Source organism: Urocitellus parryii, chromosome 1 (assembly GCF_045843805.1).
Source record: "Urocitellus parryii isolate mUroPar1 chromosome 1, mUroPar1.hap1, whole genome shotgun sequence".
NCBI classification, from domain to species: domain Eukaryota; kingdom Metazoa; phylum Chordata; class Mammalia; order Rodentia; family Sciuridae; genus Urocitellus; species Urocitellus parryii.
The window spans coordinates 209,957,410-210,029,498 of NC_135531.1; positions in this window are offsets into that span (position 1 = coordinate 209,957,410).

Genomic DNA, 72,089 nt, shown 5'->3' on the forward strand with positions numbered 1-72,089 from the left:
GTAAGTTCTCTTGATAGTAAGTAACCTTGATAAGGGGTATTGAAAATAGCACTTGATCTGTCCAGTCTTCCTCATAAGAACACACCAACCCAATCTAATCACAAGTAAAAAATAAATACATAAATCAATCTCAAGTGAGGCACATTCTATAAACTACCTCACTAGACTGTCTTAAAGCTGTTAAGTTCCTCTTCCCAAGGAAAGTCTTTGAAACTTTCATAACCAAAACATGCCAAAAGGAGACAGGATGACTAAATGTCACGTTGTAACAGAAAAGAAGGAAATCATAGCAAAAACTAATAAAATCTGAAAAAAGTATAGACTTTTGCTAATAAAAATGTATCACTGTTGGTTCACTAATTACAATATGTGTGCCATACTAATAATATACAATAGTGAAACTTGGGTGTGAAATATAGCAGGTGGGGACACTTTCTACACATTTGTTGTTGTTGTTGTTAACCTAAATCTATTCTAACATAATGGAAGGCGATCCTCAGGGTTATACAAAAATGACATATAAGAGGAAAGGAGGGGTAAGACAAGATAATACAAATGGAAGAAATGATCTACAGTAGAAGGGGTAGAGAGAGAAAAGGGGAAGGGAGGGGAGGGGAGGGGAGGGGAGGGGAGGGGGGATAGTAGAGAATAGGACAGACAGCAGAATACATCAGACAAGAGAAAGGCAATATGTCAATCAATGGAAGGGTAACTGATGTGATACAGCAATCTGTATACGGGGTAAAATTGGGAGTTCATAACCCACTTGAATCAAACTGTGAAATATGATGTATTAAGAACTATGTAATGTTTTGAATGACCAACAATAAAAAAAAAATAAATAAAGTTAAAAAAAAAAAAAAAAGATTTATTTTAATTTTTTTTTAAATTAAAATGAAGTGGTAGGACATTATGTAGCCACTATAGTTTTCAAAGTTTTCCTTTCAAAAGAAATGACCTTCTCTCTATTCAGGAGAATGCATTGCAATTTAAATAGTCAAATCGGTTGACTAGTCACATCTCTGAAATTCACTAGGATTCCCACCAATAAGCAAAGTATGGCTATATGTATAGGCAGGCACTAACCAGCTGGACCATTTCATGGTGTTCCAATCACTTTAGCCATCTTGAAATCAATGGCTGCTCATGACAAAACTGATTGAGTGGCAATGATCAGTGCTGATGGTAGAAGTGCCAGCAATGATTGAATCAGCTTTATTGCAGGTGAGTTTAGCTGCCCATGTGGAAAGTTTATTTCAGGAAGTAAGTCTGCAGAGGCTTTCTTATTGGCAATTACATTTGAAGCAGCACAACCAACATTGTCATTTCTAATAGCTACTTTAAATTATCCATTTCTTTACAACCTTAAGGTTGTTGTTTGTTAAACACTACATGTTCTGGAAAAAAAATAAATAGTTTTCTGTTTAGATTGAGTGATCATTTTTATTAGAGCACTGGTGTTTACCTGTTTAAAGCAATTATAGAAAACATATATCCTGTTGCAGCTATTGTACTCTTACCATTCAAGAAACTACAGTGACCTTCAGAAAGGAAAAAAAAATGAAAGAAAAAAAAGGAAAGAAAAAAATTTATATGAGACTCTAAAGGCTAGTAAAGTACTGCTAATTTAAAAACAAGGTCAAAAACTCTGATTGCCCATCATTAAAATTCAGTGGATACCTGCTCCTCATCCAAAGTGAACTATACACCAACTTCAGTGTTTCCTATATACACACTGCACCTGTGATTTGGAAATATAGTAAAAGTATTTCCACCCATCTGTCCTGAGTCAAGTTGATTCCACCTTGTTATAAAACTAGAACCTGGTACGAGGAAGTAATATAGCAAGATTTTAAAATATTTTATCCTTGCAAAATTGTAGAGGGCCAAATCCTGAATTTGCTAAAGTAGTAAAAATTCATTAACTCTAGAAAAAGAGCATATACCCGCAAAAATAGCAGTTTATATTTTCAAATAGTTAGCTATATTATGTTAAATATATTTATTTCCAATCATTTCTTTTATTTTTTTCATTACCATGAAATGCATTTCACCATATAATAGAAATCACATCTTCAAGTAATTTCTTCAGTTTCTACTAGATGGAGCCAAAGTATAAAAAATATATCCCTGCTAGGTGACATAATCAAAGGATTCCTAAGCCCCAAGAGTTTATTAGATAATAAAGTCATGAAAAATTTTAAGAAACTGAAAGTTAATCCAAATCATTTGAATTTGAGTCACGGTCCATTCACATACTTCTTTCAGAAAATATTTACACCTTGTAAACTACACTCTAATAAAGTTTCTATAATTTTTCTTTAGCTAAAATATTATTATTTTCCTACAAAATGCTTTAAAGTCATTACTAATATATAGCCATTTTTGAAAATTATACAATAAAACCTATTTTACTATTAATATTTTTAAAATTTATTTTTGTAGGAAAAGAAGAGAAAATAATCAAGGAGAGAAACAGTGAGGTATGTCATACAAAAAGTAGTTCATAATAAAGTAAAAGATTAAAAATAAAGAAGAAATGCTAACATAATTTAACTACTTATTTAAATGTTTTTATATAAAAAAATGTTATTTGTATCACATCATTGAACTTTCCATGCCATGATTAGTTGACAATGTAGATGTCCCATTTTTCAAATTTTGGTTAGCTGAATAGTCTATTCAGTAGAAAGAAAGAAAGAAAGAAAGAAAGAAAGAAAGAAAGAAAGAAAGAAAGAAAGAAAGAGAGAGAGAGAGAGAGAGAGAGAGAAAGGAAGGAATTTAAAGAAAAATAAAATGAGCTAATGTTACTGTCATTGCTTTTTTACGTATAATCTTATTTCAACATCTTATATAATCACAAGAATTTTTAATATACAAATAAAACTGAAACTAAAATATCTTTATTTCCTTGAGAATTTAAAAAAATATTTCCTAAAGATTCAAACTGTCAATCACAAAGAAAATGAATGCTAAGAAAACATTTAAATAGTAAAATCTATTATTTAAGAAATTATAGATTTTTAGCATAGAAAACATTTATAACCTCATATCATTCCTTTTTATTAAATTTATTTCATGTAAATAAAGGAAACACTCTTGATATCTTTAACTGCTTATTGGATCTTGAGATGATGATGATAAAAAAATTCTTGGACTAAGTAGTTAACATTTATACAACTCGTTTTGTAAGTTATTTTAGGAACACTTTTTGCCCTGTTTATTTATTCCCAAACTTTTCAGACAGTATAAACAACAACAACAAAACCTAGTTAAAAACACATTTGCCATTAAAAACCAACCTTCACCATTCTCTAAAACAAACAAATTAGATGTATTATTCTCTTCTCTGTTAATTATACTGAAATAACTTGAGTGATTTAATAATATAGAAGAATACTCTATAGAAAAGCTAGGCCTATGGCTTCAGTCCCATAGTGAGGAGTGTGTAACACATAGATTCTGTTCACTTCCAGGAAACTCCAACTAACCAATGTTATCAGTTCAGTTAAATAACAGCTGAGATCTCCTTAAAAACAAACAAACAAAGAAACTACAAAGTTAAATATGTTTTGGAAAAAAAAAACAACCTTGTTGTTTCACTGATTCTTTCTATTTTTATACTTTCTAATTGGTTAAAACAAGGTTGTGTTATCATAACCATAGAAAAGTTTAGGTGAAATAATAGTAAATTTAGTATTGATTATATACCATTTCAACAAACCAGCAAAAGGAAGGCAGTACCTCTTTAAAACATCACAATATATAATGTAATTTATATTAGATTTTAGAATATGAACTTGAATACAGAAAATATTTCTAAAGTAGGTTAGTAGAAAAATTATCAGCCAGTTTTTCATTTTTGTGAATTAAACAGACATATATGGAGCAAAAAGAAATTCTGACAAGTTAAAAAATACATATGAAAATAAGACTTTCTAAAAAGCTGGCAAGTTATCAGAATAATATCTACTGACACCTTGAGTAAATGAATTTTCTTCCAAGAAAGTTAAATTTTTTTACATAATACTATTTTATTATGTAAAAGCCTTATGAATCTAAAAAAAAATAGTGAAGTCAATAAACTCACAAAACCAGACAAAATTACAATAAAATTACATATTTTTCTTAGAATTATAAAGAAGTAACCAGTGCAAAGAAAGAGAGGGGAAAAACCAGCAAGCAGAAGTAAAATTGAAGAAAAGTGAAAAAAGTTGAGAGCAGTATTTGAATTGTAAAAGTAGCTTTGATTTAAACTAAAGATGACTTAATGTAGGTTCCTCAAAATATACAATTGTTATTAACATATTTTAAGGAAATATTTATCATAAAATACAAAAGTTATGCTCATAACACTGTTTTTAGATTATAATGCACACTCCTTTTTTATTATAATTTGTCTTTGTCTTTTAACTGTGATGAGAACAATAATTCCTCAAGTTCCAATCTCTCCAGGGTGTTGTTAGGGAAAGATTATGCCTATTTTATTTTTAATTTACTTTAGTTGCTATTTTTTTAAAAAAATTGTATAATCTAGTGTAGCCTTTTATCTATGATAAATAAATTTGACTCTTTGTTATTCTTGACTAATAATGTTGAATCAGAATATACAACCAGTAGAAATAAATAAATAATCACAATGTACATTACTAAAAATAATTTTAGCAATTTTTAAGCAGAAGAAAAATTGCAATTTATTTTTATACAGTGTAGTTATTATTTTTAGGAAGATGAGTGATACATTGTAAAGTGTCCATTAAAAAAAACCTTTTATTATATATACAGAATGACTTTTAGGTTATTTACATAATTTTAATTTCTTAATTCATTTATCAGAAAGGAAGAGAAGTCACTATCAGTTTATTGTTATTGAAAGATGAATATTTCAATTTTTATACATATAAAGTAAAAATATATGTAGGTTACCATGGCAGCAAGCAACACCTTTTTCTGTTCAAAAAATCTGATGTATTAAACAGTTGACAAATTTTTGGAATATCATCTAAAATTTAAGAACCAGAATGTACTATTTCTGTTTCCCAGAAAAGGCCAGAAAGGATACAATGTAATTACTGAGTATAAAGTGGGGAGAAGGGAGGACAGGCCACATCTTTTTACTATAACTTGTTGTCATTTGGGGGGGTTATATGTCAACATAAAGCCCACTAGAATGTAGCTGCTATATAACTTGACATGCAGCAATATTTTGAATGCTGTATGTTCTATCATGCATTAGGATATCTTCCCTTCCTCTGCTTTCTGCCAATATAAATGATATTATGGATAATCTGTCAAACCCCATTTTGTGAAGTATCTAATGAAGAAGAATTAATTGGCCTACAGAGCACCTAGGGAGATCAATCAGTGGAACAAGTTTACCTCTTCCTGTTTTTTTTTTCATCTTTTTGGCAATTTTATTTATCAACTACTTAAGTCCCAGATGTTTATAGTCGGAAAGGGTTTCAGGAATGTTTTCATCTAATTCACACATTTTCCAGAGGAAGCTGAGACCCAAGAAGTGTCTGAAATTTAAGCTTGTGCAATTAACTTGTACCATAGATGATCCTATAATGTATTACCATTGATTCCAGGGCTTGTTACTAATTGTGCAGATTTCAGGCAAGCAATTACAACGGAAATGCATATTCCTGTAGATTCATATTTCTCTCAACAGTGCTGTAAGATACTTTGGAGCTGTTTCAGGATTATGTGGTAAGTTACAAGTACTATAGAACAACATGAATTATTGTTGTGAAGAACTCCAACGTACATTCAGAGGAGCGGCCTTTATGCTGCAAGCAGAAAGCTGAGAAGGGCCAGAGAAGGAAGTAGGTATGACAGTTTTGTTAGCTATAGTTTTATGAAGACTATTTTTGAAAAGAAAAGATTAAATAAAAGATATGCTTTCAGTACAAATGATTGTAAAGATCTATTGAATGAGCAAATATCAGAGATTCTATAAACTCAGGTCACAGACTGATGGAGACTCACAGAATGTTTTACTATTGAACATGAATTTCCCATATAAGAAGTATGCTGTATAAAAACGACCAGAAAGGGTGAATTCATTTTCTTCTCTGTGTTACCTTGTATGGATAATTTATCTAACACTGAAAGGGATATCGGGAGTGCTCTACTATTTCATAGAATATTGTTAAAGTGCTATATAAGAGCCAAAGACTTGCCTTCTCACCTCAGCCAGAATTCAAGTGAGTGTAGAGTGTAGAGTCTCATCACTAGATGGCATTGTTACACTTGGATATAGTTTAAATAATACAATGACCAAATGAGCTAGTTAAATTAGTAGACAATTATCCCTGTTCTACTCTTCCTTTTATGTGATGAAAGTAGTTACTTATAGCCTGCAGGATAAGTCCTATAGGATGCCCCACTCAGTCAGGGCTGTTTTTTTCACAAGCTCTCTCTTCCCAGCTTTCACCTCAATCTGTCATACAGATTTGACACCGCATCGTTCCAACAGTACTCAGAAATGACATGTATATAATGTGGAATATTGTGCACATTTACAGCCGGGGCTCTTTCTTTTAAACATTGCTTTCTGTATCTTGGCATCGGCATCGCTGTTCTGCCTAGCTGGGTGTTCTTCACTTTTCCCATGGAAAGAGATGACTAACCCCAACTTTTGTTGTTGTTGTTGTTGTTGTTGTTATTATTATTATTATTATTATTATTATTATTATTATTATTTTAATGCAAAACCAGAGAACAGCATAACTGATTTCTGTCACTTTTCTATTAGCATTTTCAAATTTCCAAGGAGTTTCCTATAAGCTGATGAAGGCCATAGGACACGCAAGGCAATGCTAACACCTGATATTTTTATGAATTCGGTTCCATTAATGCTGCACCTTATAAATCAAGTTAAGTGGCATTTCTATGGAAAGAGGTTCTTCTTACTTTTTTTTTAATTTATTTCCTTAGGATCAACAAGACCAGTTCAATAAGCTTAGCAACCCATTTTCTTCCCTGCAATAGGCCTTAGCTTTGTTTTCTTATGTTATCATAATCTAGCACTTTTCCTGTTCCAAATGAAAACCCACTGAGGAAGCAAAATCATTCCATTATGAGTGTTATCAAAAAGCAATAGCAAACTATTTTTAAATGAATACAAATCCAAAATGCATTGTAAATGGTACCCCGCCCATGTTTGGGTGATATCACCCAAATATTCTGTGTGTGATTACTGTACATCACATTTACATATTTCAGAAGACAATGTATTGTGGGTGGTGGTTTCTATTTGGAAGAAGGGATGCTGGAAATACCCACATTACAGAATGATATTTTTGTTTTATTAACGTAATAGGGCACGGTTGTTTGGACAAATTTTAATAGAGCTGTAGTATACACCTTCTAACTGAGATTGCTACTTTGTTCTTTTTTCAAATGCCACCCCCATCTGCAACTCAGTACTTTCCCATGAATCTGGAAAATTAACTCTTTATATCCTTCCAGCATGAACCTTCTGAACATACTTTTCCAGTTTATACTAAGAGAACATTGAAACCACAAAGCTGAGTGTGCAGCAAGATGACACCCAATTAATTAATGCTTCAGTACAAACTATTAATTAATTAAGTAAATGTAAACATTAAATCATTTAAAAATCCAATAAGCTAGAAGTACATATGAAAATTTGATTAGGCTATGAATAGGTACTAAGTATAAAAGAAGTTCTGAAGGGATGTAGAGAGTAATGCTAACTTCTGTTAGAGGGCCGTTACAAGAAGCAAGAAGAAACCTGCTGACTTAGGTCCACAATGATCAGTTACTTTAAGAAGAAGGTAAATCCACTAGTTAAAATTCTCATCACTCATAGTACTGAAATTCACTGTAACATGATTACATGTTTAACAGCTTTTAGATAAACTTCTTGACAAAGTATCTAGGATCAAAAATTTTAAACTCAAATTTGACTATGTCATTTACCTTGTAAAATAATGTTATTAATTTATGCAGAAATCTGTTAATATATCACACAGGCTTACTAAGATATTCAAAGCAAAACATTTTTATTCAGGCTAACATTTTCAAATAATTCCTTCGGTTTACATTCATCTCAGATTCCTTTGACTACATCTGAGAGTCACAAAGTAAAATATCGATGACTCAGAATTTATCTCTATTCAAGTTTATATTTCACATTTGACTACTGAACTCCTAAATGAAAGAAGGAACCACTTCGATCTTCCTTATTTGTATGGTTTTGTAACTTACAGCATAGCCTGATGAATTTTGACACTGAAGCTGAAACCTTGCTTTTATTTTACCACTGTTCTGATGTACTCCTTGATTTAAATTATACATGCAGCAAATTAGAGATTTTAATGCATATATCAAAATCAATATATTTGAATGTTACTTATTAATATAATTTATGATATATACAATCTTATTCTTTGAGGAAAAAATAATCTGAACTAAAATACTGGTCTGTTGAGGAATATTTCTATTGTTCTCTCATTAATACCTTTAAAAATGATATGATAATGTGGGTGGAACTTAAAATCCTTACAATGTAGATATTCTATATTTTGATTCTTGGTGGTTATCTCCTGCACCCCCTCATTAGTGTGTCCTCTGTTTCTATATCTCCTTCTCTCTCTTCCTCCCCCTGCCTCTTTCTTCCCTCCTTACTCCCCCCCCACACACACTAGCTCCAGCATCAATTTTAGATTTATGTGTGATGTTTAAAAGAGATAAATGCTGCATCAAAACTAGTGAATACAGCTATTTATATCAACACTCAAAGGACAAATAAAATGCCTTTGCATGATGTACACTTAGGAAAAGTTTACATGTAATAAAAATTTTAAGTACAATTATCAGTATCTGTGAAACTTAACAAATTTTGTTAAGCACTCTGACAGGACTTTAATTTTTAAAATACATTTTAAAATGAGAAACCAACATAAACTATCAAAGTCATCATGAGTATTAAGTCTGTATTACTTTGAGAGTTTTAAAAATAATTTCTTGGCTACAAATATTTGTTATTATCATTATAATATAGAGTAATCTTGTTTGCAGTCTGCATGTTCACATCTGTTTTAAAATTGCCCAAAGTAAAATACTGTTCTTTAACACAAGCTCAGAAAGAACTAGAATGACATTAGAAACTTAGTTTTGTTAGTCTGATTGTAAATTTTTTAAATGTACTTTCTCATAAATTACAGGGGTTCATTCATAAGCATTGTTCAATTTTATTTGTATAAATTTCCTTGATTTTTCCTGTCATAAAGAACTGGTTAAGATAACAATAATCTTTAATTATAAATCTTATAGTTCCTTTCACTAAAATGTCTATAATTTATTATTAGTGTTATTGATTTTATGAAATGAGATCATTTTGTATTAACATGAGCTCTCTCGAGGAATAATAGGTAAGAAGAAAGTAATTATTTTGTAACCAAAAATATGAGATGGCAAAGTGGCATACTGAAAGAATACTGAACCACAATTGGATAACTTAATTTTTATTTCTACCATTTTATTAGTTATGCCACCTTTAGCAAGTTTTTAATATCACAAAATTCTGTTTTTCAGATATAAAATTATCTTACCTAAAGTTATTTGGACTCTCCTCATGCATAAGGGGATAATGAAGTATATTGATAACTAAATTGTTATAAATTTAAGGCAATATTACACTGCACATTTTTATGGTGAGATAAATACTTCTCATGAATTTAGGAAGTTGGGTTGTCTGCTTTTAAAATTTGGCAGTCTTTAACAATCAGGTATTCAATCTGGCAGTTTACAGGGAGTACCTTCTCTTTACACCAAAAATAATTTGACATTTTGGTAAAAATGGAAAGCATTTAGAATGTAAAGATCAAGTTGACAGTAATTAAAGAGATTTTGCTCTCATAGTACCTCACACAGATGCTTGTAGAAATGTTTGCTAATATCATTGTATTTCTACAGAAAAAGAGATTGGTCTCCCTCTATATATCTTTATGAGTGTGTGCGTGTGTGCGTGTGCATGTGTGTGTGTGTGTGTGTGTGTGTGTGAGCCATATATACAGACACAATAAAGCAGACACACACAGTCACACAAAATCATTCATCTCTTCCAGATGGAGAAAACTGAAAATGACTGCTTTGGGCTCAGATACTTATTCTTCATTTTATTTCATTTTAAATATCAGATTTGAAATAAATCCAAGGGCCACCATAGAACAGAAAAATGTGTGTGTCAACATCATCTTTGAAAACTAAACTTGGCCAGGCACAAGCCCTATTTTAGTCCTCAATTCAATTTGATGCAGATAACGAGATTAATTTGCAGGCTTCATTTTAATATTGTCTTTATTTTTAAAATGCCCATTGATGGTGTCAAAGATTAGATAATTTGATCACATTTCTCAATCCAGATACAAATTAAAGTTGGAGCTAAAACAGAAAATCTTACTGTTTACTATTCAGAACAATCTTCCTATTTCAGGAAATGGCAGTGCTCCAAAAGCCACATGTGTACAAATGAAAATTCATAACATGTTATTCAAACTCCTGTTGTATTTGTGCAATTTACTAATTAGATATGGTAAGTATCAGCATTGAAATATTATAGTAATAGTATTGAAAGGCAAAAAATCTACTTTTCTCATTTTGCTTCTCTTTATGAATGACATAAAAGCCTGTTTTGCACCATAATTATTCTGTATATCAAATATAAAATAAAACCTTAAAAATGCAGTGCATGTTTCAACAAGAGATCCATTTTGTGTGTAAGAAATGGAAAGAATTTGATGTAAGAATACTTTAATTAAGATTAGTAATATCTGGAATAAATCAACATAATACTCATATATGCAAACTAATTTCTTCTTCAAATCATGTGCATTATATGATAAAAATGCCAAATCATTAGACTACATTGGAGCTCAACAAGTAACCTTAAAAAGCAATTATTTATTCTCAGGGTTTTCTTCCTACTTTTCAAAATGTCTTTATCTTATTTGTAGGATTCCTTAGAAATGGATCCATCATTAAACACATTAGCTTACATAGTTATATACTGATACGGTATTAAAATCCAGGTTAAGTGTCCTAAAACTCGGAGAGGGTATATATGTGTATCTATATAATTTTTGACAGGTATAAAATCATTGACTCTCCAGTTACCACAATTACCTTCTTTAGGTGTAATCCACATTAAGCCCTTTCTTGACACAGCATTTTGTTAATATTGAATGTTTACTATGCCAGACATTGTGATAAGCGTTTACATCAAATTTCTCATTGAACCTCTTCCTTTGTACAATGAGACCATCCTATTTTGATAATCCATTTTGCTGAATTAGGAAGTCACGTTTTAGAGAAGTAAAATAACTTGTTTGAATCATATTTTATGATAGTGTTAGAATTTGAATCCAGTAGGTTTGGTTTTAGAATCTATCTTCTTATGATACATACACTTCCTGCTAATTTTAACCTCAGCTCTTTATCATTAACTGAAGAAATTGACTACTGACAGGCATCATATTTGTGTAAATATTTATTAATAACCAAGATTTGCTAGTATGATTTTCAAGGTTGACACTGTTAGGAGCATCTTGAATGTGCAAATTTTAGGACTCTGGAGTCAAGACACATTTTTCCTGCCAACCTAAACAGAAAACACTTAATTCATTTTCAAAAAGGGATGAAAGGGAATAAATGTAATGGGCGCCTACTGTCTCCTGCAGGTTCCCATGGCAGCATAGCAGGCTCAAGAGCCATCAGACAGTGAAGAAAAAAAAAAAAGAGAGAGACACAGAATCGAGGTGCTGGATCTCTTACATGGAATCACATCAGAGAGAAAATAGAAGCTGAGGCAGCGTGATGTCTGGGGATCCAGACTGAAGGATAGATCAGGGGAGAACTGGGTAGGCTTTCTCAGCACACTCCACTGTCTGCACTTCTCATCTTCTTGACCCCACTTTGATGATCTAGGGACAAACCTTCCTTCTGTCCTACACTTGCTACCCCCTTCTCAATTTATTTCATTATCCTTTTCCTGACTTCATTCCTCACTCACTCCATGCATGTGGAGATGGTCCTATAAGAGCCTGTGCACACCAGTGAGTACATTCTCCTTTGTAATCTCACCACGCCTTCTCAATGCCTTCTGTTACACAAACTGGGAAAATCTCTACTACCGTGTTAACATATCATTATTTCAAAAAGAAAAATCTTCCAGATTTCTCAGAGACTATAGATTTATAATGAGTTCATGCAGATGAAGCAAACATGTTGCAAATTATTTCCATTGACAATGTTTCTACAAATCAATGGTCAAATATATGCACATATACACACATGGTTGTAAATAGGTCCTATGATTTATGAACTAATGCTTTAAGTACTTATCAAAATAATCAACTCTTCAATCATTTTTTTATCTTTGCTGAGTCTTTCTCTCACCAATCTGACAGCTTACTACTAGAAGACCAAAGCTACCTAGTGTGGATGATACTGTGCTGCTGAGCATCCAGATTGGCTCAGAGGCTAGTTTTCAGAATACCTTTCACTAGTCATGTAACTGGACCTGCTTTGCTTTGCTTTGCTCTTCTTGACATGTATAACAGCTCAGAAAATCAAGGGCTAAATAAGATAACTAAACTAGCATATAAATTTTTATGATTTGCATCCTCACTATTCATTTCTTCTTTCATTCATTCAGTTTCACATAAATTCTTAACTCCTTCCTGTTTTTTTAGTAAATAAATAGTAGCACAATGGAAGACACTTGGTTATTCCTACTCCTGAGGAACTTATACTCTTGTTCATTTGTTATCTGGGTAGCCTGTTTATAATAAACACATAGGATGCTGGCTAAAAAGAAAGAGTATTTTTTTGTGTTTCCCCCAGAGAAATTGAAATGGTATCAGATTATCCTTATGGTAAAATATATTCTGACATCATAGTGTGCTGATAAATGATTATTTGCTCAAATTAATTCAGGCTATTGTGTTTCTAAATAGAGGTGCAGGGGCTATGTTACTCAGTGAGAGAATACTTGCTAGCATGAATAAGACCCTGTGTTAGAGGCCCAGCATCACCAAATAAATACATAATAAATAAATGAAACTAAAATCAAGCTATAAAATAATTCCTATAGCAAACTAATTTGAATGATTATTTCCCTGTCTTTAATAGGATCAATCTAACATATCACAATGCTCATTTAAACATAAATGGGTTCTGATACCTACACAGTGATTTCAGGGAAAAAAATTAACCCTTCTGTGCAACAATGACAACTTAGATATTAACTAATTAATTCATTGAACAGAATGTTTGTGTAATAGCTTGAACACTGGGAGAAAAAGATAATAGACAAAGCTTAAAGATATTTTTAAGTAATAATGAACTCATAATTCCAAAACATTGTTAGATTTTTTCTCCTTGGTGATTCAAAACTATGGGCATGTGTGAAAATCATCCTATTATCAAAATATGCAATTCAAGACCCTTTCCCAGGCTTACTAAATCACAACCCCTAATGATAGAGAACAGAAATATGTATAAACAGGGATTTTGTAATGCCCTCACTACCCCGCTACTGACATTCCAGTTAAAAATCAATGTTCTCCTTGGGCAGTAAGCCACAGCAGTCCAGGGCAAAGAAGTTAAGTCCTGACTGACTGAACAGAACAATATTGAATTATGAGAAAATGAGAATAGCTATTACTTTCTCTACCCATCATAATTCATATTCATTTTCATAGTATTGATGGAAAGGGGTAACCGATGGCCTCATCACCATGAGTAAACGTTGTGTGAGCCACCCTCTGGGAGACGAGTTCTGGTCATGTAAAACAATGACTAATTAATATATTTTATAGCACATTTTGGAACATGTTAAGATGTTTATCCTTTAAGCAGATAACTCTCCTTAGCTGAGTCACACACTAATAATAGATATGTTTAATATTATAATGAGTTTTGCCTCTCCCCAGCCCCAGTATCTACCATCTGGAAACAGAAGAGACAACTTTAGAGAAAGCCAAATACAACATTTTTTAATATGCTATAAACCTATTGCCAAATTGTAGTAGAAGAAAATTTACTTAAAAAAGAGAGATAAATCTAATTATAATCACATTTTATTCATATCATCCACAAGGAGGAAATTTTAGTCAGATAGTATGCTTCCCTTTGATTGAATGTACAAATAAAATTGAACTGCATTTATACAGATTAATTTATGAAAAACCATTGTGAAATATTTTTCTTACACATAGTTTACAACCTGGACAATTCAGAATTGTTAAGAGCTTTCTAAGTCTTAATATCATTAAGCCAGTTAAATATAGTATTACATTCATTTTGCAAGTGTGAGTTAATCAATCTCTTTGTGTTAGTGTCCCCCAAAACTAAAAATAAAATTGGAAAAGATGATCTCGAAAGATTATTTTGGGTTGGAAAACAAAAAGACCAAAAACAAACCTATGGCTATATTTTGGGAGGTAGAAAAATGATAGAGAGACAGACAGACAGACAAATCTCTAATCAGACAGCTGGTTGTGACTAAGGTAGCTTAGCCTAACACCATTAGATAGAGCTGTTAAACAAATGAAATTTACTTTCCACATTCTTGTTGAGCACCAGTCAGTTGGGTGTTTTTAATCATCTGTGAATTTTCAGAGTCCTCCTAAAACCATTACTAGGATGTGAGAGGTTAATCCCACCTCCTGACCTCATAGAGCTGTGGGCCAGACCTTTGGAATTCTAAAAGGCAGTGAGGCCTCCTTCCTTCTGATTTAGTTTCACAGGCTCATGGGACATCAATTTTTAAAGGCCCAGTCAACAGATTACAGAAATCACTCAAGTTAAATTTTTATTAGGAAAAAAAATTACTTCACAAATACCTTTCCCTGTGAAAATACAAACTTAAATATATTTAGCTGGGGGAGAGATAGCAGAAGGGGTCCAATAAAGAATTTGAAAGATTACTTGCAATGTGGATATGCAGCTCCATGATTAAATATTTTTTCTAGTGTTTCTGCCAAATAATTAGTATCAATTACTATTTCCAAAGGCACCAAAATGCATAAGATAATTAGCCAGGACTTAAATAAATGAAAAGAGTGTTTGAGAGACAACTACTGAGACGAAATCCAGGCACACTTTAAAACCAGGAATCATCTAATTAACTTCAATTTTTGAGAATAAGTCATAATGTGTATTGGGACTCCAGTCTGTTTCTGAAGAGGTTACCAACTTTCCTGCCAAATGCTCTTAGAATCTTTAAGTAAAAATTAAATATATGGAATTTATTTTGAACTTCAAACCTGTATTCTGGAAGTTATACTGTGATGTACTGGAAGGCACATTCTATCTGTATGGGATATCTTGTTGCTTACCCAGGAAACTTCCAGTTCAGTAATCTGGGCTGCATTCTTTCATTTCCCATCCATTCCTGGATGCCCTGGTTATAAATGGCAATGTTCAAAGAATTACTGCACTGACTGGTTGCTGGTATTACAGTCTTGCCAGGATCAGAGTTGTAGGGCAGTGGAAGAAACCACTTAGGTGTGCTATTCTTGGTAAGTAAACACCCAAAAAAACCTGTGTGTTTTGTTTTTTCTGATTGTGGTAAAGGATTTGCAGTTCTCTGTTGGCATTTGTAAGAAAGCTGGTTAGAGCCAGTGTTTTAGTCTCTGACTCTGGACCAAAATAAAGCAAAATAACCTCTAAAGTTGTCATACACTCAACCTTGGCATCACTATGAGCAGACTTCAAAACCTACTGCACTGACTGAGCCTCTAATGACACAAGATGCCAGCTGAACCTAATACTCAGTTCAGCAAATTAAAGCAATCCTTGCTTATATACCACACTGGTTTGAGAATCTTTCAGAATTTATGACAATAGAATTATCATTCTCTAGAATTGAAGTGGAAAGAATTGTGATCCTCCTGAAACCTTACAAAACTCCAAGTTTACCTGTCATTCTCTAATACTAGAACCATGAAAAGGGTCCAACTTGCCAGCTCAGGAAGCGGGTTGAATTGATGGCCATGAACACTGTTTAGGCACTGAAGTAGTCTAATGAATCTAACAACAGTAATTATCAATGAGACACAAAATGCATATGCATGACACAATAGGCAAATGCGTGAAGCAACACAGTGCAGTGATAGAAAGATTAAAAGATAATCCATTTCAAGAAATTAAGACCATGGGTTCTATCCTCAGCACCACATTAAAAAAAAAACTAACTAAATAAAATAAAGGTATTATGTCCACCTACAACTATAAATAATATTTTTTTTAAAAAAATGAACACTAAATATGATTCCCTGGTTGGGATTAAAAGATAATCCATTTCAAGAAATTAAGACCATGGGTTCTATCCTCAGCACCACATTAAAAAAAATCTAAATAAATAAAATAAAGGTATTATGTCCACCTACAACTATAAATAATATTTTAAAAAAATGAACACTAAATATGATTCCCTGGTTGGGATTAAAAGATAATCCATTTCAAGAAATTAAGACCATGGGTTCTATCCTCAGCACCACATTAAAAAAAATCTAAATAAATAAAATAAAGGTATTATGTCCACCTACAACTATAAATAATATTTAAAAAAAAATGAACACTAAATATGATTCCCTGGTTGGGCCCGCCTGCCACCTGCTCTTTTTCCAGACTTCTCTACCAAATTAAATGCCAATGACATTCTTCCTTTAAGCCACAGAAGAATTGGAGTCACCTTTGTCTCTTCATTTGACAAACCACATTGGATCCACTGGCAAATTCTCTAATACAACCAGTTCCAAGCTTCTATATAGTACCAATTATCTCTCTCCTGGATGACTTTGCACTTAAATCTATATTTAGCTATTATATCACACAATACATATGCCAGGTCCAGTCACACATTTATTCAAACTTCTCCAAAATTTCTTCTTTCTCTAAGAAACATAACTCAGAATAATTCTCATGACTGAATAGTGTCTATATCATCTTACCCATTGACCTCATCTCTAGACACTCTTCCCATTCATCACTATTTTCCTACCTTGCCTCACTGAATTCCTTGCTGTTTCTTGTATGCTCAGGCATACTTCTGTCTCAGAGAAATTCTCTTAGTGTCACTTCTGTTTTGAACTTCTCTCGAATATGCTATGGCTTGATATCTTGCTTTCTTTATGTCTCTTTTTCAATGTCAACTTATCTGAGAGTCCTTTGTTTATGACACTATCTGAAGCAGCAATTAAACCTTCTCACTATCCTGTTATCCTGATATATTTTATTTCATAACATTTAGCATTATCCAGCAGAGTATACACTTCTTTATTTGCTTATTTTCTATCTCATTAGAATTTTATCTTGTTCACTTCTGTATTTTCAGTACCTAAAAAATGAATGAATGAAAGGATAGAATGAATAGAGACATACTAAAGGAAAGAAAGGGATGATCTGGTGGATTATAATACTAATAACCTGGAACTCACCACAGTATTTAACTTAACTCCTATAACAAAATTCCAACAAAGACATTTTTTTAACACATTCTGTAGGTAGGGAGAGGGGGAACTGGCTCAAAGAGATTTCTAGTACTGATTAGTCATACATTTTGTTAATTCAGATTCTTGATATGACCACCTACTGTATGCTGATCCCTGAGATAAGATCTATTTACACAAAACTAGTCTCTGCCTTCATGGAGCTTAATGTCTAGTGGGATAGACCATTAGAAGTTAAATAAACAAACATATACCCATATAGTTACCTATGACAGTATCATAAAAAATACATTAGATGTTGAAATAGTTTACAGGTTTTACATGATACACCCAGGGAAGCAAAATGTTAAGTAAAAAATATGCCCTGAAAAATGACAAGAAACCAGCAAACAAAAGGAGGAGAGGGATAGTAGTGTTGGTAAGACAATTCCAAACACTTAAAAAATAGCATATGTATCCAAGACCAGAGATCAAGAAAATGATTGATTTGTTTAAGGACCAGAAAGACCATTTAGCCATAGCACAATTACATAGGAAAAGAGGTACATGGAAACAACAGGGAAAGCACACAAGGGACCCATCATGAAGAATTATGATAAAGAGTCTGGATTTTATTTTATGAACATGAATGGTTATAGTTCAGGTGCTGCATGGAGGCAAAGTGAATACTGGAAATGATGGCTGAATGGTACATGGACAACTGAGTTAAGAGGAATCAAGAGAGGCAGTAGTGAAACTGTTTTGAAGACATATTTGGACTTAAGTATGAGCTTCTTCTGAAAGTTCCACTAATTTTATTCAATTGTACTGTGCAATAATTACTGTCTCTTAAGGATCCTTTCAATATGAAGCTATCCTGGGCATTTTCAGTGGTGTACATTTATTTTTTAAAATAAATTTGTGAAAATACTTTATTTCCAGAGTTCAAAATGGAAATTATTATGGTTCAAAATGTTAATATCGAAGTTTCTGCCTATGTACCCAATACAATAAATGTCACATTACAAAGGAATGGTAATAAATAAATAAATAAATAACTGCTGATATGTTGCAGGTCTGTTATTCTCACTAATCCAAGGGGAAAGAGGTGGAAATACATAACTTCCATCTCAAGTCTGTCAAGAGAGGCTACAGAGACCACACTGGAGTTGATTGTGTCTCCTTTGCAGTAATGTTTATTTGGAGATGAGGCAGAGTGAGGAAAAAGATGTTTTTGTTATCTATGGGTATATCTTGAGGATAAGAGATGGGTTGCTTTACTACTTAAATGGCAGCTCCATTTTAAGAGAGGTGGTGCTAGATTGAAATTTGCTTGTGAAGTTCCACTTTACTAAGGTAAAAAATATGGAATCTTTCCCATGGAAAGGATTGGGATCAGACACTGGTCTACTAAAAGTCTTTCATTTTACATAAGTGGTAAGATGCTATGTCCATATGGAATGTCATATAATTTTAAATTTTAGAATTTAGAAGCACAATATGCAGCAAAATTTAATTTTCTTTACTTTCATTATCCAAGTTAGAAACTTGTATTTTATTGCCTTTTTTCCTGTCTAGAGACCTTTATATATCCTAACAAGAGATAAAGGGTTCTTATTAATTCTTTCTCTCTAGGTTGTATAAGCATTATGGTAAAAATACTGTAAACACCATTTTATTCTGTGGCATATGGAGATGATCATGGTCCCTGAGAACAATGTTAGATACACAGAAACTGAAACCTGCTAGAACATGAGTAAAGTAACATTGTTATTGATCATAATTATGTTTTTTTAATTTAGTATATTGGTAGACAATCGAGAAAATAAATGAAAAATTCTTCCACTTGCAAAATCTATGCATTCCAACTATACACAAATTGTTAAAAGCAATTAACATGAGTGTGTTTGTGAATACTATGAAACTACTATAAATAAGTCTTGATACAATTCCATTTCCAGCTAACTATTAAAGTTATTATTTATCTTTCACAGTCAGTGTCTGGCTCCCTAGAAATTAGAGGTAACTTAAAACCATATGTCTGAGTATTCCTCTTCTTTGGTGGTAACTTACCTAATAAATCATCATAGATACATTCTAGTAGTGCTATTTTAGAGTCATTTATCTAGATTGTCCTTCATTTAGGTTACTCTTGCCTTTGGATCTGACTCAGGTCTTGGAACTGAATACACTCTACTTGGTAGACTCATACATCTGTACTGAATTCAGGAAATAATTTTCTAGCCTACAGACAGAATTTATTAAAGTGTTTTGTACAACTCATGTCTTGGAAGTCTCCCCCTCTGGAGGTAGCCAATATTCTCTCTTGAATGTGTATTTCTTGCTTTACCCCAAAGGCGTATCTCTTGGTATTGCTCTTATTTCCCTTTAATATGCATCTACTTTCCTAAACAAACCTCTTTCCATGCCTTTGAGTGATGCATTCTGGAATTCTTTTTCATCTCATATGCCAAGAACCCCACCGGTTCTGAATGAAGTTCCCCTTTCTCTCTGGGAACTCTTAGGACCCTTCTTTAGAGACATGTCTTCTTCCATGACATCTCTCATTGGCCCATGTAAGTTACTTCAGAAGCATCAAGTTTGACTGGTAAAACTGGCCTGATGGATGCTTAAAAGCCATCAGTATTTTGGCCCTTGCCTTCTGAGGTCTGGCAGAACCCATAGAATTATGGGACCTCAGAGCCTTGAAATTTCAGTCACCCAACCTCCAGATGAGGGGGATTGTGAGGATCCTAGAGAATGGAAAGCCAACCAGTGTACATTCTGCAAACAGGAGGGTCATTAGAGAGGGAAATGTTCCTTCCAAGGGAAACCATGTGTGGTCACCAAGATCGTGACCCATCCTGGCAGATGACACAAGTGGCAGAGGAAAGCTAAAGGAACCAAGAAGCTTCTCACAAGTTCTAAGAGTGACCCCTAAAAAATCTCAGCTGACCCTAATAGTAGATGGGAACAAGGTCAATTGTTGACCAACTTTGTCTTAAACACCTGGCATCAGTATATAGCCAAAGAACAGTCATATGTGGACATTTAAATAAAAAGATGTTTGTTCTTTTAAATATTACTTATGCCTTTGTGTTAGCCCTACCAGGAGTAAAACAGAGCTTATAGAGAAAAGGGTCTTATGTCTCATAACTATCAAGAGATTCTGTTAAAATCGTGTACCAGGTAAATCAAAACTATTAAAGCTTACTTGCTTAGCCTCACCTGGCCATAATCACTATTAGAACCTTTGGTAATTATATTTCTTCTATTGATCAGCTCTTGCCTTTTTAATCTGCTAATAAAGTTTGTACCTTCCAGATAATAACAATCCATGTTAAGGGGATGGCAACACAAAATTCCAATCCATCACCACAACAGTGACCAGTGTTTATCTCCTTTAGGATAGTCAGGATAAGACTTTAGGAGATCCCTAGGTAGACAGGGTTATTTGTCCTTGATAGTCTGAATCAGCCATAGAAGATGGATCTTCATTCCTCACCAATCCCTAACATTAATGAATCAATGTGTGTGTGTGGGCGGGGGAAGGGGTGAGATAGGGATTTAGAATAAAGAGATAAATACTAAGTCTTGAAGGAGGTCCAGATGAGCCATTAAAATACAGAAAGCACCCAGGAACAATGGCAAGCTCTGAGCAACATGCCCTTCCTTGACCCATTCCCTTAACCCATGTCCTTGTGACATGGGGGCAATGTATAAGCACTGGGAAAACTGACATGAAATTGTGTAGCTCCATCTTGCCTCCATCTCTGGTTCAGCCACTAGCACCCTCCCACTAAGAAATATTAACACCACACTATTGGGCTGCTGTCTTTCCCTCCTCATTCTCCCTTGGGAATATATCTACTTTTCTAAATAAACTTCTGCTTATTTCTTTGAAAAAATAAAATATAAAGCCCATGTCTTTTCTCTAATTAGAACTATGTTCCTTAATACATATTTTTGGGTCCTCTTGTCATTGATAGGGGGTGACTGGTTTAAAAAAAAATGGAAAGTCATTAAATTATTCCCATTTACTTAATTTTTTTCCTGTAATTTTTAAAAAGAAATTTCCATGATTTCAATCTGGTTTATCATAGATCGATTACTATTAAGTCTAGATTTTGATAATTTGATCAAATATTTAGAACCACTCTTAGCTGCTCAAACTATATTATAGAATCTACAATACCTAAAGAGTATAATTTAATGTTAATTTCATCACATTATAAAATTATGTTCTTACCTTTGTGTAGCATTAATTCAGACACATAATACCCAAGTTTTCTAAAATCTTGAAAATATTTTGTTGTTTAATCATTCTCCCCTGGATTTGACATTATTATTTGTCCTCTACAGTTTACCAGGATTTGAATATTTCTCTAAAAAAATGGCAATACTGTGGGCATGAAATACAGCTGCTTCCCCTGGAACTTTCTTCCTACAAGTGACATCTTTACCAGATCTTTAAGGTATGTAATAAATGCTGCCTTGGTCAGAGGAGGCTTGTTTCATTTGGCAAGAGCTTCAGATTCAGATTACTGTGAAGTGTGCTAATGTTCTAATGCAATTCACAATCAATGCCATATAATAAAAAAGACCTGGCACTGCCATATAATAACAAAAGACTCAAATCTAGTGTTTTATTATTGACCATCCCACTTCTTCAGTTTAAATTAGTTTTTTTTTAAATACTCATAGAAAATTTATGGGTTTCAATCTATGCCATAAACTGAACATTTAGATACATGAGTTTGCTTTTAATTTCTTCAAACTGTATAATTAGGCATAATTTTTGATATCTAATATTTAAATGATTTGTGTACAATTCTATAGCAATAAAAGCTGAAGTCAGTATCAGCCCAGAAATAACTGTTGTGTCTTATTTATCTCAACCTTTCAGGGCCAGGTTCAGTGGTGCGTACCTGAAATCCCAGTTACTGAGGAGGCTAAGGCAGGAGGATAACAAGTTCAATGCCATCTTAGGCAATTCAGTGGAATTCTAGCTCAAATAAAATAAGCAGGGCTGGGAATGTAGCTCTGTGGCAGAGTAATTGCCTAGCAGTCCTGGGTTTGATTCCCACTACTGCAAAACCAACAACAAAACCACATTAGTCAAATGATGACAAAGATTTCTCCTGCTTCACACTTCTTGGTAATAATTATTTTGGTTGTTCTGGATCTCTTATTTTTCCAAGTGAATTTAATTATTGCTTTTTCTATATCATAAGGAATGATGTTGGGATTTTAAATGAAATCTCATTGAATCTCCACAGAGTTTTGGATAGAATGGCCATTTTGACAATATTAATTCTGCCTACCCAGAAGCATGGGAGCTCTTTTTATCTTCTAAGGTCTCCTTCAATTTCTTTCTTTACTGTTCTGTAGTTTTCATTGTAGACCTCTTTCACCTCTTTTGTTAAATTGATTCCCAAGAGTCATTCATTAGATAGATATCTGCAGTAGTATGTGCCCTTGTTCTCTTTTGTTAACAGTATATAACAAGAACTTAGAGCAAGTTGAAAATAAAATTGGTGTACACATGTATGTAAATGATTTGAAGATGATACTTCATATAGGAACAATGAGTGATCCTATGAGAAACATTACTTATGAAATGCAAGAATCTTATGCATATAAATATATAACATATGTATAATCTTTGAATTTTCATCTTTATATGATATACAGTATTTTTCTTCACATCACTAAATATTCCTCTAATATATCATGTACTTATTTGCATGGTATTTTATGGTATCAGTATTTCATATTGACTTTACGCATCACTTATTGATAAAACATTCAATTTTTTCTCAATTTTCAATATTATAAATAAAGTACAATATAATGTAACTGTGACTATGCTTGGCTTTATCCATATCTGTACATATAATAAAAAGTTTGTAGATTTTGAGGCATGGATCAACTGATTACCACATAGTGCTCAACACACTGGAGGGTCCACCGTCTAGATCAGGAAATGAAAGACTTTCCACTTAGGCATTATCCAATTCTCTCATCAAGAGTAAACTTTCTTAAATTTTAACTGTGTATTATGGTATCACTTTGCTCACTTTTTACTTTGGCTTAAATAAAATAATGAGATACGATTATTAAACAAACAAACAAAAAGATTTCTCCTTCCACTTTCTTTTTTGTAACTTTTAGTTCTCTAATGCATAAAATGATCTTCTTTTACTCCTTTGGAATCCTAGAGAAACTTGCTGACATCTCCAAGTTTTCTCTATCACATCTTTCTTTTTTGTTTGTTTGTTGTTCGTGTTGTGCTTTGTTTTGTTTTGGTTTTACCTGTCCATTGGATGGGACCATATATAACCATCTGCCTACTCTCTTTCTAATGTAGACAACAGCTAGTCCATGAGAAACTCATACACACAACTTTTTCTTTATAAACCTTGCTCATAACAAGTCACATAAATTTGCCTATCTCATTTTGATTTGTCTGTCATAATTAAGGATTAGATAGCTAATCTTTTGTCTTTGATATTTATTAAAAGGAGTTTTGTACCAGTCCACCCTATCATTTTCAATACCTTAAGGGATTCAAATTAAGCTATTATAGAAGTTTCACTGAATTCTCTCTGTTAGGATCCAAGGTGGTAACTAGGTACACTTGCTTCCCTTTGGAGAGGGGAACTCAAAACTCATGTGAAGTTCTTTAAAATCATCTCTACAAATATCAACTCTATAATATCTTCAAAGAAACTGCCAAGCTTAAGAACATATTCCCAATTGTCATACAAGTTCTTTGAAACTCTCTTTGTTCAGTATCTCACTTTGGTTTCTAATCATTTGAATCAAAATTTCCACTTTGACATCTTATTATGCTATGAAGAAAATTCACATGCTGGGCAACTAACAATGATATCTTTCTATTGTAGTAACTCTTCTCTAAATCTGCAGTTTCAGTTGTCAATTTTCCTTTTAAAGAGTGGCACAATATGCCAGTTACATTTTGAGCACAGAAGAAAATGAAAAGAAGGCAACTGGCATTTACCGAGAATACGCCATAAGAGAGGTATCCTTCTGGGTGCTTTCACATAAGAAAGGTGATAAATTTAGAAAAAAAAAATGTATGTGTGTGTGTGTGGGGGGGGGGTGATGCACTATTATTAGGGAAATATTTATAATGTCCTTTATTAAGTGAGAGAGTAGAGAGTTTCTTATGTCCACTAACAATTGGCTTTTGTCATTATTGCTTATTTCCTGTCAGTTTTGTGATTTCTATCCAAATGTATTAAATATTTTCTTCATTCAGCTGGACAGTCTGTGATAGAGTTCCTATAATTCAACCTTCTGTCCTCTCTCCAGTTGTCATTAGTTCTTAGCTGGTCCATGGTACATGTCTAATGTTTGGTCTCTGAACTAATTTGAGGATATTCTAGAAAAATATATATAAAATCATTAGAATAATCCAACATAAATGTATTCTTCCAAACTTTTAAACATGTGTCTTTCTTCATATATAAAATAAATACTAAACATGGGGTAAATTCAATTTTTATTGATGGACAAGGAAGAAATTCTGATACCTATACTTATTTTTTGGAGCATATTTTCCTGTCCATCAAATACATCTTTCACTTTATATATGAAATGTTGTTCCCCACAAATACACCAGAGATGATGTTTTGGAAAAGCGTAGGAATAGACTATTTTTAAGGCACTGTCGTTCTCACATATTTAGATCATTATAAATTTTATTCAATAATTTAAATGTTTACTTATGCATCACTGTCTTTGGTGAGCTCAAATCTGAAAGGTTAGGTTCTTTATCCACATTTGCTTTGGTCATGGTTTTCAATCAGAAAAATGAGTTACAGTTAGATTCTAAGACAAGTCTTGTCCTGTATTATACTAATTTTAGAAAGTACACAGGACCAATCTTAAAATGGAGTATGTGCAAACACCATATTATTTACAGCAAACTAAATATAATGCCTTGATTTGGCACTGCCTGCTTGATATTTCTCTTGAAAACTGTTACATATGTTTGTTTTGAGTTTCTGCCAAAATAGCAAGATTGTTAAATATCCTTCATGTACTTCTTGTTAAATGCAAAGAAAGAATTATAGATTACCTTAGTTTCACTTTTTTATATTAGTCCAATGGGCTCTAAATCATATGGAAGGGAAAATAAATAATATTCAAATTATATGGAAAAAGGAACTCTCAGAAGCATAAATGTATTGTATAATCATCATACATGCCAATATTCAGTTTTATACCTAAACCAACTCTACACACAATAATGTGACTCATTTCTCAATTACATGTAGAATACAGTAAGATTGCAATTATGCAGGGGCTGATTATCTGGCTTGTCAATTATTCAAGGCTTCTGCTTCCCTTCTTCTCCCTGCTGTCCACCTTTCGGACAGTTATCACCTTGTTAGTATTTCTCCTCTCTGCTTGTTAGTGAGATTGGCAGGGGAAGGGAAAAGGTGTGAAAACTTAAATCAGTAGATATTATTACTTGCAAGAATTTCCCATAAAAATTGGTAAAGGAGTTTGAAGCTAACAGCTAAAATCATGCCGGGGATATGTGTATTTCACTTATTCTTGTTTATCTAGAGTGATTTTTTAAGTAAAAATGCAAACCTGGAGAGGATTAGAAAATTATTTTTGATGGAAATTTCTGAGAAAATTATTATAAATAGAAACCCTCTGTAAAACCTGATATAATTCAGTCAACCTAATAATTCAAATTTTTATATTTTGGACATTTAGATTAGAAAACATTATCATTGGCTTCCCAACAGAACTATTCAAGTATATAATTAATTAAAATTTTATAAAATATATTTGATGACTCTCTTTAATTAGGAAAGATTAACACTAAGGTGATTATTTTACATATTTATATTTTTCAGGTATCATAGCATACAGCATACAAATTTTATTATTTCTTTATAAGTGATTTTATTTATTTTTTTAATTTCTACTTTCAGGAAATCTGTGTGTTTTTAAAAATACTTTCTAATACTCATTTTTTAAATGTGAAATTTATTTTGTTTATTTTGAACACCCATTTCATTTTTTTCTACTGTCCTTAAATGTCAAAACTTCATATAAATATTCCCTTTCCAATTAATTACTCAACCAGAAAATATGTATTGAGCATTAACTTCAGACCAGCACAGAAGATATGTTGGAAATGCATAGGTAAAAATTCAGATGATGTTTTGTCCTCAAAATACTCAGAGTCCAATAGCAAAGACAGATATTAATCACATAATCCCATGAACTAACTCTTTTGCATCCCTATTCAAGGAGATCCCAATAACCAAAGAAGGTTGTAAAGAACAAAAGGGTTTATCAAAAACTTTCTAATTTTTTAAAGCCATGCAATTTCAGACCAATTCTAAACACTTCATGAATGAGACTTTCCATCTTTCGCTAGAATCTATAAATAAAATTCCAGAAAAATCACCAATATGCATGTCCAACTGTATATATTTATTTGTATCCTGACAGCATCCTCCCTTAGTTTTCTCCTTTGTCTTTTGCAGATAATCCATATTAGTCCCACTTCCTGTTCCCCTGCTGACAGTTCCCCAAATACCACTTCTTTCAATGCCCATATTTTACCTTAATGCCCATGTCATGATATTGTGAAAGTAGTTTATTGTTTTTAAGCTTTCATGTCTGTGGTATATAGGTTTTCTGAGGTATAAGTGTTAAGAAAAATTTATCTTAAGTTTCTATACTAAAAAGAGTTGAAGAACAATATTCTACCTCTCTGTCATAGCACTAGTTAATAGTTGAGAATAAGAAAAAAATCTATTTTTAAATACTCTTTACTTTAATAAATGGTGAGTGGTCCAGATAGTGTCATTAACACATTTTCCCATGTAATCTTTATTATAATTTTAATCTAAAAGTGAATACTGACCAACTGTAATTTAATGAGGTTAGGGAAGACATTTTATGATCAAATGATGGAAACTCTAAACAGGTCTTTGGGTCAAGCCACATGGATTTAATCCCATCATGTTTATGGAAAGAAGGGATTTTATATTGTTGTCTTTTTAAAAATTGTAAAATGTATAATCAAATTATAATTAAAGAAATAGAAATTACCTATTTAACAACAAGTCTATTTTCTGATAGTATATAAATACCTTTATATACTTTAAATAATAAATTTTATTAAAAAATGCCTTATGAAATCTACTAGTAGGCACTTAAAATCAACTAATTTCAACAGTTATTTGAAGGTAATATAGCTAAACTTTTAAAAATATTGACTATGATTCGCATTTCTATACATAATTCTTTCTATTTCTTGAATTAGTCCAAAATTATTATGTAAAGGATGTCAAAGGGAAACATTTTACAAACTGGTCATATGTACATAAAGGTAAGGTTTATAAGCTAGAAACCAAATAAGGGAATCATATTTATATATCCTTAACACATTGAGCTTCTTAATCTAATCTGAAGAATTGGACACATAAGCAAAATTAGAATCATTTTGTGTCTCTTCATAAAAAAATTCTAGAACTACTATGGTGTTTTCAAGACTCATTCCTTTAGTGCTTGTCCATAAGTGAAAGAAATAGGTGGGGAAATTATTACCAGTCCTAACAGTTAGGTAAGAAGTACTTTTGAACTCTTATTGAATTTTAATAAATAATTTCAAGTTTTTATGTTTTTTATCAGGACAAATAAGGATAATTCCTTATTATGCTAAACTGCTGACACAAACAGACAAAAAGAACAGAACAAAGGTGCTCCTTACTTTTTTGAAGCAAGTGAGAAATAGCAGTCTCTCCTTCCCTATCCTGCCATCTCCTTAGAAAGGTTTTTCCTTGTAGTATGAGAGTCACTGACATGTCCAAGGCCTGTGACATGACTAATGAACAATGTGCCCTACTGTGCTCCTCATCCTCATCCTCCTCCCCATTCTGTCACAATGCCTTCAGTTTTATTTTAAGTCTCCTATCTTTTTAAGTATGTTATTATATTCTTAATGTCTATTTTTTAATTGAAAAATGACCTATCAGTTTGCAGAGATATAGTTTTTGTTTAAAGCAGGGTAGGAAGAAGTATAAATTGTGATAGCCCTTATTTGACTAATGAAGACAAACAGTAAGATGCCATCAGCAGCATTATGAAATTTTGCTTTAACATAATATAACTTTATATATTTTAATGTAATTGTCATATTTGATGGTCATGGAGGCCAAGTATCACAATATTAGTTACTGGTAAAACACACAGCATTAAAAATTAACACAGTATATTAGAGTCTTAATTTTTGTCAGGCATTTATAAAACATAAATGTTCCACAGCTGTTCTATATTATTGCATTCTACACTTCCCCACTATATGGTCATAAGATACTTATAAGGCAGTGAATAAAATGTTAAAAATACTGCTATATTTTTCATAGACTTTGATTATGCTACTGTATTTTGCGAAAAATGGAGCGAGTGCTTGAGTGATTTAGGAGATAGCATTTTCCTAAGCTTTTTACTATAAAACCTAAGCTTTTTTTAGGTATTCCTGAGGCACCTAAAAATTATTTGGTGGATCTACAAAGTAATTTATCATTTTTAAAATGTTAATACCTAGGATGTATTTTATCATTCCACCAGCTAAAAATATTTTAGGCTCTGCCTTTTGGATCCATAAATGCCTTAGCTTACACAAAAACAAACATATAGTAATGAAGGAAGGAAGCGTTAGTATCACAAGAAACCATCTTGTACTTGTGTATGAATGTTAATCTATATTTTGTTTATGTTTATTAAAATGCCATTAATTGAAGATTTTGACGAAATTTGTAGCACTCATGAAATAAAAAATCTTGGACACTAATGTCTACAGAATTGTAAAATGAAATTGACAATGATGGAAAGGGACCATAGCACAGACAAACCTGGAGTAATTTTCAGAAGAGTAATGAATAGTCCCATATCTCATCCTAATTGTACTCTAAATATGAGAAAATCTCCAGGAACTAGTATTTCCCAAGTCAATAAATATTGTGAAGATAAGTCAGGAATTATAAAGAATATAACAAGTATGAATAATAAACAATAGTATCATATGGTATTAAAAGCCAATGTATAGCATGTACCTTGTTACCCTTTAAGTTGTAAGCACTTTTATACATTCAGTTAAATTTGGAAATATGCTTTATGGTAAATTGGTTGAAATTTATAGCTGATAAAGATAGGGTTCTGTGAAGTTTTATATGTCAGAACTCATTTGTAACATAAATCTACATGATTTCTGTCACTTTGGTTTGCATTAATTTTTTTCTAACATTATAATCAACTAGTCAGTATGAGAGCTACAGTCAACCTGTGAAACATTGACACTGATGAAATGAAAAGAAAAAATAACCATATAAATATTTGTATTAAATTTGGGTAGAGCCTTATTTATGACATTTACACAGTGAAGTATTAGAAATATCTAAAATTTAAGATTATATTTTTGGTGGAAACATCTGCATGTGGATTTCATTTATTTTTGTTTCTGAAATAGTCTTGAAGTTACTTTTTTTTTTAATTTAGAAAGACTGATATTAACATAGTTTTATAGAACTGGCCCTAAATTCTATATACTCTCTTTGTTACTAAGCCTTCCTCAGTGATCATGAATAATTTTAAGTTATATTTTAGTGTACTGAGGCTCTGGGACTAAAATGTCAAATTAGGAAGAGAAATGTGGACTGAGCAACTTCCCTTGTGTCTACTCCAATATAGAACCCTGAAATTGAGAATTCTCAAATGTTTGAGTCAGAATCCATAAATGCTTGAGCAAAAATTCTGAGGTTTTGCTATTACTAATGGACATTGTTCACAAATTGAACAAAATTTCAAAATTTTCCATGGAAAAATAGTGTAAAATTTTGCATCTTCAAAATTCTAACATAAATGTTCAACTAACTTTATTATCTCTGTAGTTGGTTGGCACCAGTTAACATAAATGACTGCTAAATCTGTAGCAAAGGAAGATGTTCAAAAATCTCCAGACTTGAGAGACATTTTTCTACTATGTATCTGGTGTTGGAATAACTTTGTAAAGGATACACAGGAAATCCTTCTCATGGATGGAGTTTACAGCCTTAACATGAAGAGATTTGGTAAATATCTTGAAAATACAGTTTAAAAAATACATAAAAATCCATTTAGGATAATTATTAGATGTTTGACCATTAAATTTTATTTATGATATAAATATGCAAATATACATATAAATATTACTTATATGCCTGTGTGTATATGTATATATGCATGTGTATATCTTTATTTGTATATAAGTATCTATATTTATCTATCTCCATATATCTATCATCTGTGTGCATTTCCATTGTTTGTCTTGCTGTTACCTCTCATCAACTCACAGTGTCTATTCACTGAGATGCTTTAGCATTGTTTTTTTGTTTGTTAGTTTTGTTTTGTTCTTTGTCCTTCTGTCAATCCTCTTCTGACCCTTCTCCACCATCATACTTGGAAAACAGCATGATTTGGGGATTTCTCTCAGCCATTTTGGACCCTGGGGTTAAGCTTATATCTTAGAGAATATGCCCTGAGACTGTTAGGAGGGACACAAGAAGCAGTCAGCTTCTACAGGAATTGTGTAAAACTCACTGAGGGACTAAAGAGATAGTCTAAAAAATACTAACAAGGACCTGGTTGCCTGATGCTTTGTGAAGCCTTGTGAGGATAACAAATATGCCCTGGCCTGTCTATCTACGGATACAAATGACATGAAGAAGAAGCAAATTCTTATGTTATTTAAGAGAATTATCTGAATGTTTCAAGCATTAAATTTTTAGATGCTCTTTCTTCCATCCTTTTACTAAAAAAAAAAAGAGAAAGTTATTCTTAGAGCTGCACATTTAACTATTCAAATTATATAAAGGCAAGGATTTGCAAAAAGTAATTCATAATAGAAGATGAGTATGTAGTGGTAAGGGAGTTGTGGAAGGATGAAGGAACACTGGTTGGATGTGTTGATGGTTCTTGAAGCTGTGAGATTGGGTTGCAAGAGATGTTAGGATTCATTATGCTGTTTTGCCTATTGTTGTATATGTTAGAGAGCATTAATAATTATAAATAAAAGTATGTATTGAACACATCCAAAGGTGGAAGATGTGAAGGAGAAAGGAAGAAAAGATAAAAGAGATGGGAGGATGAAATAGAAGAAAAAAGACAGAGAAAGATAACTTCATACACAGAAAAATGGAAATAAAAATGAAAAAGCATCTAACTTCTCTAAAGTAACCTTATTGCTATTACACCATAAAGAAATGCTTTCAAAATTATGAAAAAAATTTAACCCAGAACTCTATTTTCAATTTTAATTCAAAATTGTATATTGCTCAACAGGTATAAGGTTAGAATTAAGACTTTTTTCTTTTTAATTCAAGGTGTGTTCTTTTTCTTGATATTAGGAAATCATTCAAAAATTAAAAGCAAACATCAAGAAAGATATCAGATCCAGATTTGAGAAAAAGAAGAGCCAATGCAAAGCATAGCAAAGAGTCAAGATGTCAGCTATGGTCTGGATCTGGAAAACACCCAGGCCAGGTTTGAACACGTGTCCTCTGAGAAATAGTTGATCAAAAAAAGCTGCTTGAGCTTTTGAAAAGTATTATTGCTCATCGGACTTATCTGCTGGAGCATTTCTTAAAATTAATAATATACATAGAAAATGAGGCAAAATGAAAAACAATGCTGGTATTAATTCAATACAAACAACATCATTCTGAGAAGAGTACAACACTCTGTTTAGGAATGTTCAATATTACACAGCCATAAAATATAAACAGTGACTTACTTGACCCCTTGGTAATTCTACTAGGAGAATAATGAAGAGAAAGTAGGATAAAATATTGGAACTAACACAATATGAAGCTAATTTATTTTTAAAATATATAAATCAAGAATAAGTCACAATTTTATTATTTAAAAACATATAAGTGAAGTTTATAAAACAGCTGGAAATTAGAAGTTGTAAAAAACTATTTCTTTCTTTTTTTGCAACATAAAATTTTAAGTACTGTGAAAGAAATTTTGCTAGAATTGTCATTTAGTTCAAGAGATTTTTTAACAGTGAATATATGTATACATATCCCAATACACCTAAAAGCATTTTGTATATTTATGCTTAATATAAAATATGCATATACATATGCACACATACATACATATACATAAACACATGTATTAATCCACATACATAGATGAGTACTAAAAGCAATTGTTTTTTTTTTTTTTTACTCTTGCAAATATTAGAGTTGTTTTATTTCAAATTTACTCAGATAAATTCTCAGCTGCTCTTTGAATTTGCATAAATGGAAGGTCATCTTGGGCACAGATCTTTTTTGTCCAGGCCTGAGTCATTTGTGTGACCCTTTCACTTATGTAAACAAGTGAAAGTAGAAACTCATTGTAATGGGATTAGGGTGTGCTCCTTTTTCCCTCCCTGTGATTTAACAAGATGGAGCTCAGAGTTAGAGACTCAGCTTACTTGCATAAAGACCCTATGGGCATTTTGACTAAGGTACCAGGAAAAAATTATAATGAGTTTGTGAAATAAAAAAATTGGTTGAAGACAGAAAGAATCTAAACAGATGACATAGAAGAAATAAGTTGAGAGTGTTGGAGGAGATTTTTACCCAATTTATGGCTAATTCTAGAAACTCTTCCATACCACTTGCTCAAAGGGAACTGTGCCTAAACATAAACACAAATAAACAAAATAACCTGTAAACTAAGAGAGGCTGTTCAGCTTGGTTTCCCAATTAGGAGTTCTAAAATGTGAAACAATTTATGCAAACAGTATTTTCTTGTGTGCAGGAAAAATCTGCAGCAGTTCCCTTTGGAAGAACTTTTGTGGCTGTGAGAAAAAATAGCAATGGTAAACCATCCAAGATCCTACTTCTTCTGTAGGTGGGCCATGCCTGCAATCCCAGCAATTTGAGAGGTTGAAGCAGAAGGAGTCCAAGTTTGAGGGTAGCCTTGTCAACTTAAGGAGGCCATATCTCAAAAATAAAAAAATAAAAATAAAAAGGACTGGGATAAAACTCAGTGGTAACTGCTCTTGAGTTCAATCAAAGGTACTACCAGTAAATACATAATAAAAAAAAAAATTAAAAGGCCTACTTCTCTCTGGTAAAGAGAATAGGAATTGTTCTCTATCTTGAGTAAGCTGTTGAGATCTTTGCCCAATTTCAGATGGAGAAAAATGTCAAGAAGGAGATTGCGAAATTGCTAAAAGGCTAGGTGGGCTGTAGAATTAAGAATTTAAAGAATCAAAGTTAATTTCTCTTTTGAAGATAATATTCTTAAAACAGAAAATACTTGAAAAAAAAAACATGAAGAAAGTGATTACATATAAATTCCAACTTGACACTGTAGGTTTCACTGTCCACAGACATGAAAACATGTGTATAGGTTCCCATGCCCTTTACATCAATTTTTCCTATGCTGCTTTTGCAACTCAGGTGTATAGCCATACTGCAGATATTGTTACCAAATCATAAATCTGAAACATCTCCTGTAAGACCACTCTTCTTTCTTCCTCTAATCACAATAGGTGGCTTTTAAGCCTCTTTTACATTCCTAAATTGACAAACATTTTTTGGAGAGTCATGCAGTAAATATTTCATGCTTTGTCTCTATACACTACTGAACAAGTCATTGTAGCCATAAATATTTGCCAATAACCAGGTATTGCCATTTTCCAAGATAACTGAAATTACAAAACACATCCAGTCAGTTCAGATTATTTCCTGTGAATCATTGTTTGTAGAACTTTGGAGCATATGTCATTTTTAACCATTTTCCACTGGCCGGAAGTCACTCTCATGACCCATGCTGATCACAAGAGAGGTGAAGAAATGGATTCTTCTGGTGTGCCAATAGCAGGAAACAAAGTTACTGAGTGTCTAGAGATCTCTGCCCCAAACTAAATTTAGCTGAAATTGCATATCTCCACTACCAGCCTGCCTTGTATCTATTTAGAATTTTCAATAATCTTTAGTGTTTGTATAAAATTTTTTTGTTGTTGAACCTAACAGGAATTTAATTAGAAATTTGTTTTAGATCTAATTTAATATTTTAAATTTAATCAGAAATAAATAACAAGAATTTAATTAGAAAGACTAATTTTTCCTGAAAGTATAAACATGTATTTATAGCAAGCTTGATTTGAATATACATAAGAAAATTTTAACTGGAGACTTTAAATATATTACAAAAACAAAGCATAAACTATAAGTTTAGAAGATCTGGAATTAATTAACAAAGCATGATGAAATTCTTTACAACTAACTTCTTTTAAGAAAAGATGGGCAATGAGGATGCTGATTAACACTTTTAGCATTTACAAGGGTATAATTAAACCTGGGGACCACATTGCATGAATTGGTGGATTGCTTGTATACCTTGGAAGAAAAGTTCTAATCCTTAGGTCGCCTCAAACTTTCCTGTACACATCTGGATCCTGCATATGCCCATTTGGATCAAAAGATGTTGCTGCTTAAAAAAGTGTGTGATACATCTTGAATAGCAGCCATAGATGTCTGAGATCTATTCTAGTGAGGCAGCTTTCCTCAAAAATAAAACATCGGGTGAGAGCATCTCACTAAGCACTCATTAAAAGGTAAACTTTCTTGGGCTGGGAGTCATGTCAATCATCCTTTTCTTGCAAACCCAGAGCTGACTTTTTCTCTGTTAGAAGCTGTTACCATCTTCAAAGCCATATCAAAACACTGTTTGTTCTATCCTTTGATTTCACCCACATGGTGAATTCAAAGAAGACTTGAGAGTGGAGAGAGAGCATTTCAGATGTTTGAGCATTTGTCTTTCCATGTTTGTAAACGTGATTTAAGTGCCTTATGCCTAATAAAAAAATCCTTTAAATGTAGTGGAATTTTTTTATTGCAACATTCCATCTTCTATGTTTCAAAAATGTTTATGACTGAGATCTCATAATCTTAAGTACAAAGCCCCAAAAGATTTGTATAATGGCAATTTAATGGTAATTCACTTCACAGAGTTCATTTTCCTTTTTTTTCTGTGATACAATACAATAAAAACAAACAAGAACAACAAAAAGCTCTTTTTCAATGGCAATTTCTAAATACCTGGCACAAATAACCAATTTTTCCTTGGGAAAAGAAAAGCCTTCAGGAAGATAATGTTACTTAAGGTGCATTTTGCATTGAGGATATTTGACACCATTCAGAGAGATAAACAGATGCATGTGATTTACATATGAAAACCTATCAGATAATGCAAAAATTTGTATGTGAAATGCTTCATTCACTGAATTAGCCTATGGTAATCTCTCATTATATGAAAAAGAAAATGATTACTAAAAATGTCTAAATAAATATTAATGTGGTTATATTGTTTTAAAATAAATAAAATATTTAAAAAGAACAATATTCAGGGAGAATCATTTAAAGGCACAGGTGCTATTTGGGTTTTGTTTATCTAAAGAGAAAAATACAGAAGAGGTTAAAAATTAAATCTAAATTTAATTTGGTGATGAACTGAAAAGTCTGATCTTTAAATTTCCTCTCTGGTTGGATCATTTTAAATAATGAAAGAGAAGAAAAATAAATAAATTAACATGAAAAACATGAGAAGATTTTAAAATCGTAACTGAGTTAAGTCAACTGTAAATGATGACATTTTGATTATGATATTCCCTATCCACTGAACTCAAACTGATAACAAGTATCTGGTCAGATGGTTATCCTTTTTAGATACTACCTGACCCCCGGAGCTTGTTTTCTACCTATAGTAGGTAGCAATTTTCTGAAATCTTTTTTTTTAAAAGTTGGGTAATAGAAAAACCAAAACAATTTTGAACACATTTTGTTCAGATCTCATTCTTCAGAACCAAAGGAAAATTAGTATCACTGAGCATGTCTTAAGTGAAAGAGGTTACTGCCCTTTACACTGAGGTGACAGAGCAAAGACACATAGGGAATAGATTGGGATGATAAAGAGGATTTTTTTTAACTGTCATTTGTGATAAACTTTCAATGTATATTTTTTAACGTATAACAAAAGATGTCATTAAAAGACAATCTCAGATTTACTCTTTGTAATTCATCAAAAGAGAACAAGGCAGAAATCAAGAGAAAAAGAGAGAGCAAGAGAGCATAGCTGGAGAAGAAATTAGGTAGAAAGTAATGTGGGCAAAAATTGGATTCAAATCTGATCTGGTGCTTGGTAAAAGGGTATTCATTTATTCCTCTCTTTGATTTCACACGATTTGAAACTTTTATGTAACAAATATTTTTTAAAGATTGAGTTGTCATTATCTATCAAATATACCAATGTGCAGGTGAGCAATCTCTCTTGAGTTATTTTGAAGAGAAATATTCAGCCCTCATTATGAGCCTCTCTCAAGGAGTAAAGTCCACAACCTTTAGTGTGTCACATATTTTTATGACGGACAATAAACTAGTAAGGTTGATGAAAAGCACTATCAGTTCTTGAACTCACTCTATGCTGCCCTCCACCTTGTACCCATCCTCCTTCCCCAGTAAAAATGGGCTCTAGAGATGTGTAAATTATTTGGGTCCCCACCTTGCTCTTGTTGTAATGTTAATTTTTCAATATTTGTGGGTGAAAAAGAACACCTGTGCAGCTACCGGAGTAGATATTCACTTTTACTTAAGTGATCTCTTTGTACATTAAAAGTTGCCTTATGTCCTCCCAAGTGGTGCACCTCTATAATTCCAGTGACTAGAGACGCTGAAGCAGTAGTATTGCAAGTTCCAGGCCACCATCAACAACTTAGTGAAACCTTGTCTCAAAAGTTAAAAAATAAAAATAAAAAAGGGTTGGGGATGTAGCTCTGTGGTAGAGTGTTCCTGGATTCAATGTTTCAATCCCCAGTAACACACACACACACACACACACACACACACACACCCTTCAAATTACCAATGACTTATTTGGGATCATATCTAGATTTATCATTGTCAGTTGTTTGATTGTGTTTGGAAGTACCATTTCAATGGGAAGATGGTAAAAAGTCTCAACTCTACAATTACTTTCCCTAAATCTAAAGCTCTTCTATGACAAAAGTTGGTCATGGAAGGATTGGCAATACCTCTTGGATTCCTAAATATTGACTCCGGTAAAATCTCGTTAATCTGTTTTAATTGGAGGAAACTTAGCCTCAATTAAGGAAAAAAGTCTGAAAATATACTATTTCAGAAAGGAATGAAGTTCTGTTCTTTCAAGTGCCTACATTAACTCACATTAAACTAACAAAGTGTTATCCAATACACATCCTTGACTTGATTTAATGGTTTGTAATTAGCATATCAATTGTGTGGAAATGGATCCTTCTAAAGTGCTTGAGGGTGCTTAGAAAGTTTGTTCTACTAAGTATTTTCAAGGATCCTCTTGCAATCTTATTTACATTATTAATTTACTCTCTAAAAAGAAAGACATTAATCGAGGCAAAAAGAACATTCAAATCAGCTTCTTGCCAAATGAATTGTGAGTTAGTGAAACAAAATTTATTAAAATGTTCTCTAGTATTTATATCCTAATTACAATATCAAAGTTTTGCTTGAGTTTTGATATGTTTTTCTTTAATCTATAAAGGTAATTCTACTTATAGGAGAGAGAATACCTCCCACTGATCTTCTGTTCTTTTCCCAGCAGAAAAAGAGAATGGCTTCATGTGGTTTCCTTGCAAACCAATGCACATTATTTATTTGAGAGATAGTTAGTCCTTAAATTATTTATATACAAACACAGACACACACACACATATTTATGTACATATATAGCTCAAAATCTAATGTATATCTATGTATCTAGTATATATGTGCACATATATATATGCATATGTAAATACTATCAAAGATTTTGAAAGAAAGGAAACCATATTTGGATTCCAATCTATTTATATTAGTGCATAATACAGTGCCTGATATATTAAATCAATTCATACATATTTTTAAAATTTCATTTTTAGCTTCATAATCAGTGAAACAATAAATTTATTTTCCATTATGGCTTTTTAAGTTAATCCTATCTTCGATTTAGTTTCAAGGTGATATGCATTCTTTTCATTTCCTTCTGTACTTCATTCTATTTAAAATTAAAAATTTAAATATTTTCCAAATCCGAAGTAGAAGGTTTAAGTCTGACAATTCTCAGTAATAGAGAGAGTGAAGCAAATTAAATTTCAACTTTGGAAGGAATATCTTGGTTTATATCTGTTATTCCTTTGTAGCAAGGTAGAATTAACTTCATTATTTATGAGCATTTCTTAACAAGCATCAAACATCAATCTTGACTTTTTGATAATGACATATACTCTAGCCATAAGAGTTGCCTATTCTTTTGATTTATATCCTTTATTGTTTCAAGCTGTTTTTTTATCCTTGTCCACTAATGAGGATAATTGATCCCTGTCTTCTTTCTATCATCTCTCTAGATTTGTAGATAAACACCGTATTTCCTTCCCTTCAGTGTACTCATTTGTCAGAATATACTTTGTTCTTTTAACCTTTCCTCATAGGTACTATTTGGCACCTCTTTGGTCAAAATCTTCTGAATTCTTCATTTTGTGTCTGTTCTTTCCTAAATGTTTCATATAGCCTACATCGACATGCCTGTATATAATCATGATTGACACCCTGATGTAAGCACTGTTTCATCTGAGCTTTCTTTCTAGTGAATGTGTTTATATGTATTGACATATTTGTTCCTTTTAGTTTTCTATGTTTTTCCCATAATTTGTCTATTTTTTTTTTCTCATTGAAACACTTACACTTAGGTTAACAAATTTCCTTACGGAAATAGAGATAAACAAATAGTGTGTGAAGTAAAGTGAATCCAATGTATATATCTTTTTTCTCTTACTGATCTTCTTAATAGTAATAAACATTAATTTTGGACAAAAATGCCTATTTGTGGACTTTTTCCTGTTTTGAATTTACATGCTAACAACTGATAGAATTTGATAATCCTTATTTACTCTTTACGCCATAAAGCAATTCTCAGCATTTTTAATAATTCATTGAATGTTTTGCTGCAGGGCTGCTATGTTCTCAAAATTATATAAATCATATGATTGAGAGGTAGAATGCATGGATTTAGTTTTTCTAAAGGAAATTCATATGTATATGGTGTATCACAGAGGTGTTATGGCAAGCTGATATGAACAACAATTTTATTGAGTATATAGTTAAATCAGAGAAAGAAAAGAGCTTCACATTTATTCTTATTTTTTTTCTTGCATTTGTTTTTATTTCACACAATGAAGTTTGAAACTAGCAATGTATTTTGATTAACACTATTTGTTCTGACAAAAAGCAGTGAGGGGAAAATAGCGTTATAATCGACAACTAGTTTTATTTTAATTGCACTGCTTCCATGGCAAAAAGTATTGATTTTCTAAATATGTTGCTTCTTTTCTGGGATGTTTTCAAAAAAAATCTAGGTCAGGGAATGTATCTTAGTGATGGAGTGCTTGCCTTCCCTGTGTGAGATCCTGGGTTCAATCCCCAGCACTCAAAAAAAGAAATTAAAAAAGAAATATTGATGTTCTGAAAACTGAGATGATATACAATCATCCCTCCAGGAGAATCCTGTACTCACAATCATGATGACAACAAACAAAACAAAACAAACAATAACAAAACAAGTAAAAGAGTCTATTGTGGAATATCCATACAATCTTTAATGGGGTAATGCAATTTTTCAAAAAGTTATAGATTCTGGTTCTTTAATCATCCAGTGTATATTTAAATTTGTAATCTAATAGATGAACTCTCTAAGGTTGTCTTCCTATCCATCTGTATCATAACATGCTCATATATTCTTAGCATATTTTCTTATATAAAGATTGTGTTAAAGTAGAAACTTTGGTGAAGGTAATAGTAAGACACTTGTCTTAAGTTTTTTGGTCTTACTATAACGAAATACCATAAACTGATTAACTTATGAACAACAAAAATTTATTAGTTCTGTAGAGGTTGGGAAGTTCAAGACTCAGGTGTCAAAAGATTCAGTAACCGGTGAGAATTTATCTTCCCATAAATGTCACGTTCTCACTCTGTCCTTACACAGTGAAATGGAGAAGGTGATTTCTGGGGCCTCTTTTGTAAGGATTCTCATCATATTGGTGAGAACTCTATTGTCAAGACAAAATCACCTCCCTGGAAGTCCTATTTATTATTTCCATTAGCCTGGGGATAAGGGTTTCAGCATTTGCTTTTGGTAGGACAAAAATATTCAAACCAAAGTAACTCTGATATAACTATACCATTAACACAAAGAAAAGACTCGACCCAACTTTCATTAATGAAGGAAGTTATAAACTGTCAAAGACAGTTCAAAGATTTTTGGGATTATACATTTGTGTATATATTGCATGTGTGATAAGAAATACTAAAATTAATTTGCTAATAGATGCAAAACTAATATTTTAAATTTCTATTAAATGTTAAATTTGGGATTATAATTTTTCACGTCAATTTTATCTCGAATGACAATATTCATTTCCATTTTCATGACCAAAATCCACTTTCACTATCATCAGCTTTTTATAATTTAGGCTAGCCCCACAGAGCTATAAACTAATAACAGAAAGCTATTCATAACCAAATATGCACATGTCTGTGGAATAATGTATCTCTTAAAGAAATTCAGTACACAATACCAGGTGCTCCACTAAAGGGGTATTTAGTTCTTTTTCCCCCCTTCTTTATTAAGAGAGAGAGAGAGAGGAGAGTTAAAGATGCAACTGTTAAGGAAGAAAAACAAAACTCCTTGTATCCTTAGAGTATCCAGCTTGCCCTAAAAACTAAACAGATATAAAATCGATTAACAGACTAAAATCACACAAATTTTGTTAAGTTTTAGCATGCATATGGGGGCCTTCGTAAGAGAGTAAGACCTGAAAAAAATGACCAGTGCAGAATTTTTTGTATTTTTTTTTCTTTTCAATATTTTTTAGTTGTTGATGCACTTTTTTAAAAATTCATATGTGGTGCTGAGAATCAAATGCAGTGCCTCACACATGCCAGGCAAGCAAGCACATGTCCACTGTACTACTACACTAGCCCTCTTTTGTAATTTTTAGAACAAGAAATTATAAATTTGTGAAAATTCACAAAACAAATAACTTTGGGCTATAGGTAGTATATTGTGAAGAATTGACTGAAAAATATATGATGGAATCTAAAGTAAAATAGCTTATCCCTTAACATATTTGTATAAGTCCATTTCAGCATCAACTCTGGATCTCAGATGATAAACTATACCTCTCTTCTTTAGAGGAGGGCATCTTTTTCAAGGTAAGTTTTATGGACCATTCTTTGATAGCAATGATAGGTTAAAGAGTGTTTCCTGAATCTGCTATTTCTCAAGTGGCTTCGGCTTAAAACATCAAAGACATATATTTTGGGGGACATGCCCTTAACTCTTTATTTACCTTACCCCTGCTTGTCCTAAGGATGGGCCCTAAGTCAGGGACTGCAAGCAGACTCTAAGAAACAGGAAAAGGCAAGAGAACAGATGCCCCTGCCCCATAAGCTCCAGAATGACACACAATCCTTCCCCTAGTGACTATTGTTTAAAGCACCAAGTTTGTTATAATTTATTACAGTAGCAAAAAAAATATTAATAGTGATAAAAGTTTGACCACATAGTAACAGGAAATCATCATTTTCTAAAGTTGTCTACTCCATTTCTTAAAGACTACATGTTCAGAAAATCTTTTCAATGGAGCTGAATTCTGATACAGATTCCAACAATTACCCCAGTGGGCATCTTCTCCTCACTCTCAAAGGTCCACAGGTCATGCTTCCACTTTTTCATGTTATGTCTTGACATCACTTTCTGTTTTCCAACCCAAAGAGATTGAAGCAAAACCACAACCTTTTAATCATCTTTCCTTTCTTATTTTTCTATCATGTGTTACAGTCAAATTTTCTTTTCTCCTTCTTTGTCTTCACCACCACCATTCTGGCAAGCCTCTACCTCAGTCTGTGGCTATATTCTCTCAACTATTCTCCATGTCTGTAGTCGTAGGTCTGCCCAATTCTGTCTATATACTACAGACAGGAAAAACTTAAATCACTAGTTCCAATAAGCCCCTTGCTTCAGAGTCTGCTTCTCCCTGTTGCTTATCAAACCTCAATCTCTTGTACCTAGCAAGGGGTGCTCCTCAACAGGGCGGGCTTCAGGGGCATGTGGCTAGCTCAGTGCTCAAGGCTCCACATTTTGAAAGGGTCCATGATTCCTTCATACTCAGTAGACACTGTTTTGAAATTCTTAATAAATTTTAAAAAAATATCTGGTCTTTTCATCTTATACTGTACCCCACAATGTACAGGATCTGTTCTGTCCTCTAGTTTATCCCATTTTATTTTGTAATCCCGTTCTTTCTTAATACAGCCTTATTTTGGAAAGGTAAATGTTCTTCTTCTCTCTAGAATCTGTCCTCTGTAGGCCAACTCTTATATATTAACTGTTACTATTTCCCTTTTCTGGAATGTGCTTATTTCTTTGTTTCATGCCTCTGGGCCCAGCTCAGAGACTATGATTCTGGCAAGAATAGTACTTTTGTACATAATCTATTCTTGTTGTACATCATTTCTTCTTGTTGCATGCCTTCTATATTTCCTTCTAGTCAACTTTGTCCAAAAATTAAAAATGAAGTCTTATCTATTTCTTCAGCTTTTGCTAAGTTTTTATTTTACAAATTTATTTTGCTCTTGTCTGCCCTGTAACAAGTTCATATACATTAGCCTTCACCTTCTTTGTATCTACCAACTGTGAAGCAACACTAAACTTGTCTAGCCCTATTATGTGTTTATTCACCTCCGAATTAAGATAGTAATTGTACAGTTGTGTACATTTGCTAGTGCATTAATTATGCAACTTAATTATATAGGGAAATGCTTTAAAACCTTTGTTTATGTTGGTCAGTTCCAAGAAAGGCACTTACATGGTAATTCTTAGGAAGATGATATTAATTTTCTAATTTCTTCTGCAGTAAAAAGAACAAATTGAGTGTTTTTTAAGGATGCTATAGTTAAACAATAATGGAAATTTTTACTTGAAGTTAAAGTACCCCAAATTCATTTTAAATTTAAATTTACATATTATTTTGAATATGAAGAATTACATTTATCTCCTTAGTAGATATGAAAAAGCAAATTGCAAGTTTATATAAAAGCTTAAACATAGTGTATTCACATATTTATACACACATACTGCACAACTGTGACTGTGGCAACAGAATGTGGGTTTGGATAGTTTTTCACCTCCCCCACATTTCCTATAAATTCTAATAATACTTCCCCTCTTGGATACTACTGTATGGGTGAAGTGGAAGATTTTTACCTGTAATTTGACCTCTTCTATACCTCATAATAGAGAAGGGCCATTGGTTAAAGAGAGAATCAAACTTGAGAAGCTGTGCTTTGGAAAGAACTTACCTTCCAAAATAATGGATATAGAAACGAAAAACTGAAGAGTAACAAGAAGGAGAGTCACTTAGGAATTTTCAATTTTCTTTGGTGAATAGATTTTTTCTTCTGATGCTAACCATTCCTATTGTAAAAGATCTGATCATGTAAGTGAGATTGAGTAAAAGGCCAGGCTAAGAACATTTGAAAAATAAGAAAATGAAAATAAAAGGTCAAAAAAAAAAAAAAAACACAAAACCTTGGGATTCAAAAAAAAAAAAAACTATATAGAGGAGGCAAAAATAAAAATGTTGGTCTCATATTCAAAACACTCCAATGCTTTAAAGAACATTCTAATCTCATTACAGAAATAATTTTCCTCAGTGTTCAAAGTTTTCGGTGTTAAAGGAGATATGATATTAATTTTTCAGATTGTAATTTATATAGTTAAGATTGAACTCTAGGAACAAGCTGGTTATAGTTGGCTCTTTCTTGGGTAAAATGAACTCTCACCATTGTGACTATGGTATGTTTGGTAATCAGAAAAAAAAATTAAAAAAAACTTTTTGGATGGATAGGGAGGGAAATATCCATAAGAAAGAAAATGGAGAAGAAAAAATGTTGGTGAGTTTCATTTTTATGTCAGAAACAGGGAAATACTGAACTGTACTTTACAACCTCTGAAGAAGTTCATCTCCAATACAATTTTCCAACAATATTACTGCTTTTTATAACTGAGAAAACCAAAGCTTAGGAAAGAGATTTCTCAAAGTCCCAGTGGAATGATTGACTTCATACTTGAAACCAGGTATGCTTGTACCCAAGGGTGACTCTATTTTACCAGTTTAAATTATTGAATACTACTCTCATTCCAACCAAAATTATCCATGTATCACTCCTGTTTCCCATCCCAACACCTCACCTATGAAATAAGACTTTTAAAATGTCTCTCTTATTTAGTCTTTAAAAGAAAATGCCCAGGAAGGTTACAGAAAGACTTACAAAGAAAATTATTCAAGATCATCAATTTGAATATCAGTTCTGGAAAGCAAAATAATTCTTCTGATTCCAAGTTTAGTGACTTTGACATTGATTAAAGAACAAGGAGAGAAATAACGTCACAGTCTAAGAAAAAATTCTTACATCGATAAATTTACTCTTTATATATTAGTATTTATATTCAATGTTTGAGGTATATTCATGCACCAATCTTTAGTTACCAACATTCTGAAGTATAACCTTGCTATTTATAAGCTATTTAGTGTCCTGGGTTTTTAGTTATACAAAATCTACCTATTTCTTTTCTCTAGAAAGCCTTTTAACAGTTGATTATTGCATATATCAATATGACAACACATAAAAGGCTATTTTAAGTGATCAGGCTAAAAACTAAAAGATGATAAATCACAGAAATCTCACTGCAAATAAATCAACAAGGCCTACTCTAGCTTCATCTCAACCACATGCTTTCAAAATAAGAAATACTGATCCCCAGAATGAATATGTTTGCATGTGATAGTTACACAGAATATAGAGTGTGAAGAACTAAGACCTGCTCACATATAATGATATTTTTTTACTTTCTTGAGTTAGGGTGAGGGACTATTGTTAACATAGGACACAGTATAAAAAAGTGAAGTGGTGAAGGGGGCCAAAATACTTGTCATTGAGGTTGGACATTTATTTCTAAAAGCATTGGTCAGTAAGAGGAAGCTTGTCTTCATATTCAGGATGAATCATAATCTAGTGAAGTAACAATTCAGAACTAGGCCAAAAAAGGGCTTAGTCCTTTAGATATCTACGCAGGCACCAGTGTCTACCACTCAATGCCGTATTTCGCCCAATACATTACATACTAAAATATAGTATGTAATTTACAAGAATTCTAGAATTATTTCTGTTTTCTAATGTGTAGAGAATCATTTGCAACACTCTTAAACCCAGGTCTTAGTCCTGAATGTTCTGTCAAGAGAAGGTGCTGAAGAGGAATTGCACTGTGGGGAAGAAAAATGGAATTTTTATAAAGCTTTGGCAGGGAGGGGTTAACCAAGGATCAACTAGTTTTGGAAATAGTTGGCTTAAAATACTCCTTGGAATAGAAAATAGCAGTTCCTTTATATTGAGAGACATTGATTGGGCAGATTTGTTTTATCAAAAGTTGGGTAGGGCTGGACCTGTAATCCCAGCAGCTCAGGAGGATGAGGCAGGAAGACCACAAGTTCAAAGCTAGCCTCAGCAATTTGGTGAGGTTCTGCAACTTAATGAGACCCTGCTTAAAATAAAAGGTAAAAAAACAGATAGAGATGTGGTTTAGTCTCTGGTACCAAAAAATGTTGGGTAAAATAGGGATCCTGTGTAAGACAGAATAGGGTGAAGCAGCTGCCAGTCTAAGGACACAAGGGCTGTGGACATGCAGGGGTCTGGGGCATGTGAGACCACTCTAGAAAATGTTGTTCAATCTTTTTATATTTCTTGCAATAGGATGTTTTGAAATTCTCTCTTTCTCTCTCTCTGATCTTTCTTTACTAATTTCAGGTTTCCCTAAGGTTTAGGCCATCTTATTCTAGAAAGCTCAAGTTAAGAATGGGGGGGGGGGCATAAGTTAAGCCATTACACTTGAAGATGGAGTGTCTATCAGCCATTCCTGCTTCCCTGTGGTGAGAAACCCAAGACAGTCCAGAGAAAGAGAACGTCATTCTTTTTCAGAAACACTCATCTCACTTACACTAAGTTCCTTGACATAAGTTGATTTCTTTAATAAAAAAAATCTATCACGTGTTTCCTCCCCTTTTTTGTCTAGGCACCCAATGCTTGGCTCTTGGGTGTCTTGAACTCAGAGATGAGGTTGGTAAGCAAAGTGGTCAAGAGGTAGAAGATTGAGGAGGGAAGCTGTTCTTTGCAATATTTCCACCTCATTCTTTTAACTCTCATGCTTCTTGCTCTTGTCTGTCCAAGTTTTTTGCTCATTTCTTCTTAATTCCTATTGTTTTTTCCTGTGCTCTTTATGTTTGTTTTGCTATTAGAGAGAATCCTTCTAATGTACTTACTAAATGTTTCAAACAGGAAAGCTATTGTGTACTAATTTTTATTTGTGTACTAATTTTATATCTGGCCCTCTTCATGAGTTATTTTATTGTTTGCAATGAAAAGCAAACTCTGATCTTGGTTTGCAGAAACAAACATAAAACAATGTGCAAAGAGAGATTCTTTTAGAATGGTCACAAAAAGGATGTACATTTCACTCCCTACTTTAAACTAAGAACTGCTCGCATTAAGCTTATTTCTGTCTTTGAAATTACCCATGCCCATTTCCAGTAACTCTCTAAAGACACAAAGCCAATATTCCTTATGAGCTTAAAATTATTTTATACAAAATATTATGCTCTATATGTGCAATAAGAATTATAATGCATTCCACTGCTGTCATATATTTAAAAAAATAAAATATATAAAATATATAAAAGATCAATAAAAAAGAAAAAAATTATTTTATAGTAGCTGTTGTCTAGTTATCCAGAATTTCACCACTGGTGGGGTACTCAGAATATGAGAAGAATCATGAAACTCCATAGTCTCTTCAACACTATACAGCAAGGACTCTGCATTTTTCTACTTTGCAATTTATTTTCCTGACTTTGGCTTTTAAATCTCCTTCTAATAACACACATTTCCCCAAAGTTATTTTTCCACTTAATTCCCTGGAACCACTTTTATGATTCAGGGTGCTTTGCCAATAATTAAAATGAACTTGAATTATATTAAAACCAAAAGCTTTTTGTTGAACAGATGCTAGATATCTCAGTAAAATAAAGGGTCATGATATAATCCACAGAAAGCAGGGTAAGCAAAGGAAATTTGGAAATCCTTTCTCTCTTCCCCTCCTCTTTTTCTCCTCCCTTCTTTTTTTCTTTTGTATTTTCCTCCCTCCCTCCATTCCATCTCTTTCTTTTCACTCTCCATTGTGAAAGTTAAATATTTTGAATAGGTGTAAAATCATATGACCACCAGTATCATAAATGTGTATGTTAATTTTAAAATTCATCATTAAAAAATGCAAACTAAAAACCACAGTGAGATTCCACTAGCATATATTTGAGTGGCTAAGACTGAAGAAGACAAATAAAACAAGTGTTTACCATGATGTCAAGCAAAATGGAACTTCCATCTATTGCTAACAGGATTAAAAACACGATATGATTGCTTTTATAATTAGTAAAGCAATTAGTTATACAGGTAAAAACATAATTAACTTAACATATAGCATCTAAGTTTCAGATGTTCCATAAAATGATATACAAAATGTCTGTCACTGCAGAAACATTCCTGATGCAACATTGTAGTCATTAACCTGCCCCTACTGCTGGGATTCCTGGAAACACTCATCTACATTCTAACACTGTGTTGTTGCATATTCTAGACAATCAAGTGAAAACAATCATATAGTGTGGGGACTTAGGTCTGGAGTCTTTCATTTAGCATAATTTTTTGAGATTAATTCATGTTGTTGCATATATTAGTACTTGATTTGTTTTAATTGTTGAATAGCATTTCTTTATGTAGAGGTACCACAATTTGTTTATCTGATTAATTCATATTTGGATTATTTCCAGTTTTTAGTCATTATGAAGAAATCTGTTAGGAACTTGTGAGCAACATCACTTTTGTGGGGATGTGTTTTTAATCTTCTAGGTAAATATTTAAAATTTAGATGCTCTATATTAATTCAATTATATCTTTACCTGTATAACTGCTTATCTAAATATGAAAACAATCATATCACTTCTTAATCCTGTTAGCAATAGATGGAAGTTCCATTTTGCTTAATATCTTTGTAAGCACTTGATTTTGTTTGTCTTCTTCAGTTTTAACCACATTAGTATATACTAGTGGTATCTCACTATGGTTTCAGTGTACATTTCTCTAACAATGAATAATATCAAACATCATCTATTTGCTTATTTGATATCTTTATATCAATTCTAATCTTTGTTTCATTCTTTCCTTAGTGGCTTATTACTCTTAAGTGTCAAATGGTAAGTGGTGGTTTTTACACATTTTACATAAAGATATTTTGTTAGATTGTCTGACTTCCAAATATTTTATCTTAAAATTCGGCTTATCTTTTATTTTTGTGACTTTTATTTTTGGTGAATTTCTATTTATTATTCTTTTATTATACTTTTTGAGTTCTATTTAAAAATAATTTGCCAGCTTCAAGTCATTTGGATTCTATCCCATATTTCTTCTAAGAAGGTTATAGTGATTTTGGTTTTTAGTTCTTTATTTACTTGAATTAATTTTACATATACTCTGAGGGTCAGAAGCATAATTTATTTTTGCTTGCACATACAATTGTCCAGTGACATATGTGGAAAATACCCATTACTCATTGAATTTCATATGGTTTTTGTTGAAATTTTAGTTATCAAATATAAGTGAATCTATTTCTGGATCATCCATTTTTTTCCCAATTGATCTGTGTTGGAAGACAACACTGCATTGATTTTGATGGGTATCTTGTGTTTTTGCCCTTTCTTGAGAAGGCATACTGATGACTTTTCAGATTAAGAATGTTTATACATTGAACAGTTTGAGAGAGCAAAAGACAAGTTGGTTTGTTTAATATAAAGTCAATTTCCCCCTTCAGAAGTAAAGAATAAGCTAGTTTGTTACAGTGCAATATGGCTCATTGGGGTTCATAAGTTGGAGGTTTCTCAACAATAAAAATAGAGTGCATGATTTGCATTTTTGAAGGCTCCCCTGCCTCCCCTCCATGGAGAATTGTGGAGCATGGTAAAACTTTAAAACAAAGCTCACACTGCTCTCTCATAAGTAATAAGGGCTCACATATTATGCCAACATCCTTATTTTTATCCCATATTTATTACTTATACATAAAAGTGAGGTTCAAGTTTACGTATTTGTACATTCACAAGATAGAACAACATAATCTGGCCAGGATCATTTTCCAGTAGTTCCCCCTTTCTTCCCCTCCTCCTTCCCCTGATATCTTTCCTCTACTCCACTAATCATTCCTCAGTTTTCTTGGGATTCCCTTCACCTTTCTTTTCGTTTGTCCTCTCTAGCTTCCACCTATGAGAGAAAACATATGACCTTTGACTTTCTGAGTTCAGCATATTTTGCTTATCATAATGTTCTTAAGTTCCATCCATTTTCTTCTTTATGGCTGAGTAAAACTCCCTTGTATATGTATATTATATTTTCTCTATCCATTCATCCATTGATGGACACTGAGCCTGGTTCCGTAGTTTGGCTATTGTGAATTGTGCTGCTATAAACATGCATATGTATGTATCACTGTCATAAGACAGCTTTACCTTTTGTTTTTCTTGTGAATTGTGGGGTTTTAAAATTAATTTTTTATTTATATATGACAGCAGAATGCATTACAATTCTTATTTCACATACAGAGCACAATTTTTCATATCTCTTGGTTGTATACAAAGTATATTCACACCAATTCGTGTCTTCATACATGTACTTTGGATAATAATGACCATCACATTCCACCATCATTTCTATGCCCCCTCCCTTCCCATCCAACCCCTCTGCCCTATCTAGAGTTTGTCTATTCCTCCCATGCTTCCTCTCCCTACCCCACTATGAATCAGCCTCCTTATATCAGAGAAAATATTTGACATTTGGTCTTTTGGGATTGGCTAACCTCACTTAGCATTATCTTCTCTAAATTTACCTGCAAATGCCAAGGTTTTATTCTCTTTTATTGCTGAGTAATATTCCATTGTGTATATATCCCACATTTCTTAAATTCACTCATCTATTGAAGGGCATCTAGGTTGGTTTCACAGTTTAGATACTGTGCATTGAGCTACTATAAACATTAATATGGCTGTGTCCCTGTAGTATGCTATTTTAAGTCCTTTGGGTACAGACCAAGGAGCGGAATGAGAAGAACAAATCAATTTAAAAAGCAGTAGAAGACAGAAAATAATTAAAACCAGATCTGAAATCAATGAAATTGAAACAAAAGAAACAATTGAAAAAATTGACAGAACAAAAAGTTTGTTCTTTGAATAAGTAAAATTGACAGACCCTTAGCCATGATAACAAAGAGAAGGAGAGAGAAAACTCAAACTACTAACACACATGATGAAAAAGGAAATATCACAACAGACTCTACAGGCATATGGAAGATAATTAGAAATTTTTTGAAAACTTGTACTCCAATAAAATAGAAAATATCAAAGGCATTGACAAATTTCTAGTATCATACAATTTGCCCAAATTGAATCAGGATGATGTACACAATTTAAACAGATCAATTTCAAGTGATGAAATAGAAGACACCATCAAAAGCCTAACGAACAAGAAAAGCCCAGGACCAGATGGATACACAGCCAAGTTCTACAAGACCTCTAAAGAAGAACTAATACTGATAGTCTTCAATTTATTTCAGGAAATAGAAACAGAGGGAGCACTTCCCAACTCATTCTATGAGGCTAATAACACCCTGATTTCAAAACCACACAAAGACACATCAAAAAAAGAAAACTTCAGGCCAATATCTCTATTAAACATAGATGCAAAAATTCTCAGTAAAATTCTGGCAAATCGAATACAAAAACTTATCAAAAGAATCATACCAAAACCAAGTAGGATTCATATTAGAGATGCAAGCTTGGTTCAACATACAGAAATCAATAAATATAATTCATCAAATCAATAGGCTTAAAAATAAGAATCATATGATCATCTCAATAGATGCAGAAAAACCATTTGACAAAATACAGTGCTGTTTTATGTTCAAAACACTAGAAAGATTATGGATAACAGGAACATATCTCAACATCATAAGGGCTAACTATGCTAAGCCCCAGGCCAACATCATTCTAAATGAAGAAAAAAACTGGAACAAAACAGGGATGCCTTCTTTCACCACTTCTATTTAACATAGTTCTTGAAACACTGGCCAGAGCAATTAGAAGAAAACAATTAAAGAGATACATATAGGAAAAGAAAAAACTTGAATTGGCATTATTTGATGATGATATAATTCTGTACCTAGAAGACCCTAAAAGTTCCACCAGAAAACTTCTAGAACTAGTAAATTAATTCAGCAAAGTAGCAGGATATAAAATTAACACCCCAAAACCAAAGGCATTTCTGTATATCAGTGATAAATCCTCAGAAAGGAAAATGAGGAAAACTATTCCATTTACAATAGCCTTAAAAAATATTTGAGAATCAACTTAACAAAATAGGTGAAAGATCTATATAATAAAAATTACAGAACCCTAAAGAAAGGCGGCTCTACTTCCTTAAGATAAATACCAATGTTATATCTGGGACATATGGTGGTTCCATGCCTAGACTTTTGAGGAAACTATATATTGATTTCACAGTGGTTGTACTCATTTACAGTGGACCCAACAGTGTTCATTTTTTCCATATCCTCTCCAGCATTTATTATTATTTGTGTTCTTGATGACTGCCATTTTTACTGCTGCGAGATGAAATCTCAGTGTAGTTTTGATTTACATTTTCCTAATTGCTAATGATAGTGAACATTTTTCCATATATTTGTTGCCATCTGAGTTTTTCTTTTGTGAAGTACCTATTTCATTCATTTTTCTGTTTATTGATTGATTTTTCTGTGAAGATTTTAAGTTAGTTTTACATTCTGGATGTTAATCTCTGTCAGAAGAGTAGCTAGCAAGATTTCCTCTCATTCCATACATATTTTCTTCACATTCTTGTTTTCATTGCTTTTCAGAATTCTTTTATATGATGTTATTCCATTTATTAATTATTGGCATTATTTCCTGAGTTTTGGAGGTTCTTATGAGAAAGTTGGTTAATGTGTCCATATGCTGGAATGTTGAGCCTACGTTTTCTAGTAGGAGTCACATATTTTCCTGTTTAGTTCCTAGGCCTTTGGTCAATTTTGAGTTGATTTTTGTGCATGGTAAGACATAAAGATCTATTTTCATTCTTCTACATTTAGATAACCAGTTTTCTCAACATTATTGGTTAAAAAGGTTGTCATTTCTCCAGTGTATGTTTTTGCAACTTGGTCAGGGAACAGATGGGAGTATAACTGTGTGGGTTTCTCTCTGTATCTTCTACTCTGTTCCACTGATCTTATGTATCTGTTTTTATGCCAGTACCATGCCTTTTTTGTTACTATAGCATTACAGTATAATTTGAAGTCAGGTATTGTGGTGCTTCCGCCTTGCCTTTTTAGCTAAGAACTGCTTTGATGCCAGCATTTTTGAAACTGTGGTGAACTAAGTTGTTAACCTCTCAATGGTGTAAAATTTCAGATTACTCATACTTCCAGACCATTTTTTTTAACATATGAGTGATAACTACTATTGTAATAGAAGCAATAGTATGTAATATAAATTTGTGAAATTTAATTTCCTTTCTAAAAACATTTTGGCTATTCTAGGTCCTTCTCATTTTCATGTACATTCTAGTGAGCTTATTAATTTTTACAAAAAAATCACATTTTTGAGTTTTTATTAAGATGTGGTTAAATCTATATAGAAATTTAAGGAGAATTGGCATTAATATTGTGTTTTCCAATTCTTGAGCCCAGTGTACCTCTATACTCAAGTCTTCTGAATTTTATATCATAAACATTTTGTAGATTTCAGCATATGAATACTCAGTATTATTATAAACTTTACCCATAAATAAATGGGATAGCATCAATCTAAGAAGCTTCTGCAAAGCAATGAAAATAATTATAAATGTGAAGAGAGAACTTACTGGATGAAGAAAATCTTTGCTAGTTCCTATTCTGATGAAAATTAATTAAAATTAATATATATATATATATTTGAGTATATTTTATATATTTTTTTTTTCAAAAACTTTACACCAAAAATCCAATAGCTTGATTAATAAATGGGCAAATTAATGAAACAAACACTTCTCAAAAGAAAAAAAAATAAACAGATGGCCAACAAATACATGAAAAAATGTTCAAAATCATTAGCACTTAGGGAAATGCAAATCAAAAGTACATTGAAATTTTTTATTTTGCTGCTATTATAAATGATAGACTTCAAACTTTGTTTACTACTATACATACTAGTATATAGTCAAAGATGTGCACACGTCTGTGTACACATGCAACACGTATAATTGTATATGTAATTGCATACACATATGAACAATTAATTCTTGTATGTTTACCCTGTATCCTCATATTTATCTTGCTCATAAGTTTAGCAACTTTTCTCTAGAGTCCTCAAGCTGTTCTAAGTATATGATTATGGCAAATATGAATTAAAATAGTTTTCTCTCAAACTGTATGTCACTTATTAGTTTTTCTTAACTTATTCCATTGCCTAGAACTTATAGAAAAACACAAAATAGAAGTGGAGTGAACAGAAATCTATAACTTCTTCCTGAATTAAGAGGACATCATTCAATATTCAATCATTAATTGTGATGATAGGTTAAAGTTTTTCATACATTTCTTTTCAGACTTCCTTATCTCTCTAGAATTGAGAATTTTTTTTCTCCACAAAGAGCAAGTATGATTTATTCCCATTTTACTCAGAATAAACGTGATAACCATTTTAAGGACCTACAGACTCCACAAATTATGGTTAATGATGATCTCTGACTTTGTCTACACTTCATTCCTTTAGATTGGCTTCCTTTGTTTTTTTGCCAGTAAGTAAAACCCTCATGAGACACTTTGCATTGATTTTTTTTTTTTCTCTCTTTGTGAAATTTCCCTTCTCCTGGATATTTGCATGTGTTTACCACTGGCCTTACTTAAAACTCTGCTCCTCCCTCCTCAATGACCATCATATTAAAAACTTTAATAATTACACCCTTGGTACTGCCTCTTCTTCGTATTTTGCTTAATTCTATAGCTATTAGTAAACTCTTAACAATTTACCTAATTACTTTATTAAGTTTATTATTTGTTCCATGGGAATATAAATAATTATATTATATGTATACGACACCTAAAAAAATATTTGTTGATTGGATAAATGGTTTGACCTCTGATGGTACAGCAAACCTGAGCATTTTGGGGAGGTGTTATCTATTTCTGTCTCTAAATTTATATGACATCTTTATTGAGGATCAGTCCCACAGGAAGCCTCTGCAGGAGGGTGATATGCTGTCTTTCCTTTTTCAAAGCAATATTTTTCTTGTGGCCTACATGCATTTATGTATTTTTCATCAGTTGAAAACACTAAATAGATTTACAGAGTACCCAACTGTGTAAAGGATTCCTTGTCCTTACACTGAAATATTATAAAATACAAATTTGTGCACTATTAATTTTACTGGAATGTATTTTGAATGAAACCAATTTGAGTTTAATTCAATATGAGATAGCTGTATTTGTTGAAGAAATTTTAATAGTACAGACCAGATAAATGTGGGAGCTTATTCTCAATCATTTCTTGTGTTATGATAGCTCAGACATATTACATTAAAAAGCCAACAAAATATAAATATTAAAAACAAGAACCATTTGATTTTGATTTTTTTTGTTTTTATTTTCCTTTTCATCATTGTATTTTATATTGGTTGTATATTAACAGGTCTTAAAGTGGAATATGATGAGAAATGCTGCTTAATTTCAGAATCATATTTTAGTAGCTTGTTACTATTGTAAACTGCAAATAAATAATTGAAGAGTTATTACAAATTTCATCTGTTAGCAACCATAATAAAGAGAAACAAAGGGGAGTATAGTCCTCAAATATTGTTAGCAAGAACTTATATAACATTTACTTCAATTATATAACATTTACTTCAATTATTCCAATAATTTTATAGATAATGAGGTAAATACTATTATTATGCTCTTTTTGCAGATATAGAGTGTGAAGCTCACAGAGGTCAAATAATTTCCCCAAATCTCCAACGAAAGTGGTTTAAATAGAGGGAATCTGATTCCAGAGTTTGTATTCTTAATATTGTGCTTCAATGTATTCATTGCATTCATCTCAGTTAGCCTTGCTTAACAATTACCTTTTCATTTACTCCCTTACTAGGGTACATGTGAGCACTCACAGCTCTTTCTACAGAGCTTTGAGAATTTATAGGCTACTTACTACATTACTGTAATTGGGAACCTTCTATTAAAGCAGACTGGAAGAACATTACTACTTTTATGAGATCCTCTCTGAATTGCAAACTGAGGAAAAGGAGGACATTTGGGTCATTATTGTAACCAATCTGTCATAGATAAATACCTGGTACACTGAAGAACCTTGGTAAATAGATTCTTGGTATAAAACAATTACAAGACCATACTCTAGATAATTATTCTTTAGTAGTCACATAAATTAGGTTATGCTATGGTAAAAATTAAGTTACATCTTGAACTCTGTGAGATTAAGATAGTAGGTGCTTATATTTTACTTACACAAAGTCCAGTATGGATCAGGTATCCCTTCACAATTGGAAGATAGAAAATTAGTCTCCAAAATTGATTTACTAGGAGAAGAAAGAGATGAAGAATTGTGCTATTTGGTATATAAGCCTAAACCTGGAGTTGCTACATTACTGATCTCCATAACCCATTGGCTTACCCTGAGTCACATACCCAATCAACTTAAAGGCAGACAGTGATATGTGGTCATCCTGTATATCCAGAAAGGGGAAGCTATGTAGTGCATATATAAAAGTAAACATTTCAGATATGCTTTATAATATGAAATTTGGAAAGTCAATAATGACTGGCTAACTTCCAAATGTGGTTGAAATGATTCATTGATAGCTCGGCAACTAATTTGACAGACTTGCAATTTTCTTCCAGTATCCAAGTTACAAGAAAAACATCATCCCCCTTGGTTAAAAAAAAAGAGAGAGAGAGAGAATTATAAAAAACACAACAGTGCGCAATGATGCAACATCTGAAACAATTACTTGTACTTCTTATGTGTTCTAAAATTTACATTTCAGAAACCTCTCTATCCTCAGCAGCCTACTAGATTTTCTTTAGCATAGACAATGTCCCCTTTAATATTTATCTTCAGTATACTTCATCTATCTGTCTAACCTTATTTATTATTATTTATTTTATTTCCATTTTTAGTATTTAAAATTTCCTTCCCATTTGGAATATTATTTATATAAAATATTTTCCTCATTGGTTTTTCCATTCTTCCCTACATTCTTTGGACTGACCATCAAAATATTTGGAAGATTTTATGGAAGTCTTTAAAAGTTTACTTAAAAAAATAAAACAGAGAAAGCAATAGCAATAAGTGACATAATGTATCAATATTTATGTCTTTTTTACAAAATATCCAAGCATTACATATTTCATAGTCTCCGAAAACTGCTTTTACTTTATTTAAATCCCAACAGCAATTTTATTAGCATTTTCTCTTTTGCTACTATATTTAACCTGTGCATCTTTGAATACTTTCCTCTGTGATTATGAAGGAGGATGGGAAATGGCAAATGGTGAAGACAAATTATACTTATCAACCACTCCACTGTGGCAGGTTGCTCCAGCCTTTGTCCCCAACGAAGTGCTTCTTGAATGCAATTCAAGAAAACTTATCCTGTACCCACAAAGTCAGACTGTATCACATCACTTTAGAAATTGAAGCTAAAAATAGTATTAAATACCTTTTACGTTTTAGTATGAAACATGCATTTAATACTCTCCTTTAAACCATGAGTCCACAGATAATTAATAGAGCAAATTGAAAATGCATTACTTAAAATACAATACTACCAATTTTGTGCAAGCTATAAATAAAATGTGTAATGTTATATATGTACATATATATGCATTTTAAAGCCAATTTTTGTTATGGTTAAAGGTTTTTAGACATTTCATACTAATAGTTAATTTCACATACACACAAATTTATATATATATATATATATATATAATACATACATATAATGTCTTAGTAAAAGTGCTTTTAACTAAGAAATTATGTGTATGTATTATATATAATGAGTACATATATATATATATATATATATTTTTTTTTTTTCCAAATGAATGTATATGGATATATGAGATATAGGACCTCCTGTACCATGCAACAATGTCTTGTGACTGTCACTTTTCTAGCTCTTTATTGTTTATTATATCATAAAAGAGAAATGAGAATATGACAAAATTATAATGTAAAAATTGTAGAATATTCCTATTTATCACTAATAGGAAAATTAATAATAATCTGTTATTTAATTAATATTTCATAGATCAACATTAAATATTTCTTATAAAATCAATGTAATACGAGATACAACAGATTTTCAGGAAACATTGCTTTTCTGCATATGAGTTGAAAAGATAAAATTTATATAAAATCAGCAAACTTTTTCTTGGAAGAAATACACTAACATTCTTGGAACTGAGTGTATGCTGGTGAACAATTTAGACAAGGCCCTTTATTTGACAGTGAATAATGAGAAGTGATTGGCTAATATTTTGTGGAAGGTTATTAAATACAGAGAAATGAGAGAGGAAAAATCCCAAGAAGTAAGTTGGAACAGAAAGAAGACTAATATGGCTGGAGCATAATTATTAAGAGAAAGAGTGGGAAAGCTGAGGAGCATTCAGTCCAGTAGAAACCAAATTTTCTGTATATACTGAATCTAACCTGAACTCACTTTTTCTTCAACACCCCAGACCCTGGCAATTATTGTCACACTGGTGGCCTCAAGGGAAAATTAAATACCTAAGTTGCACTAAGTGGAACACATTTTTTGGTGCTGCAGAGCTGTAAAATACTCAGGTTCTCTGGAGCAACCATTCAAAACCAGAAGACTCAGAAGCAAAATAAACCCAGATAATAAATCTTATTGCATAAAAAAGAGGATTAATAAAATACGAAAAGAAAAATTGAATTATTAAATAAAAAATGTGTGTCAGGTTTTGGTCATTTTGCAATGGGGTATAAAAACAAACAAATAAGCAAACAGGGAGGGGAGAAAACTTCCCCAAACTTGCAAACAAGTGCTAAATTGTACTAGGAGCAACACTAGTGCAAAAATTGCATAGAACAGTCAAGGAATCTGCTGACTTCCCAGAAAGTATAAAAGGAGTATTTAAAGTATTTTTTTTTAAGTGAGAGGTATCCTCTATTGCACTTTGGTCACAGTAGTATAACTATTACTAAAATTCATAATTAAATAGAAAAGTAGAAAGAATGATATGGCCTTTAATAAAAGTATATTACAGAGAGCAGACCTAGGGCCTGCCAGCATGGTAGACTGATCACACTAATTGGAGGAGGATCACAGCCACTACCTGCCCTGCAAGGGTGATTTTTCAACTATACAAGAGCAATATAAATAGAGGGAAAATTTCAAAGACACAACAATTTCACCAAGCAGAAAGAAACGCCAGCTGTATGAAAAGACAAGGAAAGAAAGGACCACAGGCAATGCAGGTCAACTCAACTTTAGAAGAGGTAATAGCTGCAACAGATGGAATGTCAGATAGAGAGGTCAGGACATACATGCTTCAGATGATCTGGAGTCTCAAGGAAGACATGAGACAGCAAAATCAGACAATGAAAGATCACATTGATAAACAAATCCAGGAAGTAAAAGATCAATTTCACAGGGAGATAGAGGTAATAAAAAACAAACAAATAGAAATCCTAGAAATGCAGGAAACAATAAATGAACTTAAAAACTCAATTGAGAATACTACCAGCAGAGTAGATCACTTAGAAGATAGAACATCAGACAATGAAGACAGAGTATTTCAACTTGAAAAGAACATAGATAGCTCCACAAGTCTACTAAGAAACCATGAGCAGAACATCCAAGAACTGTGGGATAATATCAAAAGACCAAACTTAAGAGTCATTGGGATACAGGAAGGCACAGAGCTCCAAACCAAAGGAATAAACAATCTATGCAGTGAAATAATACGAGAAAACTTCCCAGACCTGAAGAATGAGACAGAATCCCAAATCCTAGAAGCCTACAGGACGCCGAATGTGCAAAATCATAAGAGATCCACACCTAGACACATTATAATGAAGATGTCCAACATACAGAATAAGGAGAAAATTTTAAAAGCTACAAGAGAAAGGAAGCAGATTACATTTAGGGGTAAGCCAATCAGGATAACAGCTGATCTCTCAACACAGACTCTAAAAGCTAGAAGATCCTGGAATAACATATTTCAAATGCTAAAAGAAAATGGGTTCCAACCAAGAATCATGTATCCGGCGAAATTAAGCTTCAGGATGGAAGATGAAATTAAAACATTCCATGACAAACAAAAGTTAAAAGAATTTGCAGCTAGAAAACCATCTCTTCAAAAAATCCTTGGCAAAACACTACAAGAAGAGGAAATGGAAAACAACAATGAAAACCAACAGTGGGAGGTAGGACAGTAAAGGGGGGAAAATAATCAAAGAGGAAAACAAATCAGGTTTAATAGCATTAATAAACAAATTATGGCTGGAAGAACAAACCATATCTCAATAATAACCCTAAATGTTAATGGCTTAAACTCACCAATTAAGAGACACAGGCTAGTTGAATGGATCACAAAACAAGACCCAACAATATGCTGCCTGCAGGAGACGCATTTGATAGGAAAAGATATACATAGACTGAAGGTGAAAGGTTGGGAAAAATCATATCACTCATATGGACTGCGGAAACAAGCAGGAGTGTCCATACTCATATCAAATAAAATAGATTTCAAGCCAAAGTTAATCAAAAGGGATAAAGAGGGACACTACATTCTGCTCAAGGGAACCATACACCAACAAGACATAACAATCATAAATATATATGCCCCAAACAACGGGGCTGCTATGTTCATCAAGCAAACTCTTCTCAAGTTCAAGAGTCTAATAAACCACCATACAATAATCATGGGAGACTTCAACACACCTCTCTCACCACTGGACAGATCTTCCAAACAAAAGTTGAATAAGGAAACTATAGAACTCAATAATACAATTAACAACCTAGACTTAATTGACATATATAGAATATACCACCCAACATCAAGCAGCTACACTTTTTTCTCAGCAGCACATGGAACCTTCTCAAAAATAGATCATATATTATGTCACAGGGCAACTCTTAGACAATGTAAAGGAGTAGAGATAATACCATGCATCTTATCTGATCATAATGGAATGAAACTGAAAATCAACGATAAAAGAAGGAAGGAAAAATCATGCATCACTTGGAGAATGAACAATAGGTTACTGAATGATCAATGGGTTTTAGAAGATATCAAGGAGGAAATTAAAAAATTCTTAGAGTTAAATGAAAACACAGACACAACATATCGGAATCTATGGGACACATTGAAAGCAGTTCTAAGAGGAAAATTCATTGCTTGGAGTGCATTCCTTAAAAAAAGAAATAACCAACAAATAAATGATCTCATACTTCATCTCAAAATCCTAGAAAAAGAAGAGCAAAACAACAGCAAAAGAAGTAGAAGGCAAGAAATAATTAAAATCAGAGCTGAAATTAATGAAATCGAAACAAAAGAAACAGTTGAAAAAATTGACAAAACTAATAGTTGGTTCTTTGAAAAAATAAATAAAATTGACAGACCCTTAGCCATGCTAACGAAGAGAAGAAGAGAGAGAACTCAAATTACCAGCATACGGGATGAAAGAGGCAATATCACAACAGACACTTCAGAAATACAGAAGATAATCAGAAATTATTTTGAATCCTTATACTCCAATAAAATAGAAGATTGTGAAGGCATCGATAAATTTCTTAAGTCATATAATCTGCCCAGATTGAGTCAGGAGGATATAGACAACCTAAACAGACCAATATCAATTGAGGAAATAGAAGAAACCATCAAAAGATTACCATCTAAGAAAAGCCCAGGACCGGACGGGTATACAGCAGAGTTTTACAAAACCTTTAAAGAGGAACTAATACCAATACTTTTCAAGCTATTTCAGGAAATAGAAAAAGATGGAGAACTACCAAATTCATTCTATGAGGCTAACATCACCCTGATTCCGAAACCAGACAAAGACACTTCAAAGAAAAAAACTACAGACCAATATCTCTAATGAACCTAGATGCAAAAATCCTCAATAAAATTCTGGCGAATCGGATACAAAAACATATCAAAAAAATTGTGCACCATGATCAAGTAGGATTCATCCCTGGTATGCAAGGCTGGTTCAATATACGGAAATCAATAAATGTTATTCACCACATCAATAGACTTAAAAATAAGAACCATATGATCATCTCGATAGATGCGGAAAAAGCATTCGACAAAGTACAGCATCCCTTTATATTCAAAACTCTCGAAAAACTAGGGATAACACAAACATACCTCAACATTGTAAAAGCAATTTATGCTAAGCCTCAGGCTAGCATCATTCTGAATGGAGAAAAATTGAAGGCATTACCTCTAAGATCTGGAACAAGACAGGGATGCCCTCTTTCACCACTTCTGTTCAACATAGTTCTCGAAACACTGGCCAGAGCAATTAGACGAAAGAAATTAAAGGCATAAAAATAGGAAAAGAAGAACTTAAATTATCACTATTTGCAGATGACATGATTCTATACCTAGCAGACCCAAAAGGGTCTACAAAGAAACTATTAGAGATAATAAATGAATTCAGCAAAGTGGCAGGTTATAAAATCAACACGCATAAATCAAAGGCATTCCTGTATATCAGTGACAAATCCTCTGAAATGGAAACAAGGACAACCACTCCGTTCACAATATCCTCAAAAAGAATAAAATACTTGGAAATCAACCTAACAAAAGAGGTGAAAGACTTATACAATGAAAACTACAGAACCCTAAAAAGAGAAATTGAAGAATACATTAGAAGATGGAAAAATATACCCTGCTCATGGATAGGCAGAACTAACATCATCAAAATGGCAATATTACCAAAAGTTCTCTATAGGTTTAATGCAATGCCAATCAAAATCCCAACGGCATTTCTTGTAGAAATAGAGAAAGCAATCATGAAATTCATATGGAAGAATAAAAGACCCAGAATAGCAAAAACAATACTAAGCAGGAAGTGTGAATCAGGTGGTATAGCGATTCCAGATTTCAAACTATACTACAGAGCAATAGTAACAAAAACAGCATGGTACTGGTACCAAAACAGGCGGGTGGACCAATGGTACAGAATTGAGGACACAGAAACCAACCCACAAAACTACAACTTTCTTATATTTGATAAAGGGGCTAAAAGCTTGCAATGGAGGAAGGATAGCATCTTCAACAAATGGTGCTGGGAAAACTGGAAATCCATATGCAACAAAATGAAACTGAATCCCCTCCTCTCGCCATGCACAAAAGTTAACTCAAAATGGATCAAGGAGCTTGATATCAAATCAGAGACACGGCATCTGATAGAAGAAAAAGTTGGCTACGACCTACATGCTGTGGGGTCGGGCTCCGAATTCCTCAATAGAACACCCATAGCACAAGAGTTAACATCTAGAATCAACAAATGGGACTTACTCAAACTAAAAAGTTTTTTCTCAGCAAAAGAAACAATAAGAGAGGTAAATAGGGAGCCTACATCATGGGAACAAATCTTTACTCCTCACACTTCAGATAGAGCCCTAGTATCCAGAGTATATAAAGAACTCAAAAAATTAGACAATAAGATAACAAATAACCCAATCAACAAATGGGCCAAGGACTTGAACAGACACTTCTCAGAGGAGGACATACAATCAATCAACAAGTACATGAAAAAATGCTCACCATCTCTAGCAGTCAGAGAAATGCAAATCAAAACCACCCTGAGATACCATCTCACTCCAGTAAGATTGGCAGCCATTATGAAGTCAAACAACAATAAGTGCTGGCGAGGATGTGGGGAAAAGGGTACACTTGTACATTGTTGGTGGGACTGCAAATTGGTGCAGCCAATTTGGAAAGCGGTATGGGGATTTCTTGGAAAGCTGGGAATGGAACCACCATTTGACCCAGCTATTCCCCTTCTCGGTCTATTCCCTAAAGACCTAAAAAGAGCATGCTACAGGGACACTGCTACATCGATGTTCATAGCAGCACAATTCACAATAGCAAGACTGTGGAACCAACCTAGATGCCCTTCAATAGACGAATGGATAAAAAAAAATTGTGGCATTTACACACAATGGAGTATTACTCTGCATTAAAAAATGACAAAATCATAGAATTTGGTGGGAAATGGATGGCATTAGAGCAGATTATGCTAAGCGAAGCTAGCCAAGCCCTAATAAACAAATGCTAAATGTCTTCTTTGATATAAGGAGAGTAACTAAGAACAGACTAGGGAAGAAGAGCACGAGAAGACGACCAACATTAAACAAGGATGAGAGGTGGGAGGGAAAGGGAGAGAGAAGGGAAATTGCATGGAAATGGAAGGAGACCCTCAGGGTTATACAAAATTACATACAAGAGGAAGTGAGGGGAAAGGGAAAAACAGTACAAGGGGAAGGAATGAATTACAGTAGTGGGGGTAGAGAGAGAAGAGGGGAGGGGAGGGGAGGGGAGGGGGATAGTAGTGGATAGGAAAGGCAGCAGAATACAACAGACATGAGTATATCAATATGCAAAGCAATGAAGTGTAACTGATGTGATTCTGCAAGCTGTATATGGGGTAAAATGGGAGTTCATAACCCGCTTGAATCAAAATGTGAAATATGATATATCAAGAACTATGTAATGTTTTGAACAACCAACAATAAAAAAAAATTAGCAATGCTACAGATCAAAAGAGAAGTCACCCTCATAACTTGCCATAAATTAACTTTATTTTCTGGTAATTGCCACTTTTCCCCTTTGATCCATCATAAGGTACACACCCTTGGGGCAATTGTTTTTCTTTACATTTTTTCTTACTTAAAAGTGACTTTTATTTATTGTCTTTAAGCTAATTCATTAAAAGACTTTGAGGCTAGAAAAAAAAAAGAACTATGTAATGTTTTGAACAACCAACAATAAAAATTAAAAAAAAAAAAAAACAAAAACTGGTGCAGGCTGTTGTGGAGCATGCCTGTAATCCCAGTGACTGGGAAGGCTGAGGCAGGAGGATCACAAGTTCAAAGCCAGCCTCAGCGACTTAGCAAGACCATAAGCAACATAGCAAGACCCTGTCTCAAAATAAAAAAATAAAAAAGGCTAAGGATGTGGCTTAGTGGTTGAGCACCTCTGGGTTCAATCTCCAGTACAAAAAACAAAACAAAACAAAACAAAATATATATATATATATATATATATATTACAAAAATTAATACTCATTTCTAATAAAATTATTTTCACCATTTTTTGTTGTTGTTTTTGGTACCAGGGATTGAACTCAGGGGCACTCTACTACTGAGCCACATTTTGTATTTTATTTGAAATTAGGGTCTCCCTCAGTTGCTTACTACCTCACCTTTGCTGAGGTTGGGTTTGAATCCAATGATCCTAGGATTAGGATTACAGAAAGAATCCTAAATTTACTTAATAAAAAGGAGTGTGTGTGTGTGTGGGGGGGGTGCAGGAATAAGAAAGACAATGGAAGGAATGTGACTTAATTTTCTCCCCTCCCTCTCCCCCCCCCTCTCTCTCTCTCTCTCTATATATATATATATATATATATATATACACACACACACACACACACACACACACACACACATACACACAGTGAATCTCCACATAATGTACAACCAACCACAAGACTGGGATCCTAATTAGAAAGAGATATACATCATGTTTATATAAGTGTGTCAAAATACACTCTACTGTCATGTATACCTAAAAAGAACCAATAAAAAATATTTTCTACGTTTTTTATTGGAGCATTATAGTTGTACATAATGCTATTCAGGCTAATGTTTTTGTTATACATAATGGTGGGATCTTTTATTACATATTAGTTAGTAAATGCACACAATGTAATAGTATAGTTTGTTCAAGATTCCTCTCCAGTGTTCCCCCCTCCACCTCTTACTCCCACTGCTCCCTTTCCTCTCTTCTACTGATCTCCCTTAGCTTTTCATGCAATCACTCCCTGACTTTTCCTTTTTTCTCTCCTGAAAACATACCATCTTTGACCTTCTAAGTTTGATTTATCTCACTTAACATAATGGTCTCAAGTTCCATTCATTTTCCTGCAAATGACATAATTTCATTTTTCTTTATTAATGAACATAAGTTCATTGTGTATATATATATATATATATATATATATATATATATATATATATATATTCTTCTTTAAACATTCATCTCTTGATGGATATGCTCAGCTGGTACACAATTTTAATATAAAATAATCTTTTTTTTTTAAGATGGCAAACTGTGTTTATCTCAAATTAACATCAAACCTCCTTCTTGACAGAGAAATTCTGTATTGATATTCACCCCTGAAAAAAAAAATCAAAGGCTCCATTGTGCCACTATTTGTAACATTATTTGAAATTGGGATTATTCCACTTTACAAAGGAATCAACAAAGAGGTACAGGAAAAGAAAAAAAAAAAGGATGTAACTGTATGCACATATTTCCATAAAACCCTAAAGAATAATTTGGAAGTTAGAAAAATAAAATCAGAGTTTGGTATAGTATTTCACTTCTAAATTATACAGGAAATCAATAACTTTGTTATATATCAACAATAAGTAGTCAAGTATATATATGTATATATATGCATATATATACATATATACACATATATACATTAATGTTATTAATAACAACAGAAAACTCTTATAAGTAGAATTTTCAACTAACACACAGAAACCATTTGCGAACAATAAAGGTACAAAATTCTACTAAGAAATAAAAGGAAATCTTATTATATAAAGGTAATATTTGCTCTACATTGGGGAGACTTGGGATTATGTAGAAACAATTTGGTTAAAAATTAGCCAATAATTTAAGAGTTATTCCAATGAAAATGTCAAGCATGTCTTATTTTTAACTTGACAAATCAATTTTAAAATTTGTAATTTTGTGCATATAATCCATACTTTTAAAAAAGAAATATAGATTAGTAATATGAAGTAAGGTATTTTGGAGAATTAGATTGTTAGAGAAAAATATTACTATAATTCTATAATTGCAGCATATTTAGGTGTAGAAAAGGCAATGAATTAGAAAACATTGAAGCATATTTATAAGAAGTTAATATATGATTAAGGTATAGAAAAGGTAGCAGAATACAACAGTTACTAATATGGCATTATGTAAAAATGTGGATGTGTAACCAATGTGATTCTGCAATCTGTATTTGGGGTAAAAATGGGAGTTCATAACCCACTTGAATCTAATGTATGAAATATGATATGTCAAGAGCTTTGTAATGTTTTGAACAACCAATAAAAAATAATTTTTAAATTAGTACACAAGTGTTGGTTATTTGACATAAGTAGAGACAATGGACATTTGACAATGGACATTTGACAAATTGTCAAGTGACAAGTTATATTGTACTTAGTGTAACTGAGGCAGATTAGAAAGCAATAGTACATCTTTGGTCATAGAGAAATATGAGAAAAAATAAAATATAAAATTTGATAGGCTTGGATTAAAGTACTTTCTACTTTAAATTATTTTTCTTTGGCTCTTTTTATTGTACTTCTTAGTAGTATTCTTATTGTACAACAATAAGCCACACATCGCTAATTACCCATGTAGCTAGAAAGTTATACCCATAAGTATCACTTATAAGATATCCCATCTTATGTCCACCTCTATATTTCTAACTACACGAAAGCCATGCAAACTCTGTCAAAGTAATTTGATCCTGAAAGCTCTCCATTTTTTTTAAAGATGGTTAGTGACTATTTCAAATACAGAAAAAAAAAAAAGAAATTCACAAATTCAAACTTCCTGGCAAGCTTCTTACATCTGGGAAATGTATATATTGGAGTTTTGATTAATTCTCTGTGTCATCTATCCTGTCTTTTACTAGCAATGACATTTTAAGGAATTTCATTATACAATTTTCCTTCGATGTTGATCTCCATCAACAATCTTTCATATGGGAATAAAGGAACTGAAGATATTCACAAATTATTAAATGAGATTTGTACATTGCACCCAAAATTTAACTAAATAAAAATTAATATGCACATTCATTTAATTTTGAGAAAAGTAAAACTGGACTTGATGATTATAGAAGACTCAATAATTGAGTTAAATAAAATTCTCTATGATGGCTAAATAAAAGTTCTGTAAGAATGGATTGAAACATAATAAAAAATTGTTTTCAGCAAAAGAATATGATAAAATTAAACTTCCTAATTGCAGTTGGGAAAAATGCTATAAATGGAATATACTTCCCTATTCAAAAAGTTCTGGTGTTATAATGGAGTAATGTCTAATTGATATTTTAAATTTATGTTATATAAATACAAATATATCATATAAATACAAATATATAAAATACAAAGATTCTTTAAGATCAGATTTTTCTTTATCTATTTCTTCTTTTGAATCATACATTTTTACTACAAACTCTGTTCACTAAATATTTCACTATATTTATATACATATAATATGAATATCTGGAATACATGTATTTGATTATATGAGTATGTATATGAATATATGCATTTTTATGTATTTGTTTGCTTCTGTGATCCCACTAATCACTTTTCAAATTTTTTCTTCTCAGTATCACATTGGTTTGTCATTACATGAACACAGCAACAGGTTAAATATCTATAAAAAATAAGCATGCATACATTCACACAGAGATTAAAAGAACACTATAAAAATCATGGACTAATATTAACTCTTAAGTTTCAAACCCCTCTACAAAACATGCTAATACAAAAAAAAAAACAGGATTGTTTCTAAAACTCATTGTAAAATGATGATATATTCTTTATACCTGAGAAATATTGTTTTGAAATATATTAGTTAGAGGTAATGTTTTTGTATTTAAATTAATTCCTAAACTGCAGAGACTATGAGGGAGGTAACTACAGGCCCTGTTTCTTTGTCTTAAGACTGTCTGGGGGCCAAGAATTCACATTGATCTTGCAGGATATTTTCAGGTGGCAAAATTTCTTAGTTACTATTAGGTAACTCAGAATGGAGTCTAGTTCCCACTGACACTCCTGCTGCAATGACTGGATTCTACTGAAGTTATTTCTAAAATTACCTGTGTGTGATTGTGCTTTACATTTACCTTTAGCTTAAAGCAAAGATGAATAGTGACCTACTGATGCTGTTCTGCTGTTGAAGCTTTCAGTTTTAGCATCATCACACAATTGCTTGGACCTAAGACAGTTCAAACTGTGAATCATTTTGTAAGCAGATAGTTGAAGAAGATAGACTAGAAGTACTTTCCAGGTTTCTCATTCTTAAAATCTCACATGATGGCTTCTGTATCACTAATGCTAAAATTGACAATATGGAAATTTAGGCTTAGAAAAGAACACCTACTTTTCTAAGGTCCTTTAAGTAGTGGCAGAGGTGAGGGCTGTATCCAAACTTTAGTACTTTCAAATTTCTCTGTTTCTTGCTACATGAATGATTTCCTGCATATCATAGCTGTGAGACATCTGAAACCCTAACTTTTCCCCCAATTTTTCCTTTTCAGTTCTTTTAGTCACAGCCGCATAAAAGCTGATTAAACAGGCACTAACATTTTTTGAACTTCTCCTCAGAATAAGCTAAGATATTGGACAAACTGGTGTGAAACTCAGCTAATTATGCAACGTGAGACATTGAGAGAGGATTAAAAATATTCCCTACTTCTCATCCTATACAGGAGTGTGGAATGACAATCTGAAAATCTGTAAGGAAGATAATAAATAACTAGGACATTATTATTGCTTTTGCCCAACATTCCAGAAGTCCAGAGAACTTGAAAGATAACATAATTCTTAGAAAAGTTTGGGCAATGAAAGTTGGTTTATAGAAAGAATTTAGAGATACAACATAACTTTTCACAATATGAAATTGTCAAAAGTAATCATAAAGCAATTAGAAATCTTATATTTGCATCTTAATACTTTTAAATCCCCTAATGTCTTATTTCAGTTTGAAGGTTTTTTTCTTTTAAAATATATACCCTATATTTTCAAAATAGGCTTCACAGAAAGTGTCAAGAGTGATGAGTAATGGGAAATATTTGTTTCAGGGACACAATAATTTGAAAGTGTTTGTTTCACTCTCAAACAGTAGTTTTCAAAATTTAAGCTTGGCCCATAATAGTTACTCAGAAAGTACAAAAAGAAAAAAAAAGCACTTACAAGAAGAAAGCACCTGCCCCAGCCATATTTTCAGACGATAGAAGAAATCTGTCATCCTTCATTAAAGAAAGAATATTCTCAACACTTATAAAAGATTGGTAAGGTAGACTTCATTCAAGAGCTACTAAAATGTCTTTTTGTAATAGGAGAATGACATTGGGCTCAACTCTGAATACAGGAAGTTCAAGTGGAACAAGATTATTCTTGAAGGCAGGCCAAGGTTATATGGTATTAAAGCCAGGGGACAAAAAATTCAATCCTCTATCAAAGCTGGGAGTCTTTTTGCTAAACTGACTCAGAAAAATTCTTGCTAGAACTGGACTAAACAGAAATGAGCATGGAAGCCCCAAAGTGAAATCCTCATTGAAAAGGGTCAGAGAAGATTGAGTAAGCATAGACCAAGGATGAGAGCCTATTTCAAGTTTCCTGTCCAGCCAGAATCTATGCAGTAGTGAATTGGAACAAATGTATGGGATTTCCTGAAGGCACTTGATTAAGAATATACTCTGAATTCTTTCGAGGCTGAGGCAGGAGGATCACAAGTTTGAGTAAAGCATGGATAAATTAGTAAGAACTTGTCTATAGACAAGTAAATGAATAATAAATAAACAAATAAATGCAGGGGATATAGCTCAGTGGTATGTACAGTGCTTACTTAGTATGTGTAAGACCCTGGATTCAATCTCCAGCAGAACAAAAAAGAAGAAAAGAAGGATAAAGAGGAGAAGGAAGAGGAAAAAAAGGAAGAAGAAGAGGAAGAAGAGGAGGAAGAAGAGGAGGAGGAGGAGGAGGAGGAGGAGGAGGAGGAAGAAGGGAAAACATTAACAATTTTCTTTGAATCAATAGAATATTTGGGTTTTCTGTATTAGTGATGGGATACTATTGAATGATTTTAAAAGTATGGATCAGTAACAATCAGAAGAGGATTAATAAATTACAAAGAATCAGACTGATAAACACCAAACTTAAGTAAGATTCTGGATGGAGAAATTTCAATTAGATGCTTGTGACAAAGATCTTCATCAATATGAAAGAGGGAAAGAATTGAAAAAGAAATCTCTCCATCACATTGTAATTATATCTATCAATTATTTAATATGATTATGTAAGCAACCATGGTGTATATCATTATATAACAAAATTCACATTTGTCAATTTTTGTAAGTAGCACAATCTATGAGTATGATAAACCATTCTCAAGTTTTTTTTCTGTGTTTTTAGAAGGTCAATACTGAGTAAAAAGAGGTTTTTTCTTTTTTTTTTTCAGGCATTGTTTTGTAAAGGTCCTTGAACAACTAAATATACAACTGTACTCAGTCAAATATGTGGTTTCCAGAGCAGATAAACCACATAAATTGAATCTGCTATAAGAAAGGAGAAAGCACTCTAATTATTTCCAACATAGAAACTTAACGAATTATCAACAGGAATCAGATATCACCGAGAAGAATGAGAGAAATGGGTAGAAATTATGTTATCGGAAGCTGTAATCCAGAATATTTATATGGGCTCTAGAATTATGGTGGAGATTGACAGGTAGGTGCCAGGAACATGGAGAGAAAAAACATCTGGCAGGAGTTGGAGACCCTGTGGAGAAAATAGACACTTGTACAAGTTCTTTACCAAAAGATTGCATTTGTAATTATCTATAATATTAACCATTTGAAACATGGACTGACTTACAGGTATTTAAAAACTCTTTATTTTTATATTTTTGGATTTAAATTACAGTGAAGAAATCTTAATTATGTTGTTGTCCTTACACATTGGGGACAGAGTCCCAGCTTTCAAGGAATTTAAGTGTATTGTTCAATATTGCCTCTAATTTTGGTAGTAAATATAAAAAATAAGGACAGGAAAATTGGAGACAAAACAGTGTCATCAAATTAAGCTGCATTGTTCAAGGAGAGCTTCTCTGAGGAGTGATGCTTTAATTAAGACTTCAGTAACTGATAGTCTCAAAATCATACATTTTTTTAAAAGACTT